Source organism: Miniopterus natalensis, chromosome 2 (assembly GCF_054644295.1).
Source record: "Miniopterus natalensis isolate mMinNat1 chromosome 2, mMinNat1.hap1, whole genome shotgun sequence".
In the NCBI taxonomy this organism is placed as follows: domain Eukaryota; kingdom Metazoa; phylum Chordata; class Mammalia; order Chiroptera; family Miniopteridae; genus Miniopterus; species Miniopterus natalensis.
The window spans coordinates 123639807-123700754 of NC_142082.1; the positions used below are offsets into that span (position 1 = coordinate 123639807).

The 60948-nt window shown below is 40.0% G+C and overlaps 2 protein-coding genes across 2 annotated transcripts; one reads left to right on the forward strand and one right to left on the reverse strand.

Annotated features, from left to right (window-relative positions):
- Window positions 1-31566: 31566 nt before the first annotated feature.
- KRR1 (KRR1 small subunit processome component) lies at window positions 31567-43215 on the forward strand. Its single transcript, XM_087814531.1, has 7 exons — window positions 31567-31661; window positions 34562-34691; window positions 36516-36650; window positions 39168-39268; window positions 39503-39673; window positions 41623-41699; window positions 42549-43215. The coding sequence occupies exons 1-3, from the start codon at window positions 31577-31579 to the stop codon at window positions 36538-36540; spliced, it is 240 nt and encodes a 79-aa protein (XP_087670657.1). The 5' UTR covers window positions 31567-31576; the 3' UTR covers window positions 36541-36650; window positions 39168-39268; window positions 39503-39673; window positions 41623-41699; window positions 42549-43215.
- Window positions 43216-43228: 13 nt separating this feature from the next.
- On the reverse strand, window positions 43229-60115 carry GLIPR1 (GLI pathogenesis related 1). Its single transcript, XM_016199254.2, is given in 7 exon segments — window positions 43229-43752; window positions 43755-43883; window positions 43986-44012; window positions 48206-48291; window positions 51758-51867; window positions 58233-58478; window positions 59866-60115. Coding segments are annotated over 7 exon segments (795 nt in total). The 5' UTR covers window positions 60040-60115; the 3' UTR covers window positions 43229-43729.
- Window positions 60116-60948: the final 833 nt, after the last annotated feature.

Here is a 60948-nt window from a genome sequence, read left to right on the forward strand (position 1 = left end):
GATGCACACATTTTTTTGTTACTCTTGATATTTCTACTTCAATATTTTTATAGATATGTTTCTGAATAGCTATATAATGTAGAATCCTTTAACAAGCAAATCTCATTGAGTAACATGATGGTTTTAAAGTCACTTTATCTTTATATCTGATTTTGATCATGTTTATAGTTCTCAGCTGATCAACCTGCAGGGCTGAGAATCAGAAGACATGGTTCCAGCTCTCCTCAAAATTTGCTCTTGACTCAGGGAAAATGACCTGATTATTATTTTCTTATGTATAAATTTGGTAGGAGGAGTTAGTCCCAAGAGATCTCTAAGACCTCTTTCAGATTCAGCATTCTACAGTTGCAGTTAATTCATTTGGGAGGGGGGGAAAGTCTATTAAAAAAAAAAAAATCTTCTTAAAGCTTTTAAAGTTAAAGATCCTTTGAAATGTGAATAACTGGGTCTCCACTTATCTGGGGCTAAATTTTTGTTCATCTAAAGTGAAGACTAAATAGAACTCATTCCTTAGAAATCAGTGTATTTGTGAGATTAGGATGGGTCCCTGACAGAAAGAGCCCTGTGAAGGGCTCAGAGTGGTTTCCACCCATATTTCTTATCCACCCATAGAGTGATTCTTGGGACGTGAGCGTATCTGTAATTTCAGTACAGAGAGGAAAACTGTTGGTGTTGCAGAGTGGTTAATTATCCGCGGCAGAGCCATTCAGAACCACACAGCTGGGGAAGGGGGTGGACAGGCTATGGTGATTTTTTGTTACAGATCTTGCTTTGGGGGAGCCCCCAAGACAATTCCTTTCACATTAAGGCAGACAGTGAATGAGCATGAGCATCTAGTGGTCACTGCGTGAATACTTCTCAGATAGGATTGCCCTCCAACTAGGGAAGTGGGTCGAAGAAAGGTGCCCCGTTTTACTGAACTGAGATGGGAATAGTACCTTCCATCCCCCATCTTCGCATCTGACCTCTTTCCACTTTCGCTGTATCCTTTATCTCACATTCTTATTAAGTGTGCTCATTTGTCCTTCAGGACAGGGGAAAGATTTACCATTTTTTACCCTCCTGCAGCACCCAGCCCTGTGCCAGGCTCTCGGCTATTTTCCAGTTCTGTGAGCCTGTGGGCACTCAGTAACTGCTTGCTGATTGGTGAGTCATCTTGGCTGACTTCAGGAAAAATGAGAAGTTGGGGTTTGGTACCCTTTAAGAAACTCCTGCTTTAGTCGCTCATTACATTCCTGTCCTCCCCCGCCCCTGTCAGCCCCTTCTGAAAGCTGACTCCTCGGTATTAACGCCTCAGGGTCCTAGCCTCCCTTGTTAAGGCAGAGGTCAAGCCCCAGGGACTGTGGGGTTTAATTATGGTTTATGGAAACGGTGCCTCTGTTTTGGCAGTCTAATTAGTAACACTCTGACGGGAAGATTTGAGCAGGTAACTAAATGGGGGTTCTTGGCAAGGCTCTACAGCCTTGAAATCCATCTTCAAATAGTGTTAATCACTCTCCTTCCGGCACTCACTCCTTCCTTCAAAGGGCAATGCTTAACCATTACTTAATGTTACACATTTTTTCAGCTTGTATTTCAAACCATTCACCATGTGTGACTATTATACTGATGAAGAAAAACAAGATGTTTATTGAAATAAGTTGTTTACCACAGTAAAGTCTACTGATTGAACAGAGCAACAGAAATTATTTTTCGGAGCACTTGGTCATAGCTTCAATAAATATCCTCTCTTTAAGAGTTTATTGTAAAAGGATTTCACCCACATTTATAAGGCTATCTTCTTTCATTTATCTTTTGGCAATTCTGAATATTAAATTTTACTAGTATTTCTCTGTGCTCAGCAAGTTAAGACAGCATCATTATTGATTTCTGCATCATGTTAGAGCAAACATATTTACTTCTATTTTTTCCTCCAAAGAAATAAAATCTTTATGTGCTCTGCCTGTGGGTTAAGGGAGGTAACAATGCAGAGATTGTTCCCCTCCTGGGTCCTCGGTACTGCTTAACCTCAGAGGTAAGGACTGTTATTCTTTCAAGCACTGTCCTCTAGTGGAGAAAATAAATATTAGTGCTTTTAGAACAAGCGCGACTATTCAAGTACTAGCACTTGGGAAATGCCTTCCACTAACCCACCCGGTGCTTTTCCTGGGAGAAATGACCCTTTTAACAATGTGAGTTAAAGGAACTCCTACCAAGAGGGATGCTGACAGCACATGTACCTTTATCTGACAGTGCTAGGTCATCAGAAATCGCTGAATAGATGGGAGAAGAGGGCTTATAGTACAGAATCGGTCCCATGAGTATCTCTGTAAAATGTAAAACAATAAAAAAGGCATAGTGTCATTATTGTAAAAAATCCGTACTCTAAAGGAAGGACTTTCGTGCTGACAAACTTGCTATCCTGAAATTAATTGCAATGTGGGGAAAACATGTAAATTTCTCTGGATGTGCAATTCAAGTCTGGCTGTCTGTCTAATGGGATAGTTCAGGATTTGTCTTTATAAACTTCCCTTTGGGTTCTAGTGACTATCCACATTTTCCAAATTATTATGTCTTAATTTTATTTGGTGTAATGCCTGACTTTGAAATTGTGAGTGACTATTCATAGGGTCTATCAGTTACGGTTTTGGGGCACACTAGACTCAGACAGACCTGGGTTAACCATTTGTGGTTAGTTGGCCTTTCTACACCTCAGTTTCCCCAAGTGTAAACAGAATCATAAGGATGCCTCCCTCAAAACCTTAAATCATGAAGCTATGACACAGTGCTTGAAAAATACTTAACACAGTGTCTGGCTCTTCACAAACACTGCATAAGTGTTCGGTATTCTTTTAAATATTTTTGTAGTTTTTTTCTGACAAGGCCTCTAGAAAGCTCTTCATTCCCTAACTAAGCTCCCATTTCCCAAAAGAGCAGCTGGGAGAGTAAAAGTCGTTACAGAGTTCATTTCTACCAGTTCCAGTTTTTGCACAGCTGGACTCATGCTTCTTCCTCTCTGTTGAATTTTTATGTTTGACACCTCCTTAGGGGACTGTTTCATATCAGGTGTCATTTCAGATCAAGAAGCCAAATTTTGTGACTGCTTACATACGCTCAAGAGCTTGAACACAGCCACGCTGACTGTTTCCACCGTCAGTTCCCAAAATAGTGATCCGACCTTCGTGCCCAAAGGAGCAGAAACCACAGACTTGTAAAAGGGGTTCTCCTGGGAGGCTAAGCGTGGGAGATATCCTGGGAAATATTCTTACTTTTCATGGCTTCGCAGATTATGTCTAACACTCGGCAAGGTTATAAAAGAATTCGCAGCTCATCTCCGCCATAAAGGGCTCCATCCTCCCATAGCCAGGCCAGCTGCACAGCTGGGAACGTTTCTTCAGGACAGTGGCTGCTGGGGTTCAGCACAGCCGGGCCCTGGGTACCACCCGCCCCTCTGCTTTTCTCCGAAAGGTGCCCTTGGGTCCTCTTCGTGCTCAGTGTCCTGTGAAAGATGCCGAAGCTGCCACCACCTGATCCCGGTGTTTCATTAGCACCTGACCCGTCAGTTGACTCTTCCCTGCTCTTTTCCTCATAAACAAAGCTCCGATCTCCCTGGGGCTGAAGAAGGGGTGATGGCTGAGGTTAGAACAGGGGTCAAAAATCAACAGAGGAAGCCGGTTACGTTTTTGCAGAGGCAAAGCCAATACAAATTCTCCAAAGACAGGTGTGCTGACCTGTGCACGAGATGCGGGAAAACAAAAGAAAGGGCACAATGAGGCAAGTGACTTCCAAATTTCTTTCCCATAACTAACATCCTGGCACAATGTAGAGAACTGTCAAAGCATACTCTTGTACCTACTAGAGCTCATGGTCTCCAAAGAGAGCAGGAAAGGGGAGAGCTGAAAGGCCGTCTTAATATTGAACTAATTCTTGTGGAAAAACTAAAAACTTCTTTTCTTCTGGCTGGGTTGTGACACATTCATGGACACTGAACTCAAACTGCTACACGTGTTTTTATTTTAAAAACAAAATAAAAATAATCTATTACTTCAGGTTTTTTTCAAGCAAGTTGCTCTCCAGAGAGTCCTTTTTCTCCTTGGATATTACGGGCAGGTCTATTAGAGCACAGAAATCCACCTTAAGTTATGAACTTGGTATTTTTTCTACACAGGAAAAGCAGTTATGAAGATTAACAAAGAACTAGTTTCAAAGAATCAAAATGAATCCCTCATTAGATATCTCTAAAAAGAGAGAGGAATAATAGTGACTCTGATAATATTTTTTCAGAGGGTGTCAAATTAATTGTTGACAGTATAGTGAACTTCATTTCTAGTCAGTTTTATATCAGCATTTTTCCTCACACCGACAGCTTGAAATGAGTTGTACATGCAACAGGTATTTTTCCACAGGTATATTGAGTGCAAAAAATAAAATAAGATGATTCTGTTAGAGTGGATCAATAGGAGGAAGAAATTCTCTTTAAAATATCTTAGAGATAGATGGAGCCATGTTTAATTACTTACATATGGAATTCACCCACATGCTTCTGGTCTCTTGGGAGATCTGGGGTGTGAAAGAACAAAGAACCTTTGAGTACACACAGAAAGCCCAGAGTTCAACAGGTAGCTCTTCTCTGCCTCATCAACTTCCATCATCTCCCTGATGATAAAATGTAGAGAGGGTAAATTGCAAATGTTTTGACCACATTTTGGTGCTTGAGGCCAGCCTTCTTAGTAGATGACATGCTGCCCGAGTGAGGGATGCAGGCACACAGGATCAGGCAGCTGGAGAACCCAGGTAAGATATGTGATGTGGCTCTTTTATTTTTGAGCTCAGTTTAGGTCCCTTTTCCAGTATCCTCTTAGTGTGGCCTTTGTGATCTTCTAAAAAAGCAAGCATGGAATTTCGCCACATTTAGGGAACTCCGATGTTTCATTTCTTTGACTTCCTTTGAGACTTCATTAAACTTTTGCTCCATGACACTTTTCGTGGCCAAGTCAGGTTTCAGAGAGCCATTCAGGGGTAGAGCTGAAAACGCATCTTGCAGACATGAATCAAGGACAAAGTTCAGGAAGCATCTCCCTATACAGTTACATTATTCATTCAGTCAGCACATACTGATTGAATGCCTACTATGTGCTGGTCACTGTTCTAAGTTCTGGAGATACTATAGTGAATAAAACAAAAACAAACAAACATCTCCGCCTTCTTAGACTTTATGTTACAGTATTGCTGTTTCACTATGATATACTCCCCTCCCTCTTTTAGGTAATTTCCACACTGTATCTGTATTATATAAGAATGCATTTGGCTGCAAGTAAGAGAAAAATCAACCAGTAGTAATTTAAGCAAACAGGTTCTCTTTGTTACTTGGAAAGAAGTCTGGATATAGATTGTCCGGGGGACTGTGCAGCAGCTCAGCCATATCATAGGGGATTTAGACTCTCTCTATCTTAACACTTTCCCATACATAGCATGATGCTTATTTCTAATAGTTTCAGGATGGTTGCTGGAGCTCTTGACATTATGTATGTGCTCACAGCAGGGAGAAGGGGAGACAGATATAAAGTCAGCTGTGTTTATGCTTTATTTTAAAGAGGAGAAAAATATTTTCACAAGAACTTCACTAGCATACTTCTACTTATGTTTCACTGACCAGAACTGTGTCACAATACTACCCATATCTGCAAGAGAGGCTAAGAAATTAAGTATGTAGTATTTCTAATACTATTGCCTTGATAGTGAAGGCAATCAAGAAAAACTGGAGTTGGGAAGGAGTGTCAGGTTAGCTAACCTACGCATAAATCACGATATTGATTACAAAACCAAAACAAAACAGAAAATCCAATGCCATCTAAACATAAAACTGGTTGATTTTTGTATCTGCTACTTTTTAAATGAGTGACTAAATGCATAAATGCCTTGTCAAAGTACAGTATCCTGCACATAACTGAATAAATGAACAAATGAACGGCCTGATGCAACTGGCACATGCAAAAGATTTTCTAAAACTCTGCATGCACTCTATCTATTACTTATTTCAGTGAAAATTATTAATATGTCTGAATATAATCTTAATTTTCAAAGTTAGTATTCTCTTAAAAATCCCATTCAACAATCATTTATCAAACAATGGCTATCGGCCAAGTGCTGTATTAGGCCTGGGAGATGCAACAAAAATAAGACAAGATTCCTATGCAGAAGGAGCAAATGGTCACGAATGAGAAAAAGCAAAGCAAAGGGTTGCATAGGGCACCAAAGTAAGCCACCTAGTCTTCCTGGGGAAATTAAAGTTTTTGTGAAGAGTTGTGCATGTGCTTTTTCATGGCATATGGCAGGGGGAGTTCACAAGAAGGAAGAGAGAGAAGTAGATGGAGGCTTTTACAGGCGAAGGAAACAGCCTGTGAAAATTACAAACCAGGAAAGCCACAAAGGCATGTGAGTACATGGCAAATAGTTTGGTATGGCTACGTGACATAGTAAAGTGTTAATGGGTGTTGGAATCAAGCATACCAGAGTTTGAATCTCAATTCAGGTTGTCCCTTGTTTGGAGACCTGTTAAGCTTCTGAATGACTCAGTTTCCTCATCTCTAACATGAGAATAAAAATACCTCCGTAGTAGGAAATGTGGAGGATGACATGCAATAATATATTCACAACAACAAGGCAAAACATGTACGGTGACTGTACCTGTTGTTGTTACCATTCTCATCTTATTATCAGGGTTAGAACACTGTTTCATGAGAGGCACGAGAGACAAGCAAGGAGAGGTCAGCCAGTGCAGGTCAGGAAGAGCCCATAGCAAGGTGTGTAGATTGCAAAATCCTGCCTCAAATTTCTCACCGCCCTGGCATCGCCCCTTTGCAACGGGATGCTGCTGTTCCTTCTATCAGGAGGTAAGATCCATTTTTCTAATCTTTCCAATCTGGGCAGGTCTTGTGACATATTTTAACCAACTGAATGTGGGAGAGGTGATATTGTGCAAGCCTCAGAAAGCATCCACCTTTCATTTTTATTCTCTTTGAATCCAGCTGCCTCATGAGAAGATCCCAGCCAGCCCGCTGGAGAGGGCGCCTGGGGGAGAACTGAGACACCCAGCTGAAAGCCCCAGGCAACTGTCCTCTGGGCCTGCCAGTCCCTATCTGATCTGCCACCGGACCACAAAATACACAAGCGAGCTCACAAATACCACAGGGAGCCCAGACAAGTGGTCAGACCCAGAACTGTGAGCATATAGGTGGTGGTTGTTTTCAGCCACTGAGTTTTGGGGTGGTTTGTTATGCAGTGATAAAATGAGACAGAAGCCTAATAAGTCTTACTTTATCCAGGACATGATGAGAAATTATTGAAAGGTTTTAAATAAGGTAAGGAACTCAACAGATTTTTCTTTTAGAAATTTCACCCAATGCCATTATAGAAGATACGGTGAAAAGGATGTTACTGAAGGCAGGTAGAAAAGATAGGAGATGTTAGGAGCAATAGTTAATTAGAACTTTATGAGGGTTTGAAAGATAACAAAACAGCAGGGATAAAGCGACCTTCGGGAGCCTGCGGTCTCAGAAGGGTTTAAGGCTCTGCAGAATCCCTCCTGGAATTATTAATCATTTTTGAACAAGGAACCTATATTTTTACTTTGCACTCTGTAAATTATGTCACCTGTCCTGAGGAAAGAACTTATGGTAACAGCTCGGGGCCCTACATGTCAATGTAAAATGGATCTGACACAGTATATTCTTGATTGTGGCAGCTCTGATTTGCGCAGGGCCCGCGGGTGGCAGTATCCAAGGGAATGCTTGAGTCTTCCGGCAGCGGTCAAGCTTTGATTACCCCAATGCTAACACTAGTGGCAGTTCCATACAGTGGAAAGAATAGGAAAAACATTTCTAATGCTCTCTCTCCTAACAGCTACCTGAATGGCCTTGAATGAGTCCAGCTTCTCCAGTTTCCTCATTCATGAAATAAAGTGGCATTCCTGTCCCTACACAGCTCACAGGATTGTGACAATTAAGCAAACATGTGAATGAAGCACTTTAAATTCCCCACAAAGGAATGCTGTCAATGAAATAGAAGTACTAAAAATAATTCTGGTGACAACAATAATCCTCACACAGTGTCCTCAACCAAGGTCCCTCTGAGGTGGCTGTGACTGTGTACTCTAGAATGCTCAGACTCAAAATGCCTAGTACTTTTCTAAGAGATATGGAGAAGACAGTAAATAAATGGACATTCAATCTGGCTGGATATGTGGTATTATGACATTGTTTATTTACACTGTGTCATAGTTTAAATTGCCTGCATTCATTTGTTCATTCTTCAAACATTTATTGAACATACTTTATTATGTACCAGGCATCATTCTAGGTGCTGGGAAAGAGGAATCAATAAGAATCTATTCTCAAGAAACTCATAGAATGTACACTGAAGATTGATATAGATATAAAAATAAAACAACTAGCCTGGCGGGGCGGGGCTCAGCGGTTGAGCATCAACCTAGGATCTGGGAGATCGGGGTTCGATTCCCAATCAGGGCCCAGGCCCAGGTTGTGGGCTCCATCCCTAGTCGGGGGCATGTGGGAGGCAGCCGATCAATGATGTTTCTATCTCTCCCTCTTCCTTCCTCTCTCTGAAATCAATAAAGACATTTAAAAAAAAAGCAAAAAACAAAAAACAACTAGAAGATCATGTGCCAATGTTGAAACAAAGTCATAAACCAAGTATTAGTGGAATACACAGAAAGAAACTATCTAAAGTGGGTGGAGGAGAGAATGAGGGCTTCTCTGAGGCAGTAACATTAGGTTGCCAGGGATTAATTTTGTCATGTTAAGAAAAGATAGAATCAATATAGAGTGAATTTTTAAGATTGGAAAATAAATCCAAAATTTGAAAATAATCTCATACTGATGATGCTATATACATATAGGCATTATTTTTTATTGTTTTTTTCAATTACAGTTTACATTTAATATTATTTTGTATTCGTTTCAGATGTATAGCATAGTGGTTAGACAATCATATACTTTACAAAATGTTTCCCCCAATATTTCCAGTACCCACCTGGCACCATATTATTAAAATATTGACTATATTTCCTATGCTGTACTTTACATCCCCATCACTATTTCCTAACTGCCAATCTGTACTTCTCGATCTCTTCACCTTTTTCACCCAGCCTTCTAATTCCTTTCCCTTCTAGCAAATATCAGTCTGTTCTCTATATGTATGAATCTGTTTCCATTTTGCTTATTCACTTATATTGTTCTTTAGATTACACATATAAGTGAAACCATATAGTATTTGTCTTTCTCTTAGTGACTTATTTCACTTAGTGTAATACCCCCTAGGTCTATATCCATGCTGTTGCAAATGGTAAGCTTTTATTCTCTTTATAACCAAGTAATATTCCATTGTATATATGTACCACAGCTCTCTTATCCACTCATCTATTGATGGGCACTTGGGTTGCTTCCATAGCTTGGCTATTGTAAATAACACTGCAATGAACACAGCGGTGCATATATTCTTTAGAATTAGTGTTTTGGGCTTCTTTGGATATATCCCCAGAAGTGGAATTGTTGGGTAATTAGGCAGTTCCGTTTTTAATTTTTTGAGGTAACTCCATACTACTTTCCACAGTGGTTGCACCAATCTGATTCCCACCAACAGTACACAAGGGTTCCCTTTTCTCCACATCCTAGCCAACATTTGTTGTTTGTTGATTTATCAATAAGAGCCATTCTGACAGGTGTGAGGTGCTATATTGTTGTAATTTTAATTTGCATTTTTGTGATGATTAGTGACACTGAGCATCTTTTCATATATCTATTGGCCATCTGTTTTTCCTGTTTGGAGAAGTGTGTATTCAGATATTTGCCTATTTTTAATTGGATTGATTGTTTCTTTTTTTGGTGTTGAATTGTATTAGTTCTTTATAAATTTTGGATATTAACCATTATCAGACGTATCATGGAGAATATCTTCTCTCATGTAGTGGGTTGTCTTTTCATTTTGTTGATAGTTTCCTTTGATGTGCAAAAACTGTTTAGAGTGATATGGTTCCATTTGTTTAATTTTCCTTTATTTCCCTTGCCCAAGGAGATATATCAGAAAAAAACATTGCTATAAGAAGTGTCCAAGATTTGATGGCCTATGTTTTCTTCTAGGAGTTTTATGATTCTGGGTCTTACATTAAGTTTTTAATCCATTTTGAGTTTATTTTTTAAAATATGTTTTTATTGATTTCAGAGAGAGGATGGGAGAGGGAGAGAAAGATATCAATGATGAGAGAGAGTCATCAATCAGCTGCCTCCGGCAAACCCCACACTGGGGATCAACCCCGAAACATGGGCATGTACCCTGACTGGGAATGAAACTGTGACCCCCCTGTTTCATGGATCGATGCTCAACCACTGAGCAACACCAGGAGGCTTTGAGTTTATTCTTGCATATGGTGAAAGAAGATAGTCTAGTTTCATTTTTTTGCATGTATCTGTCCAGTTTTGTTTTGTTTGTTTGTTTGTTTGTTTGTTTGTTTTAAATATATCTTTATTGATTTCAGAGAAAGGAAAGGAGAGGGGGAGAGAGAGATAGAAACATCAATGATGAGAGAGTCATTGATCGAGCCCACAACTGGGGCATGTGCCCTGACCGGGAATCGAACCCCGATCGCCTGGATCCTAGGTCGACACTCAACCGCTGAGCCATGCCCAGCTGGGCTGTATCTGTCCAATTTTGGATAGACAGTCTTTACCTCATTGTATGTTCTTGCCTCCTTTGTCAAATATTAATTGACTATATAAGCATGAGTTTATTTCTGCTGGGCTTAGGGTGAGTGGCTTCAAACAAGATTTTGTGTGTTGGCCCTTTAAGAGGGTGCCTGGATTTCTAGCGGACTCTCGTCTCTCCCTGATAGACAGAATCCAACTAATTTTCACTGTCAGAAGTTACGTGGGTTCCTCTTCCTGGCTCTGGTGCTATGGACTGGGTAGCCTGGCATGGGGTTGAGACCCCACAGTCCTCATGAGGGACCTTTGCAGCTGAGGTATCCCTCCAGATTCTCAGCTGCTGTTTGTGGGTACTGGGCCAGTCCTTTTCATGTCTCTGCCCGTCTTACCAGTCTCAGTATGGCTTCTTCTATAAATCCTTGATTATTAGACTTCTGTTCAGCTAGCTTTCAGTTGGTTGTTCTGGTTGATTGTTCTATATTTTAGTGGTAATTCCAGTTTGGTTTTGAGAAGAGGGGAGTGTAATTTCCACCTACTCTGCTGCCATCATTGATCCTTCAGCACTATTTTTTGTTATTACCAAATTGTTTTTGTTTTCTAAAAAGCCATTCTGGATTTATTGTGTGTTTCTTCATAATTTGATACTGAGTTGTTGTGTGACTTTGGCAATTCATCCAAATATCAATAAATATTTCGAGTTTCTTAAGCTTCTGAGCCTCAGATCCTTCTCAAAATGAGAAATTTAGCCCTGGCCAGTGTGGCTCAGTGGTTAGAGTGTCAGCCTGTGCACCTTAGGGTCGTGGGTTTGCTCCCCACCCCAGTCCGTGGAGTGCAGGGGGCAACCAGTAGATGTGTCTCTCTCACATTGATGTGAGCTGGAGACCCTATGCACTGTGGGCACAGGCACATTTCCCAATCTTGGGGTGAATGATGTAGGCAAGTCAATTGAGCTTGCAGCTCCTCTTTTTGGGATTTTGGGCTTGACCTCTTTGGGCTTTATGAGGGCCTTGATAACCTTGGCACATGTACTCATGGCCTTGACGTTGTTGACCTAAGTCTTCTTCAGGCCCTTATTGTACTTCTTGGCAAAGCACATGTTCCACAGGAATTTTGGGTCCACACCCTTAAGACATTTGTATTTTTGTGCTTGGGGTTTCTGAATATCATTTCTGTGCCATTTTGGGGATTGGTTGTATGTAGTGTGATTCTTCAACTTGGCCATATCTGCACTGAAGCCCATGGCTCTGGAAACACCTGGGACCAGAACAGTGATTTTTTTTTCAACTTGTATATAGGTTCTGAAGGTAACTCAATGAGGTGACATTTTAGAAAGTACTATGGCTTCCTGGTTAGCCTGAAGATATAGTATCTCAAGATGACTTCTTTCAGGCATTACCAATTTAAAAACAACCATACTACCAATACTTATAAAGTGTGCTTTATACATGATTTCTAAAAATGACCAATGATGAAGATAAGTGTTGTAATTCATTTTTACAAAGGAGGGAGCTGGTCCAAAAAGAGCCAATGACCAATTTTATGGACTTTAGCCATTTTAAAAGTGCTTTGTGTAGCCCTGGCTGGTGTGGCTCCGTTGGTCAATCATTGTCCCATGCACTGAATGGTCGCAGGTTCGATTCCTAGTGAGGGCACATGCCCACATTGAAGGTTCAATCCCTGGTGGTCAGGGTGCGTGCAGGAGGCAGCTGATTGATGTTTCTTTTTCACATTGATGTTTTTTTCTCTCTCCCTCCCCCTTTACCTCTCTCTCTAAAAAAAAAATTAATAAAAAATATTTTAAAAAATAAATAAAAGTGCTTTGCATAAATCATCTTATTTGAGCCTAATAACAACACTGTGAGGTATCTGTTAATTTTATTCTTAGTTTACAGATAAGGAAATTGAGGATTATCTGTAAAACGATACTGGGCCAGTTGTTAATCTTGTGCCTTCAATTAGTCACGGGGAAGGGTTTCCAGTCCCCTAAATCCTGAATCTGAAGTCCTCCCATGCTCACACACATATTTAGAGTACTAGACATCTTCATTTCACTGATGAATTTATTAAAGCTATGTCAAGCTTGTCTGGGTGTCTGTGACTTTCTGAACAGCCGAGTCTTCTCGTCCCCTCTAAATGCCAGTGATCAGGATTCATGGCATGTTTTAATGCACTGGGAAGGGCCTGTTCCCTATTGTAAGTTTTCACCCATTGGCCATGTAGCATGTTGACTAGTGGACCCTTTTTGAGAGTGTAGGGCATGGCTACAGACAGGCATTTAAGACTTGCTTGTTCCCAACCTCTTCCTTCAGTTGTGCTAAGCTCTGGTCTTGGAACAAGGCACCTGGAGTTAGTGCTCACACGCAGGCTAACCAAGTTGATGAGGCAGGGTTTCTAATGAACTCCTGCCTCTAACGGGCCCCTGCTGCAATTCAGCCCCCTCTGGTGTGCTAGCGTCACCAAAAACTCTCTTGTCTTCCTTTCTGCTCTCATTCACTTCCTCCTTTTGTCACACACTCTAAGTGTCCACAGATGTCAAGTGTAGAAAAAGACATGTGGTGTTAATGCTTTAGTGCTGGCACAAAGGCACTTCCTGAGGAAGATACGGCCCCTCCCAGAGTTGTTTTGTAGGCTGCCCATCTATATTTATCGCTGCCCAGTGCTGATTCTTGATTCAAATAGCCTGACAACTTTGGAGCTGGCATGATGCCACCCAGGATATCAGTCAACGGGCCATCTATCCATATCAAGTGTGGCTGTTAAGGACAGGAATCCTGGCCAGGAATTTCTTAACTGTTGTCTGTGAAGAGGTTCTATGCATTTTGGCTGGGGAAAACTTCCAAAAATAAAAACTAGATACCATGGCCATTTGTTTGGACTTTGTGGAAGAGTTATTAGTCATGAGGGGGGAAGGGACAGGATGGCAGAGAACACAGCATGAAATTGCATCTAATTAATCACTGTGACAGGCAGACAAGAGCTGAGCCCATTCTTCCCAGAACAATCATTGGGAATCTAGGAAATGGGGGGAAAAACACAAACATTTAGCTGTACCAAATTGTCTTATTTGCTGGGAAATTGGAAAGCACAGATGAAAATAAGTGCATGGAAAGTAAACAATGTAGCAATATGAGGAGTGTGCTCACCCTTTCTTAGAATTTAGATGGAAGGGGGTCAGAGTGAAGTTTGTTTCAGTCTTTGTAATTTACTTACTCCACATGATGTGTGCTAATTTAGACCTTCCAGATCTGGGAGCAAATTCACAGCTCTTTTAAATTGGAGCTGTGAGTGGCTTTGAGGGTTGTAACCCTTTGAAAGGTGTAAAGTCACTCACTAGGGTGTGAGGGGGGTGGTATATACTTTTTTGAGAGCAGGGGCATTTGAGTGAAACAAAACTGGAGTCAATTTCTGCATTCCTATGGGAAAAGTTGTTTCCTTTTTCTATGCCTGTTTTGCCATCTGTTTAAAAGTGATAATAGTAATACAATTTCATAAGACTGTTGTGAAGAATAAATAAGAAATTAGACATAAAGAGCTGCCTGGCAGCCTTGGCCAATGTGGCTCAGTTGGTTGAGTGTTGTCCCAGGCACCAAAAGGACACTGGTTCTATTCCCCGTCAGGGCACATGCCCAGGTTGCGGGCTCGATCCCCAGTAGGGGGCGTGCAGAAGCAGCTGATCGGTGTTTCTCTCTCTTCCTTCCCCTCTCTCTAAAATCAACAGAAACTTTCTTTCCCCCCCAAAAAAGAGCTGCCTGGCAGTTAGTAAGTTCTCAGTAAGTATTAATGAATATCTAATGATCCCCTATACTGGTGATTTTCAAGCTTTTTCATCTCATGGCACACATAAACTAATTACTAAAATTCTGCAGCACACCAAAAATACATATTTTTGCTGATCTGACAAAAAAATAGGTATAATTTTGATTCACTCACACTAGACAGTTATTGTTGTGTTGGCTGCTGTTGTTTTCTTATTTGACAATAAGGGAAAAGAGGTCAGTGCCCCTGACTAAATAGTCAGGTACTGCATGTTTTAAAAATTCTTGCAGCACAGTGGTTGAAAATCACTGCCCTATACACATGACTCACACAGGCTAGGCGTTTTTGTCTTTGTCTAGCTAAATATTCTTGTGGACTTTTATGCCTGTTTTCTTTTTTCCTGGTCTTGCAATGGTGTACTGAAGCCAACTTATACCGGCTCACAAGAGCCAATTGCTAAAGTTTTAGGAATTTTGAGATCTGCCAATATTAAATAATAGATGGAAAGAAACATATGATTAAATAATTCATATTTAAAACAAAGTTGATAAATACTCAAAACTCATCACTTGCTAATTATTTTACTGCACTTTACTATTATCTGTACACTTAAGGCTATTTATGTCCATTTTATCTGTATGGTAAAAATCCTATGTAAAGGTGAGCTACTGTGTGTCTCTTCTTTGCTTGTGTTCAATGACATCCTCCAGTGGTTTGAAACTGGCCAAGCAGCTAGAAAACAGACATCCCTCTAGTGGCTTTTGTAAGCCATTGGCCTACAAAAATAGGCAAATACTACAGTTCAAAACTTTTTCCCCGAATAGCCAATTAGTAAACATTTAACAGTATATAACTGTCTATGGCTGTCTAACTATACAAACTAGTTTAAACAAAAAGAATTAACCATTGATTTCAATGGTTACTTTGAAATTTAGTTACTTTGAAAATGAGATATTTTTCTAGTACAACCTAAATTGAACCACCTCCTATTGTCTTATATCAAGTCTGTTTCATTTACTTATGTTACTTGTCTAAGGCCTATATTAATTTGAGGTTTTGATATTTTTGAGAGCTCTCTGTGAAACCATCTACAAATTCTTAAAACCTATTTTTTCCTCAGAGCTCAGCATCATAGCTATCTTTTACATATAAGCATTTCATAAATATTTGTTGAAAGAATAAAATATATTACCAGTGTAATTTTATCTTTATTAATTCTTTTTCTTATTGATTTTAGAGAGAGGGGATGGGAGAGAGATAGAGAGATAGAAACATCGATGAGAGAGGACCATCAATCAGCTGCCTCCTGCTTGCTCCTCACTGGGGATTGAACCTGAATCCCAGGCATGTGCCCCGACGGGAAATCGAACAGGTGACCTCTTGGTTCATGGGTCGATGCTTAACCACTGAGCCACACCAGCAGGGCTATTACTTCTTCACATTAAAAATTTGGATTAAATTTAAGTAAGGTCATATGAAAACTTATTCTGAAAAACTTTTTATGTTCTGTAGGATCCAACTCTTAAGAGTGAGTCAAGCATACAACATATCTCAGCATAATTTTTTCATGCAGCAAAAAATATAAGTATGCCAAGCAACAAAATTTTTAGTTAAAAAATTTTTTTCTTTGATTGATTTCAAAGAGAGGAAGGGAGAGGGAAAGAGAGATAGAAAGATCAATGATGAGAGAGTCATTGATCAGCTGCCTCCTGCATACCCCCCCACTGGGGATCGATCTGGAAACCTGGGCAGGTGCCCTGACTGGGAATTGAACCCTGACCTCCTGGTTCATAGGTCAATAGTCAACCACTGAGCCATGACGGCTGGGCAAAATTTCCATTTTTAGTGAAAATGTATTTTCTATAAAATGTGACAATAAACTTTTAAATGGGTATTTATTTATCAAACATTTGAGTTCTTTCTGGTTATTTTTTAAGTTCTGACACGTTTGTTTATTCTTGGTTTTGGTGAATAACTACAAATCCTAAAATTATTATTATGTTTCTCCAACTATGTGGAGATGAGTTTTTAAATAAAAATATTAATATGTAAGTGTGCATCAATGCTGATTTGTTTTTTAAATAAATATTCAACCTAGTGCCTGGCACAGACTGTGAATGGAATGAAATAAGGGGAAAGAGAATAAGCTTAACCAGCGTGGCTCATTGGTTGACATTGGTTGAGTGCTGACCCTCGCACCAAGAGGTCACTGGTTTGACTTCCAGTCAGGACATGAAACTTGAATATTTAAACTTCTAAACAAAGAAGCATGCTCTCTCTCTCTCTCTCCTGCGCCCGCCTCCTGTGACTCCTGCAGCAGGGGCACACTCCCCTGCGCCCACGTGGCTCATGGCCCTGCGGGCCACCCACCCTAGGCCAGTGGACTTTCATTAGCTTGGAGGCTGAACTACACCCGGCTGCAGCATGGAGCAGAAGCCCTGGACCCGGGCCTTCCCTCTGGCTTTGCTGAACTCCCAGGGCCCCTCCTTCAGGACCGGCTTGGGGAAGATGGGACACTGCAACCTAAGAAATGTAACTTCACGCAAATAAAGCCTTTTCTTCACATCTCATTCTCCCGCATGACTCTTAGAAAATTCATTTTCGAAAGATTATCACCAGAACCTCGCTCTCATGAGCGACAGGAAAGTTTGATTCTCTGGTAACAAAAGTAAGTGAAGCAAGATATGTTTCCTACTAGTGAGTAAGAGCTACTTTTTACTTATCCAAATCTAAGGCCCAAAGTGATAAGTCAATCTGTAATTTAATATCTATTGACTTTTTTTTATAAATAACTGGATATATATTTAATTTACTCAGAAAGTTTTTGAAAATGAGGCAAGACTCAAATTTGGATGAATAAATTTAAATCTAGTAAACAGAAAAATTTAAATTTCATATTTTTTCTATTTAGACTAAATTACAGAACACTAAGGTAGAATTGAGAGAGTTAATTGATGTTCATAAATTTATATTTGATTACATTTATTATCTTCCTTTTGACTTGACTTATTTTTCAGGCCCCATGGATTCTGTTTAATTTAGGCTACTGGAATTCTTTCCTCTTTCAGCCCATACCATCACCCCCAATTTAGAGAAAGCCAGAGAAACACAGATAATTTGCAAGCCATTAAGATAATCCTTACAGAAGTGTTATGAGTACCCTTTTTAAAATATGGTTTGTGTTTTCTAAAACCATGCAGTTAAAATATAAATACAATAACTAAAGTAGACACAAATTCATGCAGATCCAAGTTGGGTTAAAAAAAATAAACATGCAAAGAGACAGGAAAGAAAAGATCTTTAATGCAGTATCACACCAACGTAATAACAGGGTATATACATAGCCTTATGATTCAGCCACATCCCTCTTGGCTACATGTACTAAGGTTTGCTTAAAAATTCATGAATCAAAATGTGTCACATTCGTAAAACTTTATCTAAGATTGAAAAACAGTTTGTGGGAGAGAGTGCAGGAAATGTGGAATTTGGTGTAATTAAAATTCAACTGGTTCCCAACAGGTAAATTTTGTATAGCAGATTGAAAAGGCATCTTTAATTGATAACCCCCCTGGTATTTATGGAATTAGAGCAAAGATAATCTTTGCAGATTTTAAGTATTTTGTCCTTATTTGATCAGAAAATCATGAGTATGTCCTTTTATAAACATGAGGATTACATAGCAGTCAGTAAGTAGTCTTAACAGGGATGTCCAATGAAATATAACAATGTGAAGAATTCTGTTGTCATTTCTGCCTGTTAAATTGCCATCACAAAATCCCATATTCGTATTTTTTCCTTTGCACTAAAAATAAAGTCTAGTTGTTTCAAACAAGTCAGTGATTCTAAGCATGTAAATGAAATAACAAAGGCATCCCACTGTTACAAGTTCTCCCTCTGTCTCATTCCCCTTAATTTTGTTTTTCCACTTTCATCTTTAAAAAAAAAAATCATATGCTTTTCTCTTTATAAATTGCTCTGGCTTCATTCTTATTTCCTGCCAAATTGCATCTATTTTAAAATGAAATTTCTGGCCTAGTTAGAAGTAAATCTGGCTTCCTATTTCTATGCCTGCCATGTAAATTTAGTACAGAAACTCAAATAGAGGCGCTCAACGTTTTAGAAGAAAATGAGAACAGGAAGAACTTCATCTAGAGCCCCTTCATTTGACTTGTAAATAGAAAATGAAGCAAATCCCTTTCCTCGTCTTTCAAATAAAGACTGGTAAAGAGACAGATCCTTGGCTACAAGTTTAATCAGAGTTTTGCAACTGACCACCTCAAAACATGAGCTGGGTGTTTGTGCAGGTAAAAGAGCAGCCATAAGAAATCTGTGATTCAGACTCAGGTTGTTTGGTTTCCAGTCTCCTGCTTCTGGCTTACTCCTTTAATCTTCTCTGTAATATCAGAGTCGGTTTCATTTTGTTTAAAAAGGGATTGTTCAACATGAGGCATTCTCAAAGATAGACCACATGTTAGGACACAAAATAAGTCTCTACAAGTTCGAGAAGATTGAAATCCTATCAACCATCTTCTCAAACATTTACATCACGGAATACTATGCAGCTGTAAAAAATGAAGGATCCCTTACCCTATGAGACAGCATAGTGGGACCTAGAGAGTATTATGCTAAGTGAAATAAGCCAGTCAGAGAAAGACAAGTACCACACGATCTCACTCATATGTGGAATCTGATGAACAAAATAAACTGATGAACAAAACAGATTCAGTGACATGGAAGCATGGATCAGATTGAAAAATCTCAGAGGGAAGGTGGAGGTGGGTGGGTGGATGGGGAGAGATTAACCAAAGAATTTATATACATATATGCATAACCCAAGGACACAGACAATAGTGTGGGGAAGGTCTGGGGAGGGGGGTGGAAGGGGTGGAACGGGTCAATGGTGAGAAAAAGGGACATCTGTAATATTTTGAACAATATGTATATATATATATATATATATATATATATATATATATATATATATAAATAATTTTTAGTAATTTTTGGTGTCTTTTTTTAAAAATTCAATAAATGCTTCAAGTAAAAAAAATTAACTTATAAGACATTTGGGAAAACAATAAGGGATTATGTTGACCTCTGATATCTAGCTGAATCCCATAAATAATAGTTTCTATAGAGTGAAACCTGGAGATATTTTTAGAAAGGAGCAGACCAAATGAATTCTGAACCATCGAAAATCAGAAGCATGTCCCATTTATGGGTACTTTTGATCAACTCCACTTTTTCTTGCTGTCACTCCTGACAGATAGCAAGACCACGAACGCTTATTATTTTATATATATTTTTAACCTATTTTATATCTTTTTCTTGAAGAAAACATTTTCCCATCCCTTATTAAGTCATGCTAATCCAATCTGTTCCACTCCACATGAGTGTATGTAACAGGCCAATGTTGCCGTCACCAGACGAGCTCTGAGCAGCAGGCTCTCCTATGGGCCCCTTTCAAATGAGTCATCAGCTTCCTCTCAACGGGTCATACATTTGCTAAATTTCTTGTTGTCATGTGTGTCATTGGTTTAAGCGACTTCAATTCATTTCTTTGAATTCCTGTCCTACTTTTCTGTTTTTCACTAACTAGAATAGAAGACACTGGCAACTTAGTAAACAATACAAGACAAATAAGTCAACGAACAAACAAAAGCTGCGGTTGGGCCCTGACTCAGTGTTGTTTTCATTCATAAACAAGGTTGCTATGATCTGATCTTATGAAAGACCATAAATATTGCATCAAATTCATCCTTGTATACACTCTTTAGCTCCCCTCAATCCCTCTTCCTGTTATGTTTGCCCTAGTTTTTTTTTAATGTAGTCTAAGATGTTCCTATCATTTTAAATGAATTGATTAGGACATTTGTAGAAATGTTTGAGCCTTACAGAAGATGTAGACACTTTGAGGTCAAAGGAATTTTTTTCCTAATTTTAAGAAACAAAAATTCTTTAGACAATGAACTATCAAATCAAAGTATGGTTCTCTTAAAAACCATTCATATTAAAAAACTTCTTTACCAGTTACTACATCTCACACGGGTGCTAATAAAGCATACCTTGCCTAATGAACAGCTGTTATTATTGGTTAAGCTGATTGAAATGAGAGAATTATGGCCAGCTGCAAAACACATTCATGAATGGCGAGAGAAACTAGCAGCTGGTGTTCCGCTTGCTATAAATATTTTTAATTAAAATTTGCCTCCTGGTTTTCAATTTGCGTAATAGCAGGGATTTTTAGTTAGTTACTTTAAGGGTAAAGGGATGTCTTTCTATTTAAGAATAGCTTTTTAACTCTTCCGTCCATAATAACTATTAACAATAATGGTGGCATCCTGCTGGCTAAGACAATGAGCTACATGATGAAACGCTCATTCTTTTCTAGATCTGCACCCAGGAATTTCAAAGTTTTATTCATTTTTAAAACTTGTATTTCCAGGTAGAGTCCCTGCTGTCCATCAGGAGTTCTTATAAAAAGCAAAGTTAGTGAACAGATGTATCTTAGAAGCACCTAAATAGGACCTGCATTAGAAATATAACACACACACACACTTTCTTACTGAAATTCTTTCTTTTTGGCTTATAGGATTCTCATCCCACTCTTTTATCATTTTAAGTTCTCTTTCATCACATCATCGATTTGCTCTCAAACATCGATGCTTTCTAGGATCTAGTTCCCCTGGTCACCTCTGCTCTGCATGCTCTCAGATATACTGAGCTTCTCTGTGGTATTACCCATGATCTATATATTAATGATGCCCAAGTCTCATTCCCTAACCTACCTTCTCTCCTGAGCACTAAGGCATGCCTGGATTTCCCTAAACACTTAAAGCTCATTAGTTTCCCCACATCTGCCTCTCTCTCTGTCTTCTAAGCTCAGTTAATGGCACCAGTACCCACTACATCACTGAAGCCACAAGCCAGGGAGTCACTTGAGACTTCTCGTTTGCTTTCACATTCTGGACTACATCTTACCAGTCTCCAAGCTGTTATAATTTTACTTCTTAAATATTTCTCACTTTGCTCCACCTTCATCTTCATTGTTATAGCTCTTTATCTGGACTGGGAATGTTCTTGCCTAGAAGGTTAAAATAGCCTCCTAACTGGTCTCCTTATTTTTAGATCTGGACCTTCCAATGAATCATCTACCTACAATGAAATCTGACCACATCATCCCCCTGCCCAACATTTTACAATAGCTTTCTACAATTTCCAGGATAATGTTTGAAGTTTTTAGCATGGAATTCAAGTTCCTCAATGACATCTCCCTAGCCTACCTTTTTACCACTCCCCACTTCATACTCCAGGCTAAATGATACTGAACTGTTCTAGTCTCTCACTGATCAGTCTCAAAAAATATAGCTTAAACAGAACATTCTGGTGAAGTCTTTCACAGAATCACCCTCTTCCTCTACGATCCCTTGACTCTTGACCATGTAACTCTAGTGTAACATCTATCAAAATAGATTATAATCACTTATTTATGTGTTTGTATCTATGATTGGGTCATTCTTTGATCAAGAGCAATGTCATTTATTCTTGTGTTCTGGCAGAGATTGGCACATGGACACAAATGTTTTATGATATAAAAAGAAAGGATTTTAAATAAGATTCTATCAGTATTCTTAGGAGTCTTTACATTAAAAAAACACAATTGTGAAAATCAGAATTTTAAAAACACCCATTACTTTTATTTTAATAAGGCAGACATGTTATTAGTGAAAACAGGGGAAGATCTTGTCTGTCTCTTACTTACAAATGTCATTCAGCCAAAACCATTTATTCTCCTGAAAAATAATGACATGTTGGAAGCACTCCTTATTGGTTTATTTAATTTACCTTACCTAAGACTTATGTTTAAAATGTCTTCATAATGCCTGGCCTTGCGTCGCTCAGCTGTTGAGCCTCGACCTAGGATCCAGAAGATTGCGGTCAGTTCGAATCCTGGTCAGGGCACATGCCTGGGTTGCGGGCTCGATCCCCAGTTGGGGGCGTGCAGGAGGCAGCCAATCAGTGACTCTCTCATCACTGATGTTTCTGTCTCTCTCCCTTCCTCTCTCTGAAATCAATAAAAATATATTTTTTAAAAAAGTCTTTGTAAGATGAATAGTTATTATAATTTATGATAAATCTGTTGCTACAATATAAATAACCTTTTAAAACATTTATCTTTTAAAGAAACTTCATTTGATCTTTCTTAGCTGAGAACAGGATTTAGAGATGAATCTATGGTTCTAGCCAGTCATTAATTAATAAGCACAGGGTTGAGAACCTGCTTGCTTGTGTAAATTTTCTTAGCACTATGGGAGAAATACAAAAAGTTACACAAAAAATATGAGTCCTCTGTGTTCAAGAAGAACCTAACCTCCTACTTCTGTCAACAATGCAGACCAACCTGGTATAGAGTTCTTCCTATTAAAAAGAGATGGAAATGCTAGACAAAATACAACACAACCTGCAGATAATTCTGTGCACACACACAAATAAATAGCAGATTTTTTTTAATTGAAAGAGAAGTCTTAAGTCATCAGAAAGGAAGAGAAAATTTACAGCCAGTGTGACAATCTTTTAATTTGATACTGCAGAAACTCTTAGTTTGCAGTTGGAATTGTTAAATGAGTGACAAGAAGGTTTGTCTTGACCTAAAGCTGAGTGGGAAGAAAAGCCTTACTGCAAAAACAAGGAGCCTGTGTCATACATAGATATGGAATATATACCACTAGCTTTGCATAGGATTCTTTAATTGAAAAATAACAATGATGTGATTCTGGACCAATGAACATCTTCAGGTAACCAGCAGAAACAAATATAAGATTGCTTTGTACCAATGATTGAAAAACACAGAATGCTCAGGACTCCCAGAGTGGAAAAGAATCCTCAACTGGAAATGAGCTCATAATAGGAAAAATAACCAGCTGTACAAGTAACATTTGTTATGAGGGAAAGTTAGTACACGCATTCATTAAGAGAATTAACACTTTATAAGAGTGTGAGCTAATAGAAAAATCTGAAGAAGACTATAAAATAAGTGTTTAAGGTATTCAAGAGATAAAAGGACAAGAAATTAAGAACTAGAAATTAAGAACAAGAATGGGATACTGAAAAGATACAAGATAAATATGAAAAAAACAACCAAATAAACTTATAGAAATGATACAACTAAAAAGGGATATAGGGAATTGGAAGACACTTCCAAGCAAATGACTTAGAATGGAGACTAGAGACATACAGAGATACCAAATATCAGAGTGGTTTAGAGAAATACAGCACAAAATGAGAGCAACAAAACTCTAAAGGGAATTCCAAAAAGACAGAAAAGAAACAGATAATATTTGGGAAAGAGATCATATTTAAGTAGAATATAGACAATAGCCCTAGCCAGCATGCTCAGTGGTTAGAGCATCAGCCTACACACCGAAGGGTTGCAGGTTCAATTCCTGGTCAAGGGCATGTAACTGGGTTGCAGGTTCAATCCCCAGCCTCTGTTGGGGCTCCTGCCGGAGGCAACCAGCCAATGTGTCTCTCTCACATCGACGTTTCTCTCTCTCTCCCCCAACCTCTCACCTCTTCCACTCTCTAAAAAATCAATGGAAAAAATATCCTTGGGTTAGGATTAAAAAGAAAAAGAATATAGACAAAGGTGTTCAATGTTAATGAAAACATGAGTTTACAGATTGAAAACACATAGGTCCTAAGAAAACGAAATCCACGTAAAGATACATTGTAGTGAAACTGAAAACTTCCAAGGACAAAGAGAAAAGTTCAAAAACAAGAGGAAAAGCACAGATTATCTACAGAGGGGAATTATTAGACTAATAGCTATATTGCTATCAGCAACAATAAAGACAGAAAGACAACTGAATAATATCCGTAAAATGACGAACCTAGAATTCTATACCCAAGGGAATTTCTTCAGGAGAGAGGAAAAAACAGACATTATTTAGACTAGGGGAGTTGGCGCTCACACGCCCATAATGAAAGAATTACTCAAGGATACATTTATTTCAGAGAGAAGTCTGAAACCATAGACTGAGAGTGGGAATAGGGAACAAACAAGTGAGTAAACATATAATTAGATCTAAATAGATATTTAAAGTAAATATATCTAAACAGATATTTAAAGTAAACAAATATATAGGTATGCATAATTGTGTTATATTTGATTAACTGGCAAATATTTTTAAATAATATGTGACATTTCTATTCAACATTGTATTGTATGTCCAAGCCAGCATGGTAAGAAAAATAAATAGTAGGTTAAGGATTGGAAAGAAAGAAACAAAACTATCATTATATCAACACTACATTATTGATTATATAAAAATTCCAAAACAATCTACAAATATATATAATTAATAAGGGTGTCCTGAATGCTTGTTACATAGAATATTAATACATAAATGTTCATCATATTCATAATGACCTACAATGAAGAAAATGTAATTTTAAAAGATATTATTTACAATGAGAATACAATTGTTACATACCTAGGAATATCTCTTGAAATATACAGAAATGTATGAAATGCTATGGAAAGATATTAAAGAAGACCTAAATAAGTGGGAAAATTATATCAAGCTTATATTAAAAAAATCAGTATCATTAAAATGTCAACTTCTGCCAAATTGATTTAACATTTATTACAATCACAATAAAACTGAAAAGCTATTTCCTAGAAGTGAAAGATGCTCTCTTGCTGCTTCCATAATACCCAGGGCCCTGGCTTGTGGAAACCCCACCGTGAACGCCTTCCCTAATGCTGCAAACGTTCATTGAAACCCCATCCTCGAAATCACTGGCCATTTTCCAAGAGGGCCCCCTAAGGGAACACTTGGCACCCTAGGTCAGGCCAATGCAGGCCATGCGACCTGTGTGAGCCCTTCCTGAGGAGCTCCTGGAGAATTCCCTTTATGGCCAGGGAGGGGGACATGAAGAGAGGGAGACATGAAGAGAGGGATCAGAGAGCAAAATCCGGTTGCTGAGCGATGCATAACCTGTGATTGGTCCTGTCTGATCACATCCCTGGACAGGGTTTACAAAGAGGAAAGAGGGATTGCGGATGGGCTTCTTATCTGTGCTAACGCATTTGTGAGGCCCTGAACCTGTCAAGTCCCTTTCCTGTTTGGTGAATTGTGTGTGTGCTTTTATGTGAGCTTGTGTGTGTATCTTCAATTTTGGAGGGCAAGACCTGTTTCGCACCTTGCGTTGTGGATGACTCAGCAATCACAACAGTGCCAGGACCATGAGCATGGTGACAGTAGATTGACAAAAGAACGTCAGACACAGTGAGCTCTTAAAGGGGATCAGAGGTATACATTTGTACCTAGAGAAGATAACCGCATATCAAAACAATCGGGGAGGCCAGAGTAAGCAAGAGAATGCAAAGCAGAATGGTGATTCTGGGAAAACCCTGAAACCAGGTCTGTCCTGACTTGAGGTGCACTGGGAAGGACAATGTAAAGATCATGGCATTTCCACAGTCTTAGGAGTGGCCCACTTGCTACTCAAAGATTCATATCACAAAGAGGGTGCCACATGATGGACGATTACCTCTAATAGTTTACACAGAGGGTCAATTTTATTTTTCCTAGTTTTACATATGACCAAAGGAATGGAGAAGAAAACAGAGGTGAACAAAGACAGGGGTTTGACACATTATTTTACAAGTCTGTTTTTGTTGGAAGGGATATTTTCCTTTCAGTGACTCAGCCTATATTTGGTACTAGCAGTGGATTTGCACTAGCTTCCAAATAAAATTGATGAAGAAAAGCAAGTAAATGTTCTTTCAAGAAATCCTCCGAGTGGACAGATAAGGTCAGAAAACATATCCTGAAGAGGGTTAGCTAGTATTGTACAAGAATCTTGGAGTCTGAGCAGTGTCACTGTTCCAAGCAGACACACACTGACCCCTGGTGGCCTTGTGAAAAATAACACAAGTGCTGCAGGGCTCATGGTTCTGCCAGCAATAGAAGCCAGTCTTGACTGCGACATCTTTTCAAGTTTGCCTTTAGACTGCATTATGTTCTGTAAGATTCAATGTTTACTGAACTGGGTGCATTCCAGTGCAAGTCATTGTCTTGACATTTCTCACTGTAAAAAACAGAGGTCAGTTCCCAAGTGTAGTAATTCAGGAAGTATTTATTGGGCACCTCAGTCATGCCCAGGGTCCCACTACAGCAAAAAGAGAAAGAAAGGGTTTGAAATAACTTGTCCATCTCTCTGCACGATGTATTGCTTTAAAGTATATATTATTATAAAAGCCAAAGCATATTTATGAAATCCTCTCAACAATATAAGCAAGAAAATATTTTTTAAAATTAAAATATTACAGAGGGATTCGAAGATGGTGGCAGATTGAGTAGAAGCTACAATGACACCCTCCCAGGTCCAAACTGGAATTACAACTAAAATATAGAAAAACCATCCTGAATAATCAACTGAAGACTAGCTGGAGAGCACCCTCAGAACCAAGCACATAAAGTGGAGACCACATAGAGACTGGCTGGAAGTACAGATGCCAGAGGGCTGGCTGGGCTCCCACAGGCAGCAGCTGAAGGTCTGGAGGGCTACCTCAGCTATGGGGGGTTTCCACTGAGAACTCTAGCGTCTAAACCCCAAGCTGGGCTTCCCAGCTCAGAGCCCCAGACTGAAAAAGGTGCCCACATAACATCTGGCTGTGAAAAGCAAGGGGTTTCTGTCTGCCAGGGAGAGATGGCTGGAAAATCAAGGTACCCTCTTAAAGGGCCAACATACAAAGTTTCGTGTGCAGCCACTCACCTTGGGCTCCAGTGGAGGGAGGGCAGAGTGGACTAGAGCTGTGTGAGGAGAATCCAAGGGTGCTGGCAGGGGAATAGAGCTCAGAGGACAGCCATCTGGATCCTTGTGCTGAGTCATTCCCCCATAGGGCAGAGGACATCTTTCTCAGGCAGACATTTACCTTCCAAGCAGCTTTTGCCTGAGGGGAAGCAATTGCTCCACCTTGCTGGAAAACGTCTGACCCCACACTGTGGAGTTTCTACAGCCTGAGGTTCATTAAGAGGCTGAATATCAGCCTCTGGGTGTTTTGAGGCTTTGCCTGATCTGCTTCTGGACCCAGGGCTTGAAAACGCAGACGCTGGTGTGCATCTTGGTCCCGTCCAAACACACCCAGCCCCAGCAGAGGGAACCAGAAACTGTGGAGTGCAGAAAACTTTAAACAGGGTACTCAAGGCCAGTCACAAACAGTAGCTGACATTGGCCTGCACCAGAGACCCTCCAAGAAGACTGAGAGTCCTAGAAGATCTACCTAACACATGGAAACAAACCCAAACAGGCAGCCAAAATGGGGAGACAAAAAACAAGCCCCAAATGAAAGAACAAAAGAATTCTCCAGAAGAAGAGCTAAATGAAATGGAGATAAACAATCATTCAAGCAGTACTGAGTGTCTCTAGACCCCAAGAATCCACTGCATATACAAGTCCCATTGTTTGTTTGGGTGATGAGACAACAAAATTCCAGAATGACAGGGTCAGAGCGGAGGGAAATTGAGCAGGATTGTCCGCTGAGGAGCCCGGGATAATAATGAACATCATCCAGATACTCTGGCTTTTGATTACAGGCAAGTTCTGCCCTAAGTAAGAAAAAAGAGTGGAAAATAACTGCTTTCGTGGCATTCCTGGTTAGAAGTGAAGCACTTACCCTTTGAAGTAGAATCACAGAAATTAAGAACAGCTGTAGACCCAAGGTTCTCAATCTTGGCACTATCAACACTTTTGAGTTGGATAATTCTTTTTTGTCAGGGCTGCAAATTCTCGGACCCTACTATAGACCCACTGAACTATAAAGTGAGAGTGGAGCCACCACTCCACATGATTCTGAGGTTGACTAAAGTTTGTGAAATAATAATCTAACTCAACTCCCCCATTTTACAATTTAAGAACCAGAGAGGCTGGTTAAGTAGTGCCTACCCGAGATCCAACAGCTGGCTCGCAGCCAAAGCAGTACACCAGGCTCCCCCTCCAGAGCGTTTGCTAGGAGTGACCCTGCAGGAAGAGGTGGATATCTTGCAGGGATAGTTTATCCCAGCACCAGCCATGGTAATGACACCTGAAACATCCTGTTGCAAAGCAGAAAACAGTCCAGGACTGGCTGAATACATTTCTCAAATTTAGTCCCCTAGATTCCCACACTTCCTAGGCTCTTGTGTAGAACACTTCACTTTTATTGACAATATTTTTCTAAATACATGAGGCTGCTTTGTCGTGTTTCCTCTCCTTTTTTAAATCTTCACTCGAGGATACTTTTTCCATTGCTTTTTCTTTTTTTTCTCCAGAGTGGAAGGGATAGAGAGAGAAACGTTGATGTGAGAGAGACACATCAATTGGCCGCCTCCCGCACGCGCCCTGACTGGGGCCAAGATCCAGTCTGAAACTGGGGAATTTGCCCTTGATCAGGAATCGAACCTGCAACCCTTTGGTCCAAGGGCCGATGCTCTAACCACTAAGCAAAGCTGGCCAGGACATGTTCCTTCTTCTTGACTGTTATCACTAGATCCTGATTTTATTATGCAATCATTTAGAGTTAGAAAGGGCCTTATTTTTACAACCATAATCATTATTACTGTTATTGAATTTGATAGATATACGTTGATTTAAGATTTTAAACCTTTCTGTGAGGTTGACTGGAATAGAAACCTTTCTGTTACATTAGAAAATAAAAAATGTTCAACTCTATGTATTTGAGAAACTTCTCTTGATTGCTTATTTAAAAAAAAAAAAGAGATTCTTGTGCAAAAATCATTTTTATCCTGGTAAATGAATCTAGAAATATCAAATAAAAAATAAACTCCGCTTATTTGTCCAGTGTTTCTGCTCTTTTTAATAAAAGATAAATGCACCCACACCCCTGCCCTACCGACATTGTTAAGCTACATCCTGACTTTTCTGCCCATACCCTCTGGGTTAATTTTGTGGGAACTGAGGTCTCTAAGTCCATGGTTGGACTTAGTTAATATATATGGAGTTAATTCTTATGAATGGTTGCATAATATCGCATGGTTATGAAGGTAACATCAATTTACTTATCTCTAATTTATAGTCAAGATGCTTTTATTTTTTTGCCACTGTAACTAAATAATAGCTAACATCTATAGAGTGTGTTCCATATGAAAAGCACTTTTTTTAAAACACTTTACATGTATAAAGTCACTGAGTTAAGGTTACTCTCTCCATTGGAGGAAACTGAACAGGGGTAGGTTAAAAATTTGCCCAAGCCTACATAGCCGGTAGACACTAAAATAGTCAGTGTGGCTTCAAAGTACCTTTCACTGAACTACTTCTATACAAGACAGTAATCAACACAATTATACATATGTCCTATTGGAATGGTACTTTATTTCTAGTTGATTGTTTCCCAGAAACAAAATTATTGTGGAAGAATATGTATATGTTTTACACTCCTAGATTGCTTTGCAAAAAGGCAGCAACAGTTTACATTTCCAGCAGCCTGTATGATAGTGCTCTTTCCTCTAACAGATTTATCATTAAAAAATATTTTTATTATTTCTTTTTTGCCAATCTGGTGGGATATTGTTATATCTATATGCTTTTCTGACAGTAATGAAGTTGAGTGTAATATGTCTATCAGCCATTTGGATTTGCTCTACTGTAAATTGCTGTATTAGTCAGGGTTCTCCAGAGAAACAATATATAGAGAGTATATTCACATGATTATGGGGGCCTGGGAAGTCCAAAATCTTCAAGGTGGGGCAGAAGGCTGGGGACCCAAAGAAGAGTGGCTATTGCAGCTCAAGTCCAAAAGCTATGAGACTGAAAACCCAGCTCTTCTTGCAACAGAGCTACTAATGGTCAGACTGCCTGGGCTTGAAGTCTGGCTCACCACTTACTAGTGACTGAGTTTCTTAAATAAGGATAATAAAAACCTGCTTCCTAGGTTTTCTGGGAACATTGAAGGAATTGCTTCTCACTTTACAACTTTCACCTGTTATTCTACTATAGGGATTTGTATTTTTTTATTTTTAGCAAATTGTAAGAATATTGGGATGAAATTACTGCCTATAAGACACACAGGATAAAGGAAAAATCTTAACATAATCATGTGTCTTAGGATCTTCTATCTCTTAACAATCTGTTTCCCACATGTACCTCATAGGAATCTTTTATAGAAGTACAAAGGGGTGGGTTTCAGATCATTGTTTCCCGTTTCACTGATACAAGGAATTTATGAAAGACTTTTTCTATTTGTGCTGTAGAAAACATTTTAAATGGCAAGCAGTAAGACCAATCATCAAAGGAAGTGTTATCTCCAGCGAGCCTAGGAACTTTGAGATGCCTAGAGGTGCAGAGCTTTGCAGTAGTGCTGAACCTCACATCTTGAAGTCAGCCATATGCAGTGCTGGGGTAGCCTGGAGTTAGTCATTTTGGGGAATCTTAGGCTAGGTGAAATTCTTCAGAAGTGCTGCTTAATTACTGTCCCGCTGACTTAGAGAAATACCAAGACCCTAGAAAATTACCATTAAAAACAAGGACTTTGAAAACTCACCTTCAAAAATTAAAAAAAAATGCTCAGTCTCATTTTGTTTTAACTTTAGTTTTCTCACTTCATAACTTTGGTTTTAAGGATTAGATGTAATGCACATAAAGTACCTTGCACAAAGTAATGGTAACTATTACTGCCACTTCTTGCCATTGAGAACCATGTATTCTCATATTAGCACCTCCTCCCAACGCCCAACACATCTTTGACTCTCATATAAATATTTACTGAATGAGTGACACTCCCGATGCTCCATGCGGCCAAATCCTAGAGTGGGTCGTCGGGCATTAGACTCTGAGGCCAGAGGAAAATGAGTCAAAACCCGTCTCCAACTTGCTCACAATGCTGGACTACAATTCCCAGCGTGCAGTCAAACTCCACGGTTGCAGTGCATCCTGGGGAAAAGCCTCTGGCTCCCCATTGGCCACGTAAGAGAAGCGCTGTAGTTTTGACAAATCCGCGGGTTCTGGCGTAGGCACGCTCGGAGACGGCGCAGGGGTCCCCGTCAAAGTTACGCGGAACTCGAGTACCGGGACTCTAGCCGGAAAAATTTAAGAGCCGTCCACTTCCGGACACAAGGAAGATGGCGCCCTCCAAACAGAACGGGCCAGCCACGGCGGCTGGGAAAAGTGCATTTCGTCACCAGAAGCCGAAGCTCGAAAATCGAGGTAATGAGAACCGAAGCCTGGGTTTGGATGTTGACTTGCGATGGCTTCCTTCGCTTGCTGAGAACGTGTAACGCCGCCTAGAGTCTGTTCTCTAAAGTTGAGTGCCTGTCATAGCGGTTTTTAGGGTTGCCGGCCGGGCCTGCGGATACGGTGTCGGTCGCGTGTTTCTAACCAATCGCTTTTGCTAAAGGCCCCGGGCTAGGTGGAGGTGTTGCGGGATTCGTCTCCGGTAGAATGACGAGGATTACGGGGCTTTGGAGGGCGGGCCTTAGGCCGGCGGCGGTGGCTGGAAGCCTTTGGCCAGAGGAAGGGTGTCCGGGAGCGGGAGGCGGCGGTGTGTGTGAGCACAGGCTGCGGAGGGGGGAGGCCGACGGTGGTGAGGGGAGGCGCGAGGGCCGCTCTGAACGCCAGCTCGTCGGTTCGTGAAGAACTTCTGGAAGCTATGTAATTATTTCCGTTAGACTGCTAAAACATGAGACAGCAACGGCTCCTTCTCTTCAGACTGTCCTGCTTTTACGGTACTGTCTCGTTTGCTTTTGTTCTGGTTTTATCCGTTTTCTTCAGTGTGAGTGACAGGAGAGACTAGAGAAATAGCCCAGGGCCTCGGCAGCCTTTATTGGAAGTGTTACCCACCTTGAACGCTCATTCTAAAGGCACTAGAAAGTTATTAAAGGTGTTTTGGTTTTGTTGTTAATTACGAACGCACACAGCGGGGTGCAGTATATGTAGGTACAGCTTAAATAATAAAACCAACACGCGGGAAAGGCGCGCTCAGACCCCAAAGGCCCCCGACAAGCACCTCTCAACATCATATTCTTCTTTCTGAGACATGAAGTAACTGTCCTAAAACATGTCGATCATTCTGTTCTTTTTCTTCATAATCTATCTATGCACAAAGCAGTTTAATTTGCCTGTTTTCGAATTTTATGTGAATGAGAGAGGACTGTAGGCGTGGTTCTGTGCCTTCTTAGACTTAACTTTGTTTTTCTTACTTAATCAGGGCAACACTTGAAGCTGTAGTTTACTATTTTCACTGCTATATGGTGTTCACTTGTATTACATGCTGATTTATATTTCCATTCTAACATTGGTGAACATTCGCATTGTTTCCATTGTTTGCTATTATAAACAATGCTGCTATTAACATCTTTGTACATAACTGTTGGTTTATGTGGCCAAGAGTTTCTCTAGGTTATGTACTTGACGTGTAGGGTATGTGCGGGTGGTGCTAATTCTTTTCCAAAGGGTTTGTGCCAGTTTATACTCCCATTAGCAGGGGATAAGAGTTCTCATTGCTCTACATCCACAGTAACACTTGATATTATCTGAATTTCTGTCACTTTGATAAGTATGAAATGGTATCTAGTTAGGGCCTTAATTTGAACTTTTTTGTATTACTAATGAGGTTGCACAATTTTCACATGTGTTGGGGGCTATTTGTACTTCTTCTGTTGTGAAACTCCTATATATTTTTTGCCAGTTTTTTAATGCATAGCCATTGAAATGTTTAAATTGGGTAAGGACTTGGTCAGATGTGCATTTTAAGTAATGACAGTTGTAGATTTTGAGGGCTTTTTTTTAGGGTATTGAGAAGTGAATGATATATGAAGACTAGCTAATTCTCTGTGATTTGAACCAGAAATAGCAAAGTGAATGTCAGTATAAGAAACGGAAAGCAGGTTTACCTGACTGGGGTGGGTAACATGGACTATGAAGACCAACTTCTCAAACTTGAGTGTGCATAAGAATCTCCTGAGGAGATTGTTAAAACAGAGATTCTTGCCGTAGCCAGGTAGGTTCAGTGGTTCGAGTGTTCGCCTGTGGACTAAAGGGTTCCGGCCGAGGGCACGTGCCTCGGTTGCAGGCTTGATCCACCACTTGTGCTGGGTCTGGGTGAGTATGGGAGGCAACCAAATGATGTGTTTCTCTCACACTGATGTTTCTCTTTCCCTCTCCCCCTTCCACTCTCACTAAAAAACGATGGAAAAAGTGTCTTCAGGTGAGGATTAAAAAAACAAAAAACCCAGAGATTCTTAGGCCTCATTCCAGAGATCCAGATTCAGTAGGTCTGGGGTGAAGGCCAAGAATTGCATTTCTAACACACTTGCAGTGTATGCTCATGCTGCAGACCTATGGATCATACCTTTGAGTGATACTGACTAAAGATACAGCTATTGGATTTAAGAGGTACCTAATATCCAGGAACAGGAGTTTTAATAAATGATGTGGGAGATAATTTACAGCCGTTCAGAGACACTTTGTTTCAGTGAAAGACCTTTATGTCCCCTTAGGCAAGTCACAAATCTTTTTGGACTGAATGTCTTTTATAAAATGGGAAAAATAAAACTGGTTCTTCCTACCTCTCATAGTTGTCATGATGGATATACAGACATAAGGCACATGAAAACTTTTTGGAAAACGTAAGACCCTATACCAGTGATTATTAACTGAAGGTGTACACCAGAGTATCAGCTTTTAAAAGTTTTATGCACATGCACATACACACAAATATAGTACATGCATATATACATGCACATTCTCAGGCTTCGCTTCAGTAAAATTTGAAAGATTACTTATACAGTATTTAAAATAGTCTTGTAAACAAAATGGTATTTGAATCTTTAATTCAACACTGTGTAGTCCAGTGGAAGTTACTTATTACCCACTATCTGTCAGGCATATGCTAATTAGTGTGGATCCAAGGAGGGCCCCTGCCCTTTTTGTTTTATGAGAGACAGAAACGTACAAATAATTTTAATACAGTGTGTTGATAATGATAGAGGCCTGTTCTTTGTTGAATAATCTAAAAAGCTCAGAAAGAGGAAATACAAGGAGAACATTAGAAGCTTGTCAATGTCCAAAAGTAGGTTAAAATCTGATGTATAATTTTTTTCCTGTAGATGAAGCAGAACCCTTCACTGTTCCTGATGGTTGGAAGGAACAAGCTTTTTCCAAAGAGGACAATCGCAGAAGACTCTTCGAGGAGAGCAGTTTTGCAACTGTGTTCCCGAAATACAGAGGTTGGCAAAAGTAGGTTTATAGTAGATCATATGAAAAAAGACATGCAAGTTATGATTATTACAATAGCTTTATTAACTCAAGAATGTCACGATGCAACTGTAAACTACCTTGTATAGAGAGGCTTCCTTGAGTGCTGGCTGTTGGTACAGAAAGCCTTGAGTGACCATGTATGCATATTTTATGTATTTCTTTGAGGTTTTGCTCCTGCTCATACCTTCACTTTTTTTTTGTTATTTTTGTTGTTGTTGTTAACCCTCACCGGAGGATATTTTTTTTGCATTGCTTTTCAGAGAGAATAGAAAGAAGGGAGGGAGGGGGAGAGAGACAGAGGAGAGAGAGTAAAAAAACATCGACGTGAGAGAGACACATCAATTGGTTGCCTCCCATGTGCACCTGGACTAGGGCTGGGGATCAAGCGTGCAACCCAAGTACACGCCCTTGACCGGGAATCAAACCCTCCACCCTTTGATGTGTGGGCTGATGCTCCAACTGCTGAGCCACACTGGCCAGGGCATACCTTCACTTTTAAGTGTGTGTATCCTGGTGGCTTTTTTTTAAGGTGCCAGTATAATTGGTTAATTTGTTTCTTTTGGCATTTTCAACAGCCTAGATAAGCTTTATTCTTGTAATCCATTTGTTTTTAATTTTGCGAGTAGTAGAGTACTTTGAAAAATTCACATGCCTTTAAAATTGTAGGGGTTTCATAGACTGTCTGAAACTCATCTGTGAACTGCGAGTTTCAGAATGCCTGCTCTGTGCTATGATGGTTGCCGTGTACCTGTATAGTTTGAGTCAAGGCATGTTCCTGTCTAATTGCTTAATTTTCATTTTAAATGAAAGGTGTGGATGTGCCAACTTCCCTGCTTGATGCTACTGTCATGCCCCTAGAGGGTGTATTTGTTTTTGTTTTCAAACTGTGTTGAAATCCATTAGTGGATCCAGAAATCAATTTTGTGAATATAACGAGTCTTTAAAAAATGAATGTATCACATGTGGTAAGGATCATTTTATGAAGCTTTTGGTTCATTTATATGTGTATATATGTATATGTGTACTAGGTTGTGACATAAAATTTCTCAAGCTGAGGGACTGTTCTGGAGTCTTTTGTGCCCATTGGGTATGAGGATGGCTCGGCAGACTGCAAGCAGTGTTTTACAGCTGTCTACATCTAGGACTCTCTCTCACCCATAAACTCATAGAGACCCAGCCTAATGTTGAATAGTTCATCACTCATTATATTGAAATATTCTTCAGAATATGCTCACATATCAAAAAATAGGATTTTTATTTGCTTTGTTGAAATGTGGTTCTTTCTACTGAAAGTTGATGCGTAATTTTCCAATTACTGCTTCTTTCCGAACTTATGGTAATTTGTTTTTACTTTGTTTATATTTAGCTAATACAAGCCAGCTTGAAGAAAGTTGGAAAGAGAAGTCCATTCTTACCCTAAGGAGCAGATAGTGGAGTAGAGTCAGGTCCAGGATAGGGAAGCTATATAGCTTTGCATTTTTACCTTAGGTGTTAAGTATAGCCTGATTTGGATTGATACATATTTTTAAACTAGAGATTATCTTTATTCCAGCAACTACAAAGTTTTCGAAAGCCAAGTAAATATAATGGTTTCAATTGCCCAACTTTCTGTATTCTTTGAAGTATGAAAGTAACCAAGCATTTTTCATATTAACTATCTAGCTTCTTCGTGGAGGGAGTTGATAGAATTTTAGAGAGAAATTAATTCACAGTAATTAATAGTTAGATTAGGATAGGTTTTATAAGTATCTAAAATTGAATTAATTTTTGGACAGCTGCTTGTTTGCTCTTTCCTTTCTGTAGCACGTTAATACAGCCCTGCACCTGATCGAGAACAGCATAACTATTTGTACAACAAAGAAGACTTTTGATTCCTATATCATCATTAGGACCAGAGACCTAATAAAACTGTTAGCAAGGAGTGTTTCATTCAAACAGGTAAATTTACAATTACAGAGATTTTGCTTTATTTGTGCCATTAGAGATAACATACAGCACTGCATCCATCCATCCCTACCTCCCCTCCTCCCTGCCTCTCTGCATAGAGTTTTCATTATTCTGCTTAGATATCAGTGTGGGATTTGAAAAGAAATGTATTTGTAAAGAATATTGGTGGAATATTTATTTTTCCAAAAGGCAGTACGAATTCTTCAGGATGATGTTGCATGCAACATCATAAAAATAGATTCTTTAGTAAGAAGTAATGAAAGATTTGTAAAAAGAAGACTGCGGCTTATTGGTCCCAAAGGATCTACATTGAAATTACTTTTTATCTGTAGAAAACTTGAGGATCTTCTCTGTCATTAGTTTTTCATTGTATTTCAACTGAATTTCAACTTACTGTTCTTTTGATATAGGCATTGGAACTCTTAACAAACTTATATTAAGGTTCAGGGAAACATGGTATCAGCTACTGTATCTTTTAGTGGCTTGAAAGAGGTGAGAACTACTTACTATCTTTAGTTAATTTTCAGCAGAGAATAAATTAAACAATTTAGCCATAATGTTTTATGATTATTATATTTTTTTAGAATGTGCTTTGTTTGATTTCCCATTAGTAAATACTTTGTACTTCATGGAATTTGATGGAGTCATCACTCCTGGACCCTAACATGTTATGGCCAAGCTTTTAATAATTATAGACACCCATTTCTCAATGAAAAGGTCTGCATACCATCACTACATCACTCCTTCCACTACAAATGTTAAAAGGGTATTTAAGCTCTTAGTCTCTAGCACATATGAGAAACATGATGTAGTTACATGTGCTCAAACATTAGGGAACTGAACAGATGTTATTTGCAGGAACCAGATATAGACAGTAGAGGTCAAACTCTGAAAACTTTTTCTTTAAGAAACATTTTCTTTTGTTTGAATTTATTATAATGTTTATTTAATGTTTTCATGAACATATTTTTTAATTTGTTATGAGGACGTCTGTCGACAAGATACTGTCTCAATTAACTCCCTTGAATGCTGTTGTCTGGATGTGGCTGGGAGGTCCTGCTTCTTCCTTTCCAGAGCCTTTAGTAGAGCTCTGTTGAACTTCATTCTTGTAAATGATCTGCTCTTTTCTAGTGGGGCAATAATACCTTAAATGCATTGAATTTAAATGCATTGAATTAAATGCATTGAATTTATAGTTCTAGAAAGTCTAAATATATTATTCAGCTCTTAAAACAGACCCTTGAGGTATTTTCGTTTCTGCAGTACAAATAAGAAAGCTGGAACAGGAAAATTAAGTGGCTTTCCGATATAAAGTAGCAGTCCTATTATTTGAGCCCACATTTTCTGACTCTGACTCCAGCTCTCTTCTCCCAAAATGCAGTTCCAGAGTGTTACACTAGTTCCATGTGTCACATTTTAGCCTTACAATTGAGTAACATCATTGTATCCAGGGTTGACTCTTATGGAAGATCTAGCAGCCACTAAGAGCAGTCAAAAGAACTGTTTATTCAATTAGGCAGCCTTTGCCTGGTTTGTAGGATATTTTGCAATACAGTAATCCCTTTCTGCCTTCTACCTGGTTCATTAAAATCTTTGTAAGTGACTAATTCACTTTTCTTTGCAAATTTCAGGTTCCAAAAGTAGTCCTAGATACAATGAAGAATATTCACCCAATTTATAATGTTAAAGTGAGTGTCAATTATATATTGCTATAACAGTGGTTGTCAGACTTCTTATAGCTACAGAAACCTTTCTTGAAATTAAATTTTTTATGAAAGTCTAATAGACCAACCAGATAAAGCAGAGCTGTTTGGTGTAAATTAGAGGTAGAGTTCAGTCCACTCAACTCTACCCAGTCCTGTAGTTTCTTCCTTGGAAGCTTAGGTCTACTGAAGAGCCCACTATTGACAGGGACACTGGTAATGTATTAAATAGTTCTAATACAAAGAAAAGCTTCACAGGATTTGTTGTAGATGGTATCAATCCTGTTTTAGATTGTGAGCCCATGTACTATATTTAAAGATGTGATTTTTCAGAATTCTGCCTTTTTCTATTAAATAAAGCCTGGAATATTTCAGATTGCATTATAACCTTTTTTTAAAATTTAACACTCAAATTGTTTAGTTTACCCAAAATAGCTCTGCTTTATCTGTTTTGTATATTAGCCTTTTGAGAGAGATCTGTTACATCCTTGTGTACACAAAGTTCATGACTGTTCTTGGAAGTGTAACCATGGTATAATGAGCTGTTTTATGATGGGTATTTGTTTAACAGTCCACTTAAATTTAATGAAGTAAAGTTTAAACATCTGTGTTAGATTGGGGTAGGAGAACAATTTTGAGTTACATTGGGACATTAAAGATAAAGAAAGAGTCGTGCACCTGATGCCTGATTTGCATCTTCATGTTCCAGTGTCTGTAAAATTCAGATGGAGTGGAGGAAATGTGAGAATATTTGTTTTGTCTGATCATGAGAAAGTTTGCTTTTTTTCCCCCTCTGATATTTCAGGTGCTACTGAAAGCTTCCCGCTTGCAGGGAATATTATTAAGAACTCTCCCTGCTTTTAAGTTGAATTTGAAGGATTTATGAAGTAATGGTTAAAAAGCTGAGTGAGTCTCATTTTCATCTCTATTTTAATAATTATAAATTAATCTAAGTTTCTAATGGTTTTCTGATGCTTGGTTAAAAATCGAAGTTACATATTCTTGTCTTTAATGAATTGCTTTACTCCTACTGAAGAGACTAAGAGCTATTTATAAGAATAATATTTATGTCTTAGTTGGACAAATATATGACTTTTGAAATTAACATTTTTACATCATTTGTATATTGCATGACTAAAGACCTTAATGATTAAATGAGAGTTGGCAAAAGATTCTGAATTAAGATCACAAAATTGGGGAAGATTTTTGTCATAGTTCAAGCACAAAAATCTGAACAAATGCAAGGAACCAAAGAAAAAAACTGTCAAGAAAGAGTATACGTCATTCCCACCACCACAGCCAGAAAGTCAGGTCAGTATTAAATGTTGAGTTTCATTACTTGAGGGGGAAACTGTTATAATCAATTTTGTCTAAAACTTTATTGAGGGTATTTTAAGTGGAATTGCTGTGTGTGTGTGTAGCGATATAAGAAACTGAAGGTAACTGTAAATAAGCTTATTTTGAGCAAAGTGCATGGGGGTGGGAGGACTTCACACTGTGGGTGTAAATTATGTTAAGGTGGTTGGTGTCGCTTATATTCCTGCAGCCACTGTAAATGTTCCATGGATAAAAATTCAATGATTTAGCTCAAAATGCTCTCTACTTTGCTTTAGCATCGTTCCTATGACCATGAGCTACATGACTGCTCCACTTTTGAAATCTTAAATTCTAAAACCTATCCTTTTTCTAAGTTACGAATGCCTCTCATTTCGTCAACTGTTTTCTGGTTTCATTTCCTTTCCAAAATGTCCTTTTCCATCTTGCCCATCATTTTCTTTCATGCTCCCTTTTCCTTCCATCACACCTGCCCAGCAAAACTCTTAAACTTGGATTAGTCCTAAAACTTGACTTTTTTGCTATAATGTGGCTACCACACATAGGTAGAGAAGGTCATGCCTTTGGATTATATTTATGATCAATTTATGTTACCAATCTCAGATAGGTCCTCAGTATTGTCTGGCAGTTCTTAATTTTCCAGGCACCCTCCCACCCTTAGCAGATGACACTGAACTTTATTTTACTGAAATATTTGAGACCATCAGGCAAAAACTCTTTCAACTTCCTCCTCTTACCTAAATTTTCCCATCTGTGTCACTCCTTCCTTTACCTGCTCCTTTAGTTCCGTCTTCACCTATCTCCTGCGGGTTCTGGCTCATTATTCCCTCTCTTGGAGACTCTTCCCTTCCTGCTCGTTCTTTGTGCTCAGCATGTAACCCCTCCCTTTAGGGATGCTGTCTGTCTTCACCAGCCCTGTGTATGACGATTTGGGGGGGAAGGTTTGATGAAAGGTCAAAGGGAAAAAGAAATGGTGGCCATCGTGGTGGAAAAAACAGGGGAAGAGTTGGGTCATGAGGTTTCCTCTGGAAAGGGGAGAAGGTGAAGCCAGAAAGAAACTGGTAGTTGGGGGAAGTGATGGATCCAGGGACTGATGCGTGTTCCGTGCACCTGCTGTACCTCTCGTGGCCTGTCCTATCGTTAGCAGTCGTCTCATCTTTTTCCCCTAAACTGTAAGCTTCTTGAAACAGTGATTCTCAGTTGATTTATTCTGCCACCTGTTTGCTAATCACTTATTAAACCATGCATGCCTCAGTTTCCCCATATATAAAATGGGGATAGTGACACCATTCTCAAGGAATTGTTAACAAGGATTAAATGAATTAGTAATTGTAAGGAACTTACAGCTGTGAAGAGTTTAGAACAAGAACATTGCCTTAGATATAATGCTGTGTACGTACAAGATAGTCAGTTACCAATGTCGACTGTATAGTGAGTGAATGAGCTGGAGCTTTCTCTAGTGTTTCATTAGTCACCAAATCCTGACAATTCTTGGTTTTCATGTTGCATGCCACTGCCTTAGTTCCAGGCTTTTATCTCTTCTCCGTTCCTCTTACCTTTGCTGCTTTGTTCTCTTCACTCTTCTCAGAAACTTCAGTCATTTCTAAATCATGTCCCACATTCTTCTTCTGACATTCAAGCTTCCTCAAAACTATCTTTCCAGTTTCCTCTCCTACTGTATTTCTGAATTGCTGGCCTTCCCCCCTACTTAAAGCAGTCTGTTGTGACACATCACCTCCTGTCCTACCTCCATGCTTTTGTGCTTGTATCCCCTTCAGCTTAGAGCTCCTTCTGTTTTTCCTCACTCCTTTTATGAACGAATAGATTTTTGACACCACTGTCTTTACCTCATGGACATTCCTTTCTTAGAAAATGACTCTTATCTACATTATTTCTGATGTAATTGTAAATACTGATTTCAACAGATTGATTAATAGCTGGCTCGTGGTGAATACTTTCTGAAGGAAAGTCAAAAAAGCGACAGAAAATGGAAGCAATAAAGGTAAGACTATGTCTAGGTCACAACATTAATAGCAGAATTCATAGAAACTTGATTTCAGAGAGAGGAAGGGAGAGGGAGAAAGAGATAGAAACATTAATGATGAGAGTCATTGATCAGCTGCCTCCTGCACACCCCCTACTGGGGACCGAGCCTGAATCCTGGGCATGTGCCCTGACCTGGGAATCTAAGTGTGACTTCCTGGCTCATAGGTCAATGCTCAACCACTGAGCCACACTGCTGGGCTACATGTAATACTCTTCTTGAAATGTAATTTTGCCCTGGCCGAGTAGATCAGTTGGTTAGACCGCTGTCCTAATAGGCCAAGGTCCTGGGTTCGATCCCCAGTCAGGGCACATAGATGAATCAACCAGTGAATGCATAAATAAGTGGAACAACAAATATAGATTTTTTTTTCTCTCTATCTCTCAAATCAATAAATAAAAACTTTAAAAATGTAATTTCAAATTATTTTAATGTGCAAGATGGAAAATTGGCATATTAATGAGTAGCCTAAAGTCCCAAAATATGGGGAAAAAACTGTAAGTAAAAATAATCTAATTTCAATTAGGATTTAAGGGGGAGAAATGTAGTTCAATCTAGTAATTGGTTCAGATAGCTAAAGTATAGTGCCATTTTTATGTATACTTTTACTAATGTATTTTTAAAGTATTTTTTTTCTCCTAAAGAAATTTCTGACTTTCCTTTAGGCTAATAGCAGGGGTTTTATATTTTATAACATGGCCTTCCAATTATAACAGTGTTCTGAAATTATTGTTCTAAACATATATTCTTTATGTTTATTTGGTAAAATCTAAACAATTGCACATACTGTGTTTTTTATTTGTCTAGTTTTTACTGAAATGAAAATTGATGTGGCTGCCATCAAGGAAAAGGTTAAGAAAGCAAAGAACAAGAAACTGGGAGCTCTTACAGCTGAAGAAGTTAAGCTTAAAATGGAAGCAGATGAAAAGAAAAAAGGAGAAAAAAAAGTAATACATACAAAAAAGGCCTGAACTAGAACTTACTAAGCTATCTCCTTTTGTAAAGGACTTTGAGATACTAGGACATTAGTTGCCTTATGTGGAAGAAGTAATACTTTCTCTCCCTTCCACTCTGAAAAGCAATGGAAAAAAGTCCTCCAGTGAGGATGAAAAAAGAAAAAGATAATACTCTGGTTTCGTTTTGTTCTTTATAAGAGTGTTTATTTTATACGGCTGTTCTTTATAAATATAAATTATATTCTCCATGTGTTTTTTGAAAAATTTTGTACTAGAAGTGGTATATATGTCTTCGTACACATTTCACCTAATCTGTTCCAGGCAGACTTGGTCTAGCATGATACTAGAAATAATTCTTTAGGTTGATGTAAAGATTTTTGAAATGTGGCTGTTGTAATTAGCCAACAAATCAAATGTCTGATGCCATTGGTTCGTCTTTAAGTACAACTATGTCCTAGCATTTGGTTTTGAGAAAATAAATGCAGGTTTTTCAGTGCTCTGTCTACTGATAACAAATACTTAGGTTTATTCCTTTTTGTAATCTTACATTTTGTTCCAAGATTAAACAACCCATAACAAAAAAACCCCACAAGGCCTCCTTAAGTCAAATTCCTTAATTACTATTCTATTCTGAGTCCAGGGAAGTGATAAACCGGAAAGACCTCTAATTGCACGTGGGTAAGACCAGATTATTTAGAATTGAATCAGCACACAAGTTATGTAGAAATGTTTATACTAAAGAAGGCCAGTGGAGTTATTTAGAAGCACCTAAGTCTAGCTCACTCATTTAAGGTTACTTACTGAAAGTCACAACGTGGCAGCCTTGAAACAGTGCTTATTCATAGAACATGGGAAGTAAAGTGAGTTTATCCTGTAGAGTGAGGATGTTAAACAGTTTCTTCTTTTGGTTATGGCTTTCTTGCAGCAATGTGGGGTTTTTTTCTGGAATGTTTTAAAATTAGAAACACACCCAATTGTTATTTTTAAAAAGTCATATATAGATGAGTTTCTAAACTTTTTTTCTGGATTGTATTAGTCCAAAAGAATTAAATGAAGTATTTGTACTTGACCAAGATGGTAATAGTAGCACTCAGGATTAGTATTGGTGGACTAACAGCTAAAAAAAGAGATAGGCGTTTATTCCGTGAATATATCGGCCAGTCTGGATACACAATAGAGTAGTAACCTGTGAAACAAACATACAGAATCCTCTTAAACGTTGTTTCTCGTAATGCAGTAATATAATTCACAAAGATCTTAATGAAACAATTAAGATTAGTATACATACGTGTGAGTTTGTCTCGCTGTGGGTTAGCTGTAAAGTCAGAGAAGAAAAAATTAAAAAGAGTAGGTACTGGTGAGACTTTTGTTTTAAAAAGCCAAGTTTCTAATTGTAATCGTTAACTGTTGCTTTGGCTTTATTATAGTGATTTTTCAAAGGTTACTTTTTCAAGATTTTATTTTACTAACTGTACTCGATGTTTTTAAAGCAACTTTTTATATAAACTTTGAACTTTTTATATACCACTACTGTAAATGGAAAATCACTTTATATACCATATTTAGCAAATGAATACAATTAAATTAAAAATTAAAACAATTTTAAAATAATTAAATATTAGTAATAGTGTGAGCAATTTTAAAATAGTTTTCCTGAAAATAAATCCTTCTCTTAAAAGAATGATATTATTGATGATCAGTCAGTAAAAGAGATAGTGGCCTCTCTCATCCATTCCAGTATGTCGGTAAATTACAAATAGGGCATTTGGCAATCATAGTCATAATTACTACCCCCCCTCCCCCATACTGAGCTTTATTCAGAATTTGACATTAGAGCCCTAGGAAGAAAACTCTGCCTCTGCCTTAGCCTTCTTGATACTTTTTATTAGACACCTTTTGACACCAGATCTGCTCCAGCTGTTGTTGGACTCCTGTGATGGAACCCAAAAAAGGAGCTGGCCCTGTGGGTGCTGGTGAGCATCCCGATCATCACACCTGTCACTGGGCATTTTCTATGGCCAGTTACTGTGAAGCTGCTGCTCCTTTAACTTTTCTTGGCAATTATATCTGTGAAATCAAGAATGGAATGTGCTACTTATATTTTTTCTTACGTATGTATTCTTTAAATGTTAAATATTCGACTTCAATATTGAGACAAATGTACCCATGCACTGAAATCTTGTGTACCATCCAGTATGCCCAGCACATTTTGCAAAGTCATCCTGATTTGGCCCCGATGGGTATTTATTGAAACTACCAACAGTATCTAGAAGACCACAAAGGAATTTTTTCCTTCAGTATTTGCCATAATTTGTCAAGGAAGGAATCTGTTGAATAAAATATTTTATTCTAACCCTTACCCCCCATGCAAGTTAGCATGTGTTTTCCCTTTATCTCTCTTAAGAGCCCAGAGTCTCTTTCTTTATTGGTAACTACAGCCTCAGCTTTCTGAATTTTATTCCCCAAGATTGGACACCATCTTCAGCTGGATCTCCTATATCAAAAGTTAAACTCTAGCAGTTTTCTTCTTGTTAGCATTGTGTTGTTACTAATTAGCTAGGTTTTTTTAAAGGAAGGTGGGGTTGTTGTTTTTTTGTTTTTAGGAAACATGCACTCTGTTAATGCTTATTTGCCAGTCAGAATAGGCACTGGCTCAGTTTGAATCACTGATTTTAAACAGAATTGTTCATGGGCATAAAAACGTCACCTAAAAATGTGGACATTAAAAAACACCAAGAGTAAACTCTAGATTTGGAATTATAGGGAGGATGCTTTGGGAGATAATAGGAAATACTGAGGGCTGCTGTATGCCAGGCCCATGTTCTAAGAGTGTGTGTGTGTGTATTTTGTTTGTTTGTTCTTTTGAATTGCTTCGCTCAACCTGTGAAGAGATCTATTATCTACATTTTATTATCGAGGAAATAGGCCCAGACAACTTTCATTTTGGACATGTTTCTGTCTCAGTTAGGCTGCCTCCCTGTGTTTGTTTCTGTGTCAGCTAGAGCTGCTACTTCTCCCAGTGGTAGGGTGGCCTTATGTAGTAGATGTCCTGTGAAGCCCAGTGGTTCACTCTCCCTGGTACCTGAGTTGGGTGGTCTGGTGCCTGGCGAGTCTGCCCTTTGAGTGCGTCATTTGTGGGGCGGTACTCTAGTGTGGTCTGAAGCTGGCTACCAGGTGTGTTGGCTTTAGAGCCTCTTGGGAGGTGCAGGCCAAGATCTGCTGCTTCCTGTGCCCTGCCCGGGGCCACCTGGTTTGAGGTACAAAATGATCTGCAGTTGTTTTCCAGTTGTGCTGGGCTTGGAGGCGCCTGGGAGAGGGTAAACTGTGAACCAACTCTAGCTGCTGCTAGTGCTGGGCCTAAGGCCACTTAGCAAGAGGTAAGGGGCACCCAAGGTCAGATACTGTTAGTTTGGTGTTTGTGAACCTTTGAGAGATTTTAGAAACGTCAGCAGCAGGAGACAAGACAGGCCTCTTGTATGGAAAAGTCACTGTAAATGACTTGGGTGGGGTGGGGTGAACAGCGTTAGCCAGGTTGATGGAGACTCAGATGTGGTGCCTATGTGGGCCTGCAAAAGGAGGTCTCAGTAAAGAAACAATGGCTTCTGCCAGAACTTTTGTCTGGGAGAAAGCTGCCCCTCCAGCGCTTGCCCTGAAGCCAGATAATTCATTTCCTCTCTGTATGTCTTTGGTGTCTTTTGAGCTTCCTCCCCAGGCCTGGATGGATGTCGGAGGGAGTAAGTCCATGTGGGCCCTTTCAGAGGAACTGCCTGGGACGCCAGCAGCCCTCCGGCTCCCTCAGCCACAATCCCCACTGGTTTCCACAGCCAGAAGTTACGGTGACCTCACTTCCTAGCACTGGAACCCAGGGCTGGGGAGCCTGGTGTGGGGATGAGACCCCAGCTCCTCAGGGGGGCCTCTGCAGCCAAAATATCCCGTCCAACTTTTAACCCCCACACATGGGTGTAGGACCAGCCAGTTCTGAGTCTCCTTCCCTCCTACCAGTCTCGATGTGGTGTCTTCATCTTCTGTATATCCTTAGATATACAGAAAAAATTTCAGTTATATATAGAAGTGTCCTGTTCAGCTAGACTTCACACAGTTTTCGATGATGGCTGTTCTGTAGTTGTAATTTTGATGTAGTTGTGGGAGGAGGTGAGTACTGTGTTTACCTACTCTGCCATCTTGACTGGAAGCCTCGGCATATTGTTTCTAAAATCTATGGTTTTAACTCCTGGTATAAAGACTAACTTGTAAAAAAAAAATGTAGTGTTGTAGCAACAAGAAGGGAAAATTCAGCTAATATATTCATACTCTGAGATTTGTTGCACTTAAACTACACCTTACCAAGTTCTCGTAACAAAACTGATATGAGTGAAATAAGGTTGAACTGGGGAGAAATGACTGGCTCAGGAAGCTGGTCAATGAAGTGTTGTTGCCCTGGCTGGTTTGCTCAGTGGTTAGAGCGTCGGCCTGCGGACTGAAGGGTCCCGGGTTTGATTATGGCCAAGGGCAGGTACCTCTGTTGCAGGCTCGATCCCCAGCCCTGGTTGTGGTGGGTGGGGGAGGGAACCAACTGATGTGTCTCTCTCACACTGATGTTTCTCTCTCTCTCTCTCTCTCTGAAAAGCAGTGGAAAAAATATCCTCAGGTGAAGATTAAAAATAAAGTGTTGCTGTTCTTGGAGTAAAGATGAGAGTTAAGTGTTTACATCAGGAGAAAGGGAACGAGCCGTCTAAAAGAATTTTATAATTTATGCAGTTAAACTCGGTCCACTCTATCCTGCCTCTGCTCTAAGAACCCCACCCTGTCCCTGGAGCTCTGGGAGTTCAGTTGGTTACAGATCTGGACACAAAAGTACTACAGGATTTGCACAACTCTGATAGCTTAGTTGAGGTTTCCTTTCTTCACATCATGGGAAAAAATTTAAAAACGTACTGGGATGAAAAGGAATGTGTCTGGAGGAGGAACCATAAATAAACTCGTGGTCAATTATGAATGATTATTTCAAAATTACAAAGCAGAATTTTTCTAAGACATTTGGTAAAACATCCTTGAAGTTGCCTTCATTGGCTTTCTACATCGTTTCTCACTAGATGCTGTTTTGCTAATTTAAAAAATGCCCCATTACAGCTTACTTATTCTACAGACAAAAATGCAGCCTTGAGTGCCTTGGACAAGTATCACAAAATTCAGAATCCTGTTCATCTGGATAGCTTTGTTACACAAGTGTTTTATCTTGCTGAAGTTAGCATATCTTTGGTCTGTAGTTTCCAACACCATAGTGTCATATTGATTAGAACTAAATAAAAAGGGTATTATGTGCTTCCTTAAATTTATCTTAAACATATATTCATTCCTGGGAAAAGAAGCCATTGGTTTGCTTGCTACCTGATGCAATCTTCCTGAATATAGCTATGAGGCTAAAGCAAAGATTTGCATTCTTAACTGTAGAACGTTAAAATAGTTCCAAACACACTATATTATCAGTAGATTGTTTCTTTTACTCACCACACAGATTGTCCAAACAATTGTCATTTTGGGGGCAAGCACTGCAAGTGGGTCCTTTTTTATATGGCCAGGTAGGGTAATTTCCTCTATAAAGTAGAAGAAAACTGTATCAGGAGAGATTGTTTTGTTTTTCAGTTGTAATTTATTGTGAACCCTTGACTAAATCCATAGGGTGGAGGTCCACAGATTCAGAGGGTTGGTGAGAGAAGTGGAGAGAGGCAAGCAGAAATGGAAGCCTGTTAATAATGAGTCTGTTCTGTGTGCCTATGTCTGTGAGCCTGTATCTTAATTTACATCATCTCATTTAATCCTTAAGACAACTCTGGCAGGAAGATATTTTTATTTCTATTAGAAAACTAAAACTCTAAAGATTAAGTAATTTGCTCCAAATCACAATACGTATCACAGTATATATTGGAGTCAGAATGAAACCCACATTGGTCTGGCTCCAGGACAGTGCTCCCTCTAACTGCCTGGTTCCATGTCATTGCCGTCCAGCTGCCCATCTTAGAAAAGGTGAGTGCCCTAGCCAGTTTGGCGCTGGTTAGAGTGTGGCCTGCACGGGCCGGAGGCAGCCAAATGATGAGCCTCTTTCACATTGATGTTTCTCTTTCCCTCCCCTCTGGAAAGCGACGGAAAAAATATCCTCGGGTGAAGATTAATTAAAAAAAAAAAAAAGGGTGTTGCCACCTACATTGACTCTCCTCAGTCCACGGCCTCCATGGCTTTTATTGGACAGGAGCCATTGGGCTGGAAAAGCACCTAACGAAAGAAAATAAGATATGGAGGGATTTCTAAAGTGCAATTTGCTTTCACATAAAAGATGTGATATGAATAACATAATTACTGAGTATTCCTGATGCTAGACACTGTTCTAATGAATTAATCTCATCCCTGCGAGGAAGATACAGTTATTTATCCCCATTATAAAGCTAGAGATTGATGCACAGAGTGTAAATAATTGACCAAGGTCAGACTAGAGAGTAAAATAATATCCAAACATTTTATATCCCCATGAATATCTTGAGAGTGAAATGAGGAGCTGTGCCTTTATTTCGGTGAACTTGCAGTTGCACTAACCTTCTTGGAACTCTGCTTTGGGAAAGGAGCTCCTTTTATGCCACGGTACCTTTGGTAGCCTGGTGGGGCCTATGGACTCTTCCTGAAAATAGTTTGTTTTTAGTGAAGAACAGAAAGTTCTTAGGATTATAATGGAAACTAAATTGAAAGTTGTCAAAATGGTAAAAATATTTGTGATATAGTAATCTGTGTTTATTAAATATTAGACAATATCAAGCAGGGAGTCTACATTAATTTCAAAGTGATGAATAAAAACTAATTTGAGATGATCTGCAGCAACTGGGATGTGATATGAAAATACCTGTGATATTTACCAAGATATAATAGTGCCAATACAAACTCACAGGTGTTGCTGACGAGACTGGAGTGTTCCCTTCATTCATAATGAAATGTTACTTTCAGTAGAGGGAGTGAAAATACAGTGTTACTTTTTTCTAATCCAAGTTCAGGGACTCCCCTCCCCTAATACTATACATTTACCTCCAAAGTTAACTCTCCCCCTTTAGAAACATTATATTAACATCTAATTTCCAACCCAAAAATATATTTCCTAATATATTTAAAATAAAAATATATATCCAAATATATGTTTGGCTCCAAATTAATTTAGTTTGTTTCAGAAATTAGATTTACCCTCATGCTTACTGTACACCATGGAAAATAATCATACCAAGGGAATGTAGTGGAGATTCTGGTAACAATTATAAAAGATTTCCAAAATGACCAGCGGTGTGGCTCAGCGGTTGAGCATCTACCTATGATCCAGGAGATGGAGGCTTGATTCCCGGTGAGGCACATGCCCGGGTTTCGGGCTCGATCCCCAGCAGGGGGCGTGCAGGAGGCAGCCGATCAATGACTCATCATTGATGTTTCTCTCTCTCCCTCTCTCTCTCCCTTCCTCTCTGTGAAATCAATAAAAACATTAAAAAAAAAGTCCATAATGTACATTAATCATCAGAATATCTTTCATTGTCAAAAAGCGCTGGTTAAGTTCTAGAATGTTTTTAATAAAATCATTTATGCTACTTCATTCTTTGTCTAATTGTGTATTCCAAACTATAAAGAAGAGGGGGAAATGGCTACTTCAAAAACAAGCTAAAAACGGGCAGCTGTGAGTTCTAGGGAAATGGCAGAACTCATCTTGGGAGAAACATGCTCGTGGGAAGGCCTGGATTTGTCCAGGTGGGACAGATTAAGACAGAGGGCCCTAAAGTATCCTGCCCAATAAAGAAGCAGGAAATTTTTGTGTTTCCCTTGGTAACCTGAGAGAGTTAGGGCCTGGGGATCTAGAAAAGAAAAAGACCTTTAAAAAAAAGATTAACGTAGGTAAGGGTTCCGAAGGCAGTGGTGACCAAGGTACACTAAGCACTGCGCTATTTGATAGTCAACATTGCTGTTCCCTCCTCTGTGTTACAATCCTCTCTTCCACTGGTGCAGAGTGAAGGCCTGTTACACAGCGTAGCCTTGCTCATTAGGCCCCGGGGAATGGAGGAGAGAATTGTACCTGTGCTTGGGACAGTACAGATCAGAGAGACCTGGAGCTGCCAGGAGGAGAGGGGTCAGACTGTCCTGAGCAATGGAAACAAGCTGGGAGTGGGACTCCAGAACTGGAGGACGGGTGTGACCCTGAGGAGCACCGACTCCGGCTCCGGAGCCAATAGCCCAGGGCAGAGTCTGGCTCTGACACTTGCTGACTGAGGGACCTCGGCAGCCTGTCCACTCTCTCGGTTCCTTCCCTTTCTTATCTGCAAAGCAGGCTAGTAACAGAGCTGTCTCAGACTTTGTGAAGACTAAATAAGTTACTGCATACGAAGCACTCGGAGCAGCTCTCAGCGCGTGAGCAGCAGTGTACAAAAGCATAACGACCCGGAAAGCGCTCATGGTATAACTTCCAGTAAAAAACAGAAACATGTATTTCCCCTGTGATCTCCGTTTTCTAAATAGGTGTGTGACGTATAAGCACAGGTACGTCAGTTTAAAGGAAGGTGGGGGAGAGAGAGGTCATATGTCTTCCCCATTTTCCAAAGGAGACAAATTGTATCCATATGAAAGCAAAACTGTCAAAAGTAAATGAAATAAGTTATATAAATAGAGAAATTCAACTCAGAGTTATTTTTTTTGACAATTGTGCAAAAATTGCCAAGTTTTTAATAAACCAGTAAGTATAAACTAATACCAATCCTCTTATTTTGCAGTATTATTACCATATCCAATTAATCTGTGTCCCTGAAAACATTTTAGTCTTGCTACTGTTAAAAATGTACATATGTATTTATGTAGTATTTATAAAGGGTGCATATCACCCCACAAACAGAAATATATCAGAATGTTAATGGAGTAGATTTCTAGGCAGAGGAATTAAGGCTAATATTAATTTTGTTTTTTACACTTTAGATTTTCTGTAATGAAGGTAAATACTTGTAAAATAGAATTGGAAATTTTTTTTAGAAAGAGGTTGATTTGGGCACTTACGCTGGTCCATAGTTGCATATAAAATGTGCAGCATTGGGAAAAGTTAAGCCTTTAACTGTAGGACAAAATTGTACTGCACAGCCAACTTTGTAACTATCCGCCCAAACAACCTGGAAGAAAATAAGAGAGAGATATAAAATGAGCATTTGTTTATGATTAGACCTTCATAAGCATGGGGAGGTATGTTCACTCTAGTGAGGTAGAACACATACCACCAAGGGAAGTTTTAGGTGCTCAGAATTCAGGTGGAAACAAAACTTGTAAATTATTAGTGTGTGTGTGTGTGTGTGTGTGTGTGTGTGTGTAATAAACATAAAGAATAACTAAGATAATTTTTGACGGTGCAATGAAGAAATAAAACAGAGGATAGGGAGTGACTGATGGGGAGGAGGGGGCTGCTTTACCTTGGGTGTTCAGGGAAACCGTCTCTGGGGAGATGGCATTTAAGCCAAGACCTGAAGGCGAGGGGGCAGCACTCAGTGACTGTGCAGGAGGGCTGTGACAGGAAGAGCACTCACTCCATGCAGAAGGGGCAGGCAGGCGGCGAGGGCCCGAGGAGGGAGGCAGCGAGCAGAACAGAGCTGGGGCTGAATGAGGGAGCGAGATCCCGAGGCAGTGAGGTCAGAGGCACAGGAGCGGTCACAGGGAGCCTGGTACGCATTTGAGTGACAGGCTCTTTTCCATGTCTTAGATCCCTTTGGTTGCTATGAAGTAAATGGACCGAGAAGAGCAAGGGAAAAGAGGGAGGGGATTTGGGAGGCTGTCTCAGTGGTACCAGAAAGAGAAGATCACACTTGGATGATGGCAGTAGAGCTCCTGAGAACTGACCAGGTTCGTGGTTCAGCTCAGACGTCAAGCTGAAAGGATTTCCTTTAGTTTGAGTGTGGGGTTAAGGGGAAAAGATAAAAATCAACTTAATGTTTTAGGCCCGAGCAACAATCACTGAGATGGGGGACATCACGGGAGGAAGAGGATGGGTGGGAGCATGGACCCGGACTCTGTCCAAGCCATGTGACTTTGGAGATACCCATCAGATGTCGGACTGCACATGATTCGGCCGCTGGATAGAACCATCTGCAGCTCCAAGATGTGAATCTGGAAAACATGTGACTGGGTCAGGCCACATAGGCAAAGAGAGCAGAAAAACAAGTGAGAGCAGGGGATCAAGAACCACCACCAGCAAAGGAGCTCAAAGGAGTGGTCAGTGACACAGGGGGGAAACCAAGGACAGAGCCAGCTTCGGGGAGAGGGAGGGAGAAGGGCTTGATTCAATGCTATCGCACATTTTAGCACCTTTAGTGGCACTTTTCCCTTTATGTTTGAACAAGGGGCCATTTTCATTTTGCACTGGGCCCCACAAATTACATAGCTCATTTTACCATAGTGTTTGGTGTCACAGAACCTAAAGGAAAAAGTATTCAAAGAGCTAGTATCTGGAGCTAAGAGCCAGCCATTCAAAGTATTTTTTTACAGTAATACCAAATTGCATTTTAAATTATTTTTACCCAAACTTTTTCATAACTGTGACAAGAACTGTGCTGAATATGGGAGATATAAAGGTGAATGAGCTGGAGCCAGTGGGCGCCTTCACAAAATGCAGAGAAAAGCTGTCATGAAGCCATTACCTAAGGTTTTGACACTGTGCTGGGGAAGCAGAGGGACCTAAGGGAGTACCAAGCATTGGGCCCTGCCCCAGTGAGGGAGGTGGAGCTGAAGCTGGAGGGAGCTGGCCAGAGCCTGCAGGAGCCTTCCGGCAGAGGGCAACATCCCTGTGGACCCAAGGTGAGAAAGACGAGGCCGGTGGGGCTGCGGAAAAAGATCAAGTTTACTTGAAAAACTCAATAATAAAAACCAGTCCCTGGGGAGAGAGTACAGCGTGAGGGGAGAGGGAAGCTGAGAATGGGGTCTGAGCTTCTCCAGGGCTTAATGGTGGTGCAGGAGGCGGGGGAGGGCTAGGAGGTGGTTGGCAGAGACTAGGGAGGCAGCTGCCCTGTCCTGCCTGCCTCATCTCTGGTTTCACAACTGGGGAGGATCTGGGAAGGTAGCTATTGTCTCCCACAGAGGAGCAGCGCTCTCCTTTGGCAAGGACTGCCCCCTCCCTGCTCTCTGATCCAAGAGGGGTGTTTTCCCTTCACATCTCAAGGCCCAGGAGCCTCCTACAGATTCCTGTTGTATATTTTTTAATTTCTTTGAATATGATAAAAAACATAACTATAAAAAAAATAAGAGCTACTCATTGAGAATTTCCCCAGTGCCAGGGTAATGTCAGTCACTTTGCATGCAACATCCTGTGTAACCTCATAACAAGTCAATAAATGGGCAGTGCCCTGATTTTTATAGAAGAGCGTTGAAACCTAATTCTACTTGACCAGGAAGTACTGTGAGGACAGTCCATGCCCTAAACAAAATACCTTCAGTGTACTTTCCCTTTTAGCAGAACCAGGGACGGCTCTCTATACCTTTCTCACAGACACGCCGCATTTGGGGAACTCAGTGGGGGCTGGCATGTCTCTCCTTTAACAACTCCTTCCCACCATCTTCCCCTTTCAATTCTCAGTATTCGTCTATCTGGCTCATTATCAGGAGTATAGTTACCTTGCAACATATAAAAAGCCAGCTAGAAAAACTGTGAAATGTATCACACTTCCTTTGTTTCTGGGAAAGTGTAAAAAAACAAAAATTTCAAGAGGGGTGGGGTGGGGTAGGGTGACTATAGAAACAAAAATGAGGCCAACAGCGCCATCTAGTGGGCATCCTCAACACTACCAAACCTAAGCGGCTGCCCCGCCCAGGTACTAAAACAAAACTATTCCCAAACTTTACAAAGCTGAACTGTCAGCAACAAAATATGTAATTTAAATACTTACTCTCTCATATTAATATACCAAAATTCTTCCACGATACAAATCATCTCTCATGAAGACGGCTAAAGTGTTAACATTTTAAGAAGTATCATACCTTTGGGAGGTAATGAGTCTGAACCTATTGTCTTTACACAACCACCTCTCACAGGCCAAAATCTGAAAATAGCTTGCTTTTTATTAATAGAAGATGACAATCAGTGGGAGGTTATAATACCCACGTGAGGTGGTATCCAGCATGAATTTAAAGTGGCTACTGCGTAGTCTTGAATCTCCCAGCACGGTTTCGCTCAAGCAGAGCCTTCTTCCAATAACCAGCTCATGGAAGAAATGTAATCTTTGTTTAGTGCATACTAAGTGCTAGCTAATTTACAGGCATTGTATTATTTAATGTTTACAACATCCCTGGGCTCTGAATCCCAGCTCTTCTTACTGACTAGTTGACATTGGGAAACAACTTCTTAACCTTTCTGAGGCTGTGTGTTCATAGATGGAGACAGTGCCTGTCTTATGGGTTTGTGGTGAGAACTGAATGAGATATTAAACATAGAGAGCCAAGCACCACACGCACTTAAAAAGTAATTGCTGGTGGTGCGTCTGCCCCGACCCAGGGGTGACTGGACATGCTCCCCAGAATGAGGGTGCCTCCTCTGAAAGGGGGCAGAATGTCTCCTAAATAGAACAGGTTAGGATCACTTAGCTCTGACACCTGTATGCAATGAAGTGGATTTTAGGATATGAGCTTTCTCATGTCCAAAATATTAGCCCTCCTTTCCCCTCAGATGTAAGGGGAAAATTTACAAGGAAGCTCAGTTAATACACCTTGCTGACCGATCTTGAGATAACTCGTGTCTGCACTTACATTAATTTAAGTAATTTTAAACACCTTGCTGACCAGTCACGGGCGAGTTCTGGCTCAAAATGCCGGTCAGCAAGGTGTCAATCTTGGGAGGGCCATGTCTAAAACCTCAGGCCTCTATGACATCAAATCAAGTTTTGGTCCCTTGGAATGACAGACATGGAGTGTCTTAACTTGCATTGTTTAAGATTCTTTTGTCCATTTATCAGGCTTCTGATCTCTACATATTTGATGTGCTAAGCTACTGGCCATTCTTCTGAAACACCAGGCTCATGTGTGCACATTGTTCACTTTCTACACCTTGTTAGTTTTGCCTGGTGTGCTCTTCCCTTTCCTTTTCATCTGACAAATTCTCACTCAGTATTTAAGAACCAACTCATATGTTTCCTGCTGTGTGACTAACTCCTATGTCTCCATATCTCCCCTTTTCTGACATGGCACCCTGTCACTTTCTCCAAATGGCACTAACCGTGCGCTGTTAAATGTCGATTTACACATGTCTCCCCAAAGAAGGTCAGCTCCTAAGGGTTAGGGTCATTCCCACCTGTGTCCCTCATTCCCTGGCTCACTCCTCAGTTCTCCTCACTCCCTACTTCTCCCCAGTAAAGTGTTAGCGCATAAACTATTGTCTCAGGTTCTGTTTTTGAGGAATCTAGACTAAGACATAAGACCAGTGCCTTACACAGTGCCTGGTGTAGGGTAGATGTTTAACATCTGTCCTGTCCTCAAACTGACAATTATTTCTGGAGATTTAAACACCATACTGCACCCTGGCTGGTATGGTTCAGTGGTTAGAGTGTTGGCGCATGCACCAAAGGGTCACGGGTTTGAGTCCTGGTCAAGGGCATGTACCTGGGTTGCAGGCTCGATACCTGGCCCTGGTCGGGGTGCATGCAGGAGGCAACCAATTGGCGTCTCTCTCACATTGAAATTTCTCTTTCTCTTTCTGTTTCCTTCCCTCCATCCCCCTCCCTCCCTTCCACTCTCTCTCTAAAAATCAATGGAAAAAATATCCTCTGGTGAGGATTAACTAAGAACGAAAGAAAGAAAGAAAGAAAGAAAGAAAGAAAGAAAGAAAGAAAGAAAGAAAGAAAGAAAGAAAGAAAGAAAGAAAGGAAGGAAGGAAGGAAGGAAGGAAGGAAGGAAGGAAGGAAGGAAGGAAGGAAGGAAGGAGGAGGGAGGGAGGGAGGGGGGGAGGGAGGGAGGGAGGGAGGGAGGGGGGGGAGGGAGGGAGACTATAAGGCATAATGTTACGAGGTACCTCTTGTAGGCAATCTGGATTTAGCTTTCTTGTCCTCTAGGACTTGTGGAAACCCAACAAAATTTATTTTCTGGTTAATTTCACTCATAAACATAAACCAAAATTGATGGTTTATGGAATAGCTTTAGGAGAACCTTATTTATATTTCCAAGGAATGGACTGATGCTACTGATGACTTCATAGCCCCTCCTTGCTTACAATAATCGTGAGATGAAAATTTCACTGAAATCCGTCCTGTCCTTTTCATCATCTTAATCTCCTTATAACTTTGCCAAACTTGTTTTACCTGTAACAATACCAGTGAGGTCAAAGGCTTTATAAGGCTGAACTATACTAAGGGTTTTATCTAATAACATTTGCTCTTTAAAAACACCTAATATTCCAAGTGATCGACCTTGTTAGCAATGTGTTTGCCACCATGCCTCCTTTCAACATATTCTTGCTCATTCAAACCTGTCAAATATAGACTAAGTACCTTTAGTTCTTGGTTTAACAAGGACTGCGAGTAAACAAAAGTAAGTAAACAAAACCTGCCCAGCAGGCAGACAGCTCTGGCGGGGGCTGGGGTTGGGGGTTGGGAGTGTGGAGGGATTGAGCATAAAAGAAAAAAAAAGACAGAGAGCGAACTCATGGACATGGACAAGTGTGGTGATGGGGGGGGTGGAAGAGGCATAGAGGGGTAAGTGCTGATGGGGAAAAATTAAATTTAAGTTAAGTTAAATTTTAAAAAAGAAACAAACCACACACACACACACACACACGTCCAGTCGTCCAGTCTGGAAGGCAGCCTGTCAAGAAGATGCTACCTAGGGACTTTCCATAAAGTTGCCAACTTGAGTTAGGGTTAGGAAGCTAAAACCAGTTCAATAAAAATAAAATAGAATAAAATAAAATCTCAGTGGGAGGCCCTGGATGTGGCTTTGGGACTGATGCTATCGACTTTGCAGGGAGAGCACCACAGCATGGTTTAACAAGTTTACATGTTGGCCTCTCCATAGGGACTGTGCCTGCTGTTCTTTTTTTCTCCTGTGGCCCTTGATAGGTTCTCGATCCATGTTTGAAAGAATCAGAGGATATGAAAGCATCAATTCTTATTGATACTTCTGTCTGAGAGGCTTATTTCTCCCAATTTTGTAGTTCCAAAACAACGGCCTCACATTTTATAGAGCACTCGTACTTGAAATGCACTCATAAGGTCCTTTGATTGCTGACAAGTGGAATAAAGCCCCGCGGGAAAATAGCTCTCCTCAAAATTATTCAAAGCCTCGGTGGGCCTCGCATTTCACCCATGTCCACTTAACTAAACTTTTCAACCACTGTCTCCTCTGGTATTGGAGTCTGTTCCATTTAGTATTTATTTTTAGGAGTAAACCTGTCACCCTGTCTCATATTTACAGATGTACTAGCTTCTTGTATATTTTCTTAACACTAGGTTCCAGTTTTGTGCTCACTCATGAGAAAATAGTTTCAAGAGAATATAGGGCAGACCCTTACCTGAGTGTAATGGCCGCAGACCTTATTGCATTTCCGAGTCTTGAAGTCATAGTCCTGAACTTCACTGTACCAGTTTGTGATGGCTGAAGACACAGAAAAGATGGACAGAGACCCAGACCAGAGGTTTTCTCCCAGTGAAGTGAAATTTTGGTGCAGCCTGTGGGGTGGCTTCAGCTGTGTATTATGTGAAAACTGACATTTTCTTGCCCATGCTCTTGCAATTTGGGCTAGTGCTGGGTCCCACGTCTGTAAAAACAAATATTAAACAACCAGAGGGTCAAGAATGGAACCTGTTACCCAACAACGCAACAGGAGTGAGCCGAGTGGGAACTGAAATGGGGAATGAGGTGTGATGACAGGAACAGAGAAGGAACCACTGCACGGGCGTCCACTATGTAAGTACGGTCTTCAAGTAATAACCAGGGCTAGTCGGAAACAGGATCGCCTAGTTTCATGGAATTTGGAATCCGAATGACTGTGCCACTGAAGACCTACTACAGGTTTCCCTCGCTATCCGAAAGCAGAGCAGACCTATGTCTGAAAACTGTAGTAAGCCAAAATGGTGTAAAGCGAAAAAGCAATTACCTTAGGACACATCCTGCCAACATGTGCCCAGCACAGATGGAAATAAAGCACAGATGCTTACAGACACCGGTCCCACGCAGGTTGCTGCTGAGACCGTGGGGTTCCCGGCTCGGCCGCCGCTCTCGCTGCTCAGGGCGCGCTGACTCTGTCCCGGCTGTGCAACGAGCACTGAACGCTCTTTTTGCTTTTCACCTTTTTTTTATAAAAGCAAAATCCTCTTCAGGTTTCTTTCCGTTGAGAAAACAGCTAGGAATGTAAGTCTTTTTTTTTTTTTCAATCCTCACCCGAGGATATTTTTTCCATTGCTTTGCAGAGAGAGTGGAAAGGAAGGAGAGAGAGAGACACCAAACTGAGACATTCCGACTGTGGGGGGGATCGAGCCTGCAACTGAGGTGCCTGCCTTTGGTTAGAATTGAACCCAGGACCCTTCAGTCCGCAGGCCTGCGCTCTAACCACTGGGCGAACTGGCTAGGCAGAATGTAGGTCTTTTGTAAAAGCAAAGTGGTGCAAAGAGAACTTTCGAAAAGTGAGGGATACCTGTATATGCAAAATACTGAGTGCTGTTTTACATATTTTATAAAATTTAGTAACCACAATACCTCATATCTTAAGAAGCTCAGAAAGGTTAAAAAGCCAGATCAAAGCCACAGAACTAGGATTCAAACCCAAACCTGAGTGAATCAAAATCCTGTTTTCCCCACACTCCATGGTTCAGTACTGGGTAGGTCACAACAAAAAATACACTTAGAGGCAAAACAAACAAAACCCCTAACAAAATTAAAAGGGAAGAAAAAGACAAAAAGAGAAGTGCAATCTACTTATGCCCAGAGGTAAGGAAGTGTCCAAAAAGAGAAGTGAAATATATTTGCTGAGCTGTTGACAGGTAGAGCTATGCTGGGTTTGTTTTGATCACAGATTGTAAATTTACTGAGCACCTTAATCACAATTTAAAAAAAAATCACTTACGGTTACCGAGGATTCCCCTCCAAAATCAGTACACATTAGTTGTTTTTGACTGACTTATGCCACAAACAGATATTTTCCTTACCATGTACAGCATATCACTGGCTGCCGGCTTCACCTCTGATCTGAGCTTGTTATGAACGTGAACACAGTCTTTGATAAACGTTTCATTGTTGATATCCGGCAAGCTATTTACTGAATATGAATAACTGGAGACCACAGAAAGCATCCAGGCTGTCATAGCAAGGATGACTCGCATGCTCGCTCTGTCTGGTGCGGAGCCCTGGGAGGCTGGAATCCGGAGCCACTGCAGGTTCTGAGAGTGTGTGTGTCTCTGTTTTACAAAGCACAGCCTACTTCAACTTTAAGAGATCAGAAAGTAGAACCCGTGACAAGTTTGACGATATGGGTTTCGCCATATATGGTTTGCTGCTTTTAACCCTATTTTCAGTGGTTTTCAGTGACACAGCACCTATTACAACATAGATTTTTATGAGGCTGAGTCAGACTTTTGTTGGAGTTGGGGGTTACTTCCAAAGGAAACTCTGGAATCTCCAGAAATAACAGTTTCAATTTTTACAGAGGTTCTGGCAGTTAAATAAAAACATCTCTCTTACTTGTAGAAATGTCTTGCAAAATGCTTTTTTAAAATTTTTTTGGGGGGGGCCTGGCCTGTGTGGCTCAGTAGGTTGAGCACCATCTCCTGCACCAAGAAAGAGGACTCCGGTTCAGTTCTCGGTAGGGGCACACGCTGGGTTTCATGTTCCATCCGCAGTAGGGGGAGTGCAGGAGACAGCTGATCTTTCTCTCTGATGTTGATTTTTCTTTCTCTCCCCTCCCTTCCTCTCTCTGAAATCAATAAAGACATATTTAAAATAAATAAATAAATGAATAAATAAATAAATACATGATGAGCAGCCCTAGCGTCCATCAGTAGATGAGTGGATAAAACAGCTATGGTACATTTACATAATGGAATACTACTTGGCAGTTAAAAAGTAAAAAAAAAAAACTTACCCTTTTCACAACATGGATGGACCTGGAGAACATTACGCTACATGAAATAAGCCAGTCAGAGAGAGACAAATACCATATGATGTGGAATCTAATGAACAAACTGAATTAACAAGCAAAATAGAGACAGACTCAGAGAGCAAGCAGACAGCTT

Coding starts and splice junctions, on each gene's coding strand:
- KRR1 (XM_087814531.1), top strand. CDS start 31,577: ATGGCGCCCTCCAAACAGAACGGGCCAGCCACGGCGGCTGGGAAAAGT. Junction 31,662..34,561: donor GCCGAAGCTCGAAAATCGAG/GTAATGAGAACC, acceptor TTTTTCCTGTAG/ATGAAGCAGAACCCTTCACT. Junction 34,692..36,515: donor AAATACAGAGGTTGGCAAAA/GTAGGTTTATAG, acceptor TCCTTTCTGTAG/CACGTTAATACAGCCCTGCA.